This window comes from Chiloscyllium punctatum, chromosome 38 (assembly GCF_047496795.1).
Source record: "Chiloscyllium punctatum isolate Juve2018m chromosome 38, sChiPun1.3, whole genome shotgun sequence".
NCBI lineage: Eukaryota > Metazoa > Chordata > Chondrichthyes > Orectolobiformes > Hemiscylliidae > Chiloscyllium > Chiloscyllium punctatum.
Genome location: NC_092776.1, coordinates 46,916,961 through 46,989,049, shown reverse-complemented (window position 1 = coordinate 46,989,049; position 72,089 = coordinate 46,916,961). Strand labels below are relative to the sequence as shown.

Below are 72,089 nucleotides of genomic sequence, written 5' to 3'. Positions count from 1 at the left end.
GAACATTCATTCTGATCAGAACTATTTGACCCAAACAGGATATTGATAACACCCCCCCAACGCTGAAGGTCTTGTCTTATCTTCTCGAGTAATTGTGCGAAATTAGCTTTGTACAATTGGTGAAAGACAAGGGTAATGAAAACACCTAAATATAGGAAACCTCCCTGGGACCTATTGAGTTCCAGCTTCAAGGTCAGATACTCCCACGAGACCTCCCATGGGCATGGCCTCCAATTTTGTAAAATTAATTTTATACCCTGAGAAAGAGCCAAATAAATTAATATTTTGTATTAAACGGGGCACAGACTTTGTCAGATTAGCCAGAAAGAGGAGGACATCATCTGCGTAGAGAGTGCTTTCCTATTCCCACTTCCGGGGCCAGTATTTTGGGGTTCTTCCGAATAGTCTCCGCCAACGGTTCGATCACTAAAGTAAACAGCAGCAATGAAAGGGGGCACTCTTGTTGGCTACCTCTACCAATACGAAAATTGTGTGAATTTACACCATTTGTGAGAACTGTTGCCATGGGGTCGCTATACAATACTGCCACCCACCTGGCGAGGACCTCCCAAGACCAAACTATTCCAAGCCATTAAAAAAGTATGGCTACCCCCACCCGATCAAACACTTTTTCTGTATCTAAGGAGATTACCAAGCCCGGGATCGACCTTTGCTGGCACACTTGCACTATATTCAACACTCTACTGATGTTGTTAGAGGAGCTGCGACCCTTAATAAAACCTGTCTGCTCCTCCTTTACATTAGAGGGCAATACCTTCTCCAGCCTCAGCACTAACGTTTTAGGCAGACTTTTAAAATCCATATTTAGGAGTGAGATGGGTCTGTATGAGGCACATTCCTCAGGATCTTTCCCTCTCTTAAGAAGAAGGGAAATATTAGCTTCCCTGAGAGTGGGCAGGAGGCAGTCCTGACTGTACAAATGATTATACATGCCCAACATTGGCTCAACCAGCATGTTTATAATCTCCTTATAAAACTCGTTCAGGAATCCATCCAGGCCAGATGCTTTGCCACTTTGGAGCTGCCTTGCTGCCTGTTGTATCTCTTGTGTTGTCAGAGAGGCATTCAAAAGGGAGGCCTGCTCCAAAGTTACACCTGTAAGTTCTCAGAAAAGGGCTCCAACCTCACCAATCCATCTTCACAGCCCTCCAACTGTATAACTCTGCATAAACCTTCCTAAATGCTGCATTGATCTTTTTGGACATACGAGTGGGACCCTCTCTAATGGACATGATAGATTGAAAAGCACTCTTCTTCCTGGCCAGATATGCCAAGTATCTACCCGGCTTATCACCGTACTCAAATAGTCTTTGCTTTGTGAAGAAGGTCTCTCTCTTCGGTGCCTGGGTGAGCACGGAGTTCAGAGCAGCCGGGAGAGCTGTAATCCACTGTAACTTCATCACAGACGGTCTGTCAAAATATGCCGTCACGGCTGCCTTCAACCGGGCCTCAAGTATACCCTGTTGCTCTCCCCTCTGTCTGTTCTGGGTCGCTGAGTACGTGATAATTATAGCCCTTGAATAAGCCTCGGCAGACTCCCAGAACACCAATGGGTTACTGGCTGTACCCGAATTAATGTCCCAGAAAGTCTTAAACTCCCTTGTGAAATACTCAATAAACTTGCTGTCTCTCAAATGAAGAGAATCCATGCACCAATGCCGTGTATCTGTCCTGTTACCCCTGATCTTAACCTCCAAATATACTGCCACATGGTCCCAAATGGCTATATTCCCAATCTTACAGGCTAGTACCAAATCCAAACACATCAGCGGAGCAAAAGCCATATCAATCCTTGTGTGGCACTTGTGTGGGTTGGAGAAGAAAGTGAAATCCCTTCCCTTAGAGTGAAGACATCTCCACACATCCACCAATCCCAACTCCCTACGTAGGTCCACCAACCGTTTGGATTGCAGGGAGATGCCTGAGAAACCCCTTGGCATCCTATCCATAAGTCTCCCCCTATAATCATGTGGCACACTTCAAGGACCATTAGCCTGGAAAGTGCACCAGTTAAAAATTTGAGCGGGAGTGCTGGGGGGTGGTAGACATTCAAAATGCTGTACTCCTCCCCATGTATTAGGGCTTTGAGGATCACAAATCAACCATGCTTGTCCTTAATTTGGTCTATCAACTGGAATGGTAGATTCTTCTGTATTGGTATAGCCACTCCTCAGTTTTTGGAATTAAAAGATGAGAACAACATCTGGCTGAACCCTCCCGGCTGTAACATTCAATGCTCCTTACCATCTAAGTGAGTTTCTTGTAGCAGAGCTACATCAACCCTCACCTTTCTGAGACTCAAGAGCACTTTCTTTCTTTTAATCGATAAGTGACTCCCCTTTTTGTTCCAGGTGCACCATCTAAATGAACAGCTCACCATAACCATCTAAAGCAGTCCATGACTCCCCAAGAGGAAGAACCCTACTAATAATGCACTGAGTGGAGACAAAAGATTCATTAAATCTAAAAAATACAACTACAAACACTTCCAAAGCAAAACTTCTAATGACTACACCTAAAACAAACAAAAGACAAATAATTGGAGACTTTCCCCCTTGCCCACAGGGGGCACTCGCCCTATTCACTAACACCTCTGTGGCTGCCTCCGGCTGAAGCCATGCCCCAAACCCAGGCAAAACAGAAAACATGAAAACTTATGTCTTACACACATGAGAATTAAAAGTGGGCATCCAACCCATCCCAGCCATACATTGACCCTGCTTGTAGTCAACATAAAAAATGACCACCCCTAAACAAAAAAAAAGAATTAACAGGCACTAGCAAAAATAACAAGAAAACGAAAGAAGAAGCAACCCCACGTATTGCAGGAACAAAGCCAGGCACACAAAGTAAACAACAGAAAGAACAAAGGAAACACTATTGTCCATAGTATTTGACCCAACCAGTCTATTTTAGCTTATCTAGGAAATCCTTTGCCTTCTCTGCTGAATCAAAATTATGCACAGGCCCTCCATGGCTGAAGCACAACACTGCCGGGTACCTTATGGAATATTGAATGTTCAACTCTCTCAGCCTCTTCTTTACTTCATCATAAGATTTCCTCTTTCAGATCACAGCCCCAGAAAAGTCCTGAAAAAGCATGATTTTCGACCCCTTGGAGATCAGGGCATGTGGATCTTTCTCCAGCATTCTGGAAACTTCCATAACCATTTGTTTGTCACTGTAACATTGAAATCGAGCTAGGACTGGGTGGGGCACTGGTCCGATCAAGGCCCGTGCACCACGATCTGGTGAGCCCACTCCACTCGTACCAGGCCCAATTCGGCTCCCAGTCCCAGGAGCTGTGGGAGCCATTGCTCCAGGAAGCTGACCAACTGATCATCTTTTTCTCATTCTGGTAACCTGATAATGCAGATATTCTTTCTCCAACCAGCTCGACCAGCTGGTTGTCCACCAAGGATTCCGCCGTGGTCTCTGACACTGTGGCCCACTGCTCTACCTCCTCCATGCGCTGCCCGAGATGTTGGATCTCCTGCTCATGCTTTTGTAGCATGAATGTGATCAGTTCCAGTCTAGTCCAGGACTCCTCAAGTGCTGATTCAATCTTCCCTCAGAGTTTGACGAACTCCAAGACCAAACTGTGCTGCTCACATAAGTTCGAAGGCGTTTCCACAGGAGTTGGCGCTGAGGCCACAGGTGTGTCTGTTGTTGCAATCCACACATCCCCTTTCCTTTAGTCAACTTCCCTGAAAGTTAAAACTGATATTTATAAATTCTGGGGACTTTACACCGATGATTTTTATGAACATGAATAGAAAGGGGAGGGTGAAAACAACACTCTCCCTGGAATGTGGCGCAGAGCTCAGCAAGGCAGACCTGTTAGATTGCCACCATCTTGTATCCTCCCCATAATCGATTTTTAATTCAGTGCATAAATCAATTCACATTCATAGGATTCAAAGACTCTCTGGATATTTTTATGCACGTTTAATGCAAAAAAACATTTTGTAAGGAACTCAAAACTTTCTTTGAACTGAAATGTGGTCTTAACATGAGTTAATGACAGACATTTTTAAATCAATGTGTTTGGACGTATTGTAACACACATCCATGGCCATGAGAGATGAGGTGAAACTTGAACCTGGACCCTCTTCCCAGAGGTAGGGACACCTCGAAATTGCATGTGTAATACAAATTATGTATTTAAGAGAAATTTAAATCCACTGATGAGACAAAAATAATTAAATTGGTACTTTCATATAATGGTTAATGGTGGAATCCTATGAAGAATAGGGTTGTGTAGGACTCCTACTTCAGACCCATTAAAGAGATTAATTGACATTTAACCACAGAAAGGGCACACTTGAGCATATTAGACAAAGCAAAAAGATAAAGTAGAAAGCTTTCGGGGTAGTTGATGGTTGACTATATGTAAACAGTAGAATAGTCCTGATGAAGTACTTGTGCTTGAAATGTTGCCTCTCCTGCTTCTCAGATGCTGCCTGACCAGCTGTACTTTTCCAGCACATTTGACTCTGATCTCCAGCATCTGCACTCCTCATTTTCTCCTACGTGATTGTTCTGATGGATATCCAACATCAGCTTCATATACTGGGCATGAATTTGAATGCCAGACTTGTCTAACTGACCAGGAAATGACATCTTTGTAGCAGTGCCATCTCCTATATCCTCTACCAGGGAGAAGATTAAGATCAACAATGTTGTCAGAACACCATTGGCTTCAAATTTCATACCACCATTCTTTCATCAGTACAGTGACAGTTTTCTGGAATTCTGGGCTTGGCATGGTAGACATAGAGAGGTTGTTTCACCTTATGGGAGAATCTAGGTTTAGAGAGCATAATCTCAGATTATGGAATTGCTAATAAAGACAGAGATAAGGAGGGATTTCTCTTTCAGAGAGAGGTCAATCTGTGAAATTATTTAACATAGACAACTGTCAAAGTTGGATTGATAAATTTATTCAATGCTGAGAGAGACAGACTTTTAACCAAAGTAGAAACGAACATTCCCCCTTCCCCAACTGGGGACAATGACTCAGGAGGCATACAGGATTCAGACATGTGGTGTGACATTTATTGAAACAATAACAGGTTAATGCAGGGAGAGGGCCAAAAGATCTTCCCTGAATCTGGGTTCAATGTGAGAACCCAATCATTCCCCTAACCTACAATTCAGATCGGAAGAGTGATCAGTGACACACTCTGGTTCTTACAGTGAAAAACAGCAATTTTATACATTTTGGTATAATGATCACACACAAAGTGTTTACTGTACCCTCCCCCTTTCTCTATACAATCAACCCTGTGGCGCATGGTTGCGAGTGTGGAGTGGAGGATCTTGAAGGAGAACCATTGCTGGTGGTTTTGAATCTCTAGTCTGTACTGTTTGTCCTGTTCGGTTCCGAACTCTGCTGGTTTAAAGGTGGTTCGGAGTCCGTATGGGATGAGTTGGTTACGGAGGCAGGCACTGAGGAAGCAAATGTGGCTGTGGTAGCGAGTTTCAGGGCATGGTTGAAGAGCTTCAGGGCAGAGGAAATGACCTGGGAATTGCAGTGGGAGAGGGACTCCCTGAGATTCTTGTAGAGAGAGGAGGAAAACTTCTTCAAGGCAGGCATCGTTGCAAGAGGATTCGCAGTAGGGTTAAAATCAACGAGGTAAAAACAATGACTGCAGATGCTGGAAACCAGATTCTGGATTAGTGGTGCTGGAAGAGCACAGCAGTTCAGGCAGTATCCGAGGAGCAGTAAAATCGACATTTCGGGCAAAAGCCCTTCATCAGGAATGATGAAAGGCTTTTGCCCGAAATGTCGATTTTCCTGCTCCTCGGATACTGCCTGAACTGCTGTGTTTTTCCAGCACCACTCTAATCTAGAATCTGGTTTCCAGCATCTGCAGCCCTTGTTTTTACCTAATCAACCCTGTGAAACACCGGATCAAAATTGGACAATCCTATGGACAGCCCTAGGTTCTCTTGGTTTTCATGAAACCTAACAGTCATTGTAATCTCTGGCCTTGCAATCTTTCTATGTTGCATTCCAAAGTTACTGACTGTTACGCTTTGGTCTTGTCCCTGATTTGCCTATCTCTAAGGACTGCTTGAATTCTGTTGTTTATTGTATTCCACTTGCTGTCTTTATCAAATTCTATCACTCCTCATATAAAATGTTAGTTACACTATTGATTTTATTATAAGGCTTTATAATTATTTTTCTGTTAGCAGTCTTTGGCTAATGAGACAAGCTATGCCAGGTGTTGTGAAGTTGGGTTGAGTAATTGTAAAATGGGGAAAGCATTGCATGGTTCCTTTAAAAGATGGTGACTTTTTCAGTAATTAAAGATTTAAAATGTATGTCTGTGAGCAGCAGTTTAAGTTTGCCAGTACACAGAGAGCCCAAACTGGAACATTTGTACCAAAAGGCCTTACATTTAGCAGGCCAAGTAGCAGTTTTTTTTTAACCAAGCCAACAGGTTTTGAATTTAGCCAATCAATTTGAACCAGTTTAGATACCAAAAACCTATTAAATTTAAATCTGATTGGGATGGCAAGGTGGCTCAGTGGTTAGCACTGCTACCTTACAGCGCCAGGGACCTGGGTTCATTTGCAGCCTTGGGTGACTGTGTGGAGTTTGCACATTCTCCTCATGCTTATGTGGGTTTCCTCCAGTTACTCCAGTTTCCACCCACAATCCAATGATGTGCAGGTTAGGTGAGTTGACCATGTTAAATTGTCCACTGTGATCAGCACGGATATGAAGGTTGGGTGCATTAGTCAGGGGTTAAATGTAGGGGAATACGTCTGGTTGGGTAACTCTTCGGAGGGTCTGTGTGGACTTGCTGGGCTGAATGGCCTGTTTCCACACTGTAGGGATTCTATGATTAGATTAGATTCCCTACAGTGTGGATTCAGGCCCTTCGGCCCAACAAGTCCACACCGACCCTCCGAACAGCAACCCACTCAGACCCATTCCCCTACACTTACCCCTGACTAATGCACTGAATACTACGGGCAATTTAGCATGGCCAATTCATCTAACCTGCACATCTTTGGACTGTGGGAGGAAACTGGAGCACCCGGAGGAAACCCACGCAGACACGAGGAGAATGTGCAAACTCCACATAGACAGTTGCCCAAGGCTGGAATCGAACCTGGGTCCTTGGTGCTATGAGGCAGCAGTGCTAACCACTGAGCCACCGTACCACCATGATCCTCATTGATGATGGTTTTGACAATACAAAACCAATCCTATGTAACTAATATTGATATTTAATCAAGGTATAAAAGAAAAGGGCAGTTAGATAAAGACCCGAGAGCTAACTGCAAGTTGCCAGAGCTCACAAACCTCAAGAAAGAAATTAGCTCTCTCAGTCATCTATGTATTAGAGAGAGCACCATCCAAATAATAATAAAGGTACCAACAATAAAGAAATGACAGAGAAAGGCGTTCTTAAAAGAAGAATCAGAGGAGGCGTTCCTGACAGAAGAAGGATGGAAGAAGGCACAGAACATTCCAGAAGACAGGTAACCTGATTGTAATTTTGAGAGACTAGCTTCTATTATTTATAAATGAATCAGACCTTTATTATTGGAACAGCATACCATTAGAGCCTTGTTTTGTTTTCAGGAATAGTTAGTAGGTAGAAGGGACTTATTTGGTTTGTCAGTAGTTTAGTTAATTTGTGCATTATTGGAGTTAGATAAGCAAATTGTTACTTGTTGATTTTAAAGTATCAGGCACTTATTTTGCTTAACCAATAGAAGTTGCTGAAAAGCAGGCTACACCACTTTTCACACTCCTTTTATGGATTAAAGGGTGAGGTGCTCCTCTTTGTGTGTTTCAGTTTTCATCTGAGGGGAGGTCAAACTTTGTTTTATAACTCATGTATATCTTTAATGTTTTCCCTTAATGTTTTTATAATAAAGTTTTCTAATTACATTAATACCTACCTGTGGCATTATTTGAATATTCTTTAACTAGAACATATTTCTTAATATTGTAAATAATTTCAAGGAAACAGCTAATTTCTGCAAGATAACTTTAGCAGCTGTTTTTTATGGCTGAACCCATCCTTTCCTTAATGAGACTGGAATTAGTTACTTGTTGTAGTTTAGTGATCCTTCAAAGTTTTTTTACAAGTCACAACTCCGTCATTTCATCTGTGTTTGTTACAAACCTTCAAAGTATTCATCCTTGAATATTTCCTTCTAAAGGCTGTGTCATTCCTTGTAATCTTGCAGTTCAGATAATGCTCCCTTTGGCCTTGGAATAACCTCTTCTCAAAGGCACTATTATTTCACTTAAATGCTGCAATAGTCTTTTCAAATCAGTTGGTCAACCGTTTTGTGTCTCTTCAGAATAGGCAGCTCCAACAGTCAGTAAGGGAATCAAGGGGTAAGGGAAAAGGCAAGAAAGTGGAGTTGAGGATTAACAGATCAGCCATGATCTCTTTGGATGGCAGAGTGGACACGATGGGCTGAATGGCCTAATTCTGCTCCCATGTGTTATGGTCCCACGGTCTGATGGAATTCCTCATCTAGCACTTTTGTGGAAGCATCCACAACCCAAGGAGTGCAGGATTCATGGAGAAAGTCCAACATCTCAAGGTGACTAGGGATGGACAATAAATGTAGCCTTACCCGCATTGTTCAAGTCCAGAAACAAATTAAGGAGTGGATTCAAAGCATAAATTTTAAATTAGGTTTATTAAAAAGGAAAATTAAACAGATGAATGGCATCCAAACAGACTTCATTAATTTTCAGTAAAAGGTGCCTGATCCCTCTTTACTGCTTTGGACACAGTTATGAAATCATGAACAGTTTTCAACTTCAAAATTGGGTACTTAAGGAACATTATCTTTTCCAAGTTTGCTCAATTGACTGCTAAAATTGAAGAATTTTTAAAAATATAGCCCTAAATAATGCACTTTTTTGTTTCAAATTCTAAATTGGAGCAAACAAATAACAAAAAAAACGATCACAGTTATTCAGAAATGAATATTTGGGCTAGGAGTACAATGCAGCAAAATCACCTGTCTTGAACCATATTGACTATAGTTCAGTAGTAGCACACATATCTCGAAGACAGAAAGTTAGTGATTCAAGCCCAAGCCCAGAAACCTGAGTTCATAACTGAGACTAATCTACACTATCAGGAATGTTGATTTCTAACATGTGGCCCCACTATAAATGGCGTCAAAGAAGTCTTGAAGGTTTCCCTTTATTCCCTGATTAATATGCAATCCTCAACTAACCTCACTAAAGTAGAATGTGTGTTCAAGTATCTTAATGCTGCTTGTGGGACCCTGCTGCGCAGAAATTGGCTGCTGCATTTCCGACATGAGTAACCGTACTTCAAAAGTACTTCATTGACTGTAAAGTGTGGGACATCCTGCAGTCATGAAAGGTGCTGGCTAATTGCAAGTTCCTTTGAAGTGCCAGTCTGCAAACCAACCATATGGATTCCCCCCAACACAGAAAATTCAGATCAGCAGAAAATGTTTTTATGTAACAGTTGGAAAGTGGCCCAATGTTGCTGTTCAATGAATATTGAAGAGAACATGAACTATGAGAAATCAATTATTGATTAGTCAGCTTGAGAACAACCAACATATTTGACGCCACAATATGTAAGCTGCAAAGCGACTCTGTTTCAGAGCTTGTGTTACATGACATTTATGTGACTTGACATTTAAGTGGCAGGAATGCTATTGTCACTGTCCCCTGTGCAATGCAATGTACTGTAAGCAAAGCAGACTTGTGTAACCAAGCACACCTTGACACAAATCTCAACAAGGTTGGCCACAAAGGAACTTTGCCCATTTGTTTGATGTGTACAAAGCACTTCTGGCACAAGAAGCTAGTTTTAACATTGGTGAGGGAATTCAGAGATACATGCTCTCTTACCACCTTCTTAAACAGATTTGATGCAAAGTTTTTAAAAGATCCTAAGAAGACAACTGACTGAACGTGGTGATAACTGTTCATTTTTAATGCAGTTGGGAGTACATTGCTATTAATATCTCACTGCCATTTTCCGATTGATGCATAGTTAAGTTACTTCACAGCTACACAAAGGTTCAAGCACCCATGCTTAGCTGCCTCATGAACATACCTGTGCTTGGTGCATTTGTAATTGTTTCTCAAGCATTATATAGTAACTTGCATGTGTTTGCAGCAGTTATTAACTGATTTCTGAAGACAACTACATATTTATAAGCTGTTTACCTGAACGCAATATGTTCAATCAGAGAGATGCCAGAATCGAACAAGGAGAGTTGGTTGCTATGCAAACAGTTCTCATTACCTCTTCGTGTTATTTGATCTACTAGAAGATTGCTGGAGCAAGTTTCTGAGGCTTTGTTTGCAATAGTTAAACAACTTATTTCTGAAGAAAGCTGTATAATTACAAGCTGCTTACTTGAAAGCAATGTGTTAAATCACAAAGACATGCCAAAATTGAACAAGGTGAGCTGTTTTCTATGCAAGCAGTTCATTTTACCTTTTCCTGGTATTTACATTGCCAGAAGAGTGCTGGAGTGAGCTTCAGTGGGTTTTGTCTACTGTGTAGTGAGATGTTGTATAATAACTTGAACAATAATACTGTGTTCTGGGAATTACGGGTAATGGAACTCAAAGTATTGTGCATTTAGAATCATCTATTGTTGCACTGTCAATTCATGTACATTGTTTGCATGATAGCATTGTTGAGTCTAATATCTCCATCTTTTTTGAATTTTTGAGCCAAATCCAAATATTTTTGTCTCCAGAACAGTGACTTTTGTAACATCAAATCTGATGTGCAACATTTTGTCACGAATATTAAAGCGAATTCATGAAACTTATGAATTTTAATGTGATGCCATATTGCATCAGTTACCATTAGCATCATTTAACTATGGAATAATAATAGAAAAAATAGTTTTTAGCATTAATTTTGTTTCAGCTCTTTTATACCTTTATGCCAACTGGCTCTTGCTCCTATCTGGACAATGTTGAACACCATCTTGAGAATGGCATTAGGAGGAAACAATATTAAAAATCATCACTGATGCACCTCCAACAACCTCTGATTCATTTTTAATAATTTGACATTGAATTGTATTAAAAATTTAAATATTTGAAATATTGCAATATACTAATATAATTGGACATCCAAAGTTGTCAATGGATGAGTTTATATTAACAGGGCAAATGATTCCCAGAAATTAAAATTTGCAGTAGCCTCATGATGAATTACTGTTGTTGAAGACATTGAGTGAAAATTGTTCCAGACTACACACCCGAGTACAATACACAGATGAGAGACTGTTAAATATCACAACAACTACATTGAAATTGGTGCCGACTCTCCTAAGGATATTATAAAACATCAATTTCAATAACAGCTTAAAATAACATTATTTCAATATTCAAGACAACTCTCCTCAGAAGTATTCAATTTTTTTCACCTTTATTCATTCAAATGAGGGTGTTGCTGGCTTGGCAACATTTATTACACATCCCTAATTGCCCAGAGGGTAGTTTAGAGTCAACCACATGGCTGTGGGCCTGGAGTCACATGTAGGCCTGACCAGGTAAGGATAGCAATTTCCTTCCCTCAAGGACATTAATGAACCAGATGGGCTTTTCCCAACAATTGGCAATAGATTCACAGTAGTCATTAGTCTGTTAATTCCAGATATTTGTTGAATTCAAATTCCATCAGCCATGGTGGGAGTTGAAACTGAGTCCCCAAGTCATTATTTGGGTCTCTGGTTTAACTGTCCACAATAATACCACTGGGCCATCACCTCCAACCAATTCCTGCACTGAACTTCCTTTTATTAAGCTGCATCTGTACAGGGCAGATGTTCTCTCAGAAAACATTAGCAGATGACAGGAATTGAATGGAACTGCTTATAATTATTTGAACATTGTACTGCTTCCTTTAGCCTTAACTCCAAGCCATATCATTATAGTCATGTGCAACATTGACATTCTTCTCAACCTTCGTGCTTATTTTGCATTAGCTAAAGAAGTTAGTAGAGACAATAAGAACACTACTTATTGCAATTTTTATATTGTGTGAGATCACAATAATCCTTCAAATTTTATTGGAATAAAGTGAATTCCGCTAGCGTAGCTGGTGATATGAAGCTGTGAAAAGCAGACTAATTAAGATTACAGGAGCTTTTCATTGGTTTCTGCACAGATGAATCAAAATCATTTGCTTAAACAGACCATAAGAAACTTTAAATGAATTACTTTAAATACAATCTTCTTAATTCAGGCTATAGATATCAGTTAGACACAGAAATATTCTTTACAATATTACTATATTGTCAAACTTCACAACTCACTACTTTGAAGAAATTTTTAAATCAAAAACTGTGTTGGGTATCATGCATGTCTGAAATGGGCAAACTCTGATCAGCATACTCAAAAGTATTCCAAACTGAGGATTTCAATACGGACAGTTTCTATTTGTTTGACTTAGAGTGTGCTCTTCCTTCCTAAAAGGACTCAAGTCAAATATCTAAGTCTAGAGAACATACAGACAGGACAACAAGTGCCAAAGCTCACGGATTCCCAAGTAAAACCACTTTGCTTATCAATGTTCATAACTGCGAGAGAATCCTACAGCTTATCAGATTATGGGCACCCCTACCCATACAGACACCCACTTGAAAGGTATTTTGTATCTGAGAAACAAGAATTTCAGTCCCAAGTGTCCAATGTTCAAGTCCCATTCTTAAGCCCAGCTAAAAGTAAATGATGTCGGTATCCCTGTGTATAGTCCAACAGGTTTATTTGAAATCACATGCTTTCAGAGCATTGCTCCTTTGTCTGGTGAAAGAGCAGCACTTTGAAAGCTTGTGATTTCAAATAAAACTGTTGGACTATAACCTGGTGCTGTGTGGCTTCTGACATTGTCCACCCCACCCCAACACCAGCACCTTCACATCATTGGTATTGCTGGTTATTTGACTACCAAATCTACCATACATTATTGAACTAGTTCTGTAATCCCATTACTAACCAGCTTATTATCGTGGAGACATCTGACTCTAAGCCATGCAATCAATTTCATTGCCAAACAAAATGTCTCTAGTCATTTAAGAATGAAGTTTGAAATACCTAAAACTGAAAACCTTTGGTCCCATATGGGAGCCTATAACATATAAATTATTTAATGATGTTTCAGAGGAACATTATAAGACAAACATTGATGAGGACTCGTGTAACATGATAATATAGCAAATATTAAGATGTAGGGTAGCGATGATGTCATGGAGGGTTTTGAAAACAACAATGAGAATTTTAAAACTGATGCATTGTTTGACCAGAAGCCAAAGAAATTAAACATAAATTCCTGAATGTGAGCTTATACACCACCCAATTGGGAGTACAATTCAATGTATTAAATTGGGTACATCATGTTGGAAACTTAACAACCGGTATGAAGATCAATAATGTTGATACGCCAAGAAATAACAGTACCCCAGTGAATCATAACTCTCTTTGTAAAATTTTATGACTTGACATGGCATATGCGTAATGTAGAAAACAGCCGAGCGATGAAAATGGGCAATCCGAACAATCAGTTAAATGGTGTTGAAGGAGATGAAAAGGCACAAGACAGAAGAGTATTTGTCAGGATAATTCTCTACATTGCGACAAAACTATATTGGTGATGAAATGCTGCAAATTATTCTGCACATGCGAAGTGATCTATACTGATGAGGGAGTCTTTTTTGCTTTCCTAATGATAAGAAGGCTGATTGAAAGCAGCAGTAAATTGAAAACATCAGCGAAGAGTGAGACAACACTCAAAAGGATAAATACATTTTTAGTTTTCATTGCCAGACCATTAAAGGTTAAGCCGTAGGGCACACAGACAAGCTTATTGCAGTCCCTTTGGGATTGCTATGTACAATTCTGGACATTGCACTGGGTAAACCTGACGCCAGAGGCAATACAGAGAACGATGATGAAATTTATACGTGGGGTTATAGACTTGTGAATTATGAAGAGACACCAGAGAAGCTTAGAAATTCCTACTTTGCAAAAAAAAATGCACTTTGGGAAAACCGATTAGTGGATTTAATGTTCTAATTGGTAAACTAAACTCTAAGAAAAATGTTGACATAAGTGCAAATAAAGAGGTTTTATTTATTTATTATCGTTCATGTTCTCATGATGTACCAAAACATTTTACAGTCATTAATTATTTTTGAAGTGTTTTTGCATTGCTGAGTAAACTAAGGTCCTACAAGCAGTAATGACAGTCAGTTAATCTATGCTTGGGTGGTACTGTTGATGGATAAATGTTGGACATGACTTCAGCAGAATTCCCATCCTCTTTTTTTTCAGAAAATGTCATAGGATCGTCTACATCTGCCTGAATAGGCAGATGGCTTGAGATTAACATCTCATCCAAACATTGGCAACTTAAACAATGCAGCACAATGAAGTCAAGATGGTGCTCAAGTAGAATTTGAATTCATGACCAACACTTTCTGCAAACATGGTCCAAGTCTATAAAGGGGAACCTGGAAATGGATGACTTATTGTCTGGTTACCAGCCAGACATACTTTGTCATTGGAGTAGTCTGATTTTACCAATCCTCCTTCCTAGATATTTTCTAAGCAACCAGTTCAGCGAGAAATTATTACACACCTCTGGAGCAAGTGGGATTCAGGTCTCCTGGCTCAGAGATAGGGACATTATATTTCTATGTTGAGTCTAAGGGTCTGATTATCAATGGTAGAAGTTAGAGTACTAGAGTGTCTTAACAAAAGAGGTACCTACTTTATATAACAAAGTATATTTTATTGCATGATAGGAACAGATACAGTTAGCATTCATTAGTTAGACATCATTACAATGATCAAGAGCCAGGTAGGTCTCATCTGTCTCCATCTAGCTCTCATGCAAGACTGATTGTGGCTCCACCCAGAGACTGTGTGACACTCAAATTGAATGGAGTGTACTACAACACAACATTAACTCCTTCAGAAACAATATCTCATACACTACATTGGTGGACAATGGAGGCTGGTTTGAAAGGCAGCTGCCTCCTTTTGTGAACGTTGTTTTGCAGGGCACCATACAGTCATAGAGTCATAGAGATGTACAGCATGGAAACAGACCCTTCGGTCTTCGGTCCAACCCGTCCATGCCAACCAGATATCCCAACCCAATCTAGTCCCACCTGCCAGCACCCGGCCCATATCCCTCCAAACCCTTCCTATTCATATACCCATCCAAATACCTCTTAAACGTTGCAATTGTACCAGCCTCCACCACATCCTCTGGCAGCTCATTCCATACACGTACCATCCTCTGCATGAAAAAGTTGCCCCTTAGGTCTCTTTTATATCTTTCCCCTCTCACCCTAAACCTATGCCCTCTAGTTCTGGACTCCCCGAACTCAGGGAAAAGACTTTGCCTATTTATCCTATCCATGCCCTTCATAATTTTGTAAGCCTCTATAAGGTCACCCCTCAGCCTCTGATGCTCTGGGGAAAACAGCCCCAGCCTGTTCAGCCTCTCCCTGTAGCTCAAATCCTCCAAGTCTGGTAACATCCTTGTAAACCTTTTCTGAACCTTTTCAAGTTTCACAACATCTTTCCGATAGGAAGGAGATCAGAATTGCACGCAATATTCCAACAGTGGCCTAACCAATGTCCTGCACAGCCGCAACATGACCTCCCAACTCCTGTACTCAATACTCTGACCAATGAAGGAAAACATACCAAATGCCTTCTTCACTATCCTATCTACCTGTGACTCCACTTTCAAGGAGGTATGAACCTGCACTCTCAGGCCTCTTTGTTCAGAAACACTCCCTAGGACCTGACCATTTAGTGTATAAGTCCTGCTAGCAAACTCAGCCATGATTGAGGGATAATCCTCTTGTCTCAGAGTCAGTATTGACCAAGTCTGGGCTGACGCTCTGCTGCAGGACCGGAGTGCGGCACTATTGTAAGAAGCACCTTTTGGGTGAAAAGTGACAATGGCGCCGGAATTCTCTTCTGACGGGTTTAAGGTCGCTACAACAGACCAAATTGTGGGATCTTGCCGTGCTCAGATTGGTTGGTGTGCTTCCTCCAACACAACAATGACTTCAATGGCACACTGGGACCTCTCGAGGTCATGGAAGCCACTGAGGTTTCTTCCTCTACTTTCCACCCGACCGAGTGAGCATAAGGAAGTTTTCTGCTCTTCGGCAAAGAGATAAGGCAAACCCAGAATGAAATGGCTACATCGAATAAATCAACGCAAATGGAATTAACCTTCAAAAACGAGGCATTAAATAAGGCTGAAAATGTTCGGTCTGATCTGTGTGTTGCCAGTGTGTCTCTTGAGGACAGTCCTGAGTCCAAATATGGCAAGGGGCGGCAATGGGGGAACGCAGCCTGTGTCCCAGGAGCTAGCGGAATCAATCAGCTGCTGATTAACCTGCAGAGACACCACCGAATGACAGCTCGATCATTGCTCACCCCCTTGTTTCCTGCCACGTCAGGGCTGCTGCTACTGTATGTGTGTTCACACTCGCGTATAAAAAGCCCCTGAAAGTGTGAGAGCGAGCTGAGATCTCCAACTGGCTCCAGGCAAGGAAGAAAGTTCCGGGGGTGATTTCAGGACTGCCGGTGGGCTGGAGACAGAGACAGCAGGGCGGCTGGCAAGATGGGCTGTGTGTGTTTTGGATGGACTGGGAGCGGAGGCGATCCCCTGGTGACCTCACCCGGGGAGAGTTAAAGCGGCGAGTTTGGGATCTGACTGTGCTTGGCCCGTTGCTGTGTCTGTTGCTTCGCTCCGGGAGGAGAATATGTTGATGCATGTAGGAGTGTGCTGCCTAAGGTTGCAGCCTGGCTTCTTCGCTCAACGGCCCGCTAACCCTCTGCACCTTTGGAGAGAATTTGCAGCGACCCGGGCAGCTGGGAGGCTCGACCTCTTGGATAGCCCCAGCTAGAGGGGCCGAAAGCTCTCGGACGGCCGGCCGGGACCTCTCCAGCAGCGAGGGAAGGGAGAGGCGGAGAGGGACAGTGTTGGTTTCAGTCAGAGCTGGGAGAGCGCAGCCCCGATACTGTGGGTAATGATGGAGATGAACGACAGTGTGTTGAGTAATCTCCGGCGCCCAGGCACCCTCGCCAAGCCTATGATGAGAAGCAGCTCTCCGGACCCCCAGGTTAGCCCGTGTCCCAGCCCGGCTGCCCCCTCCAGCTCTCCCCAGGCTAACAGCACTACCGACTGCGGCCAGCAGATCCTGCAGCCGTACGGAGACACTGAGAAGGTGATCATTGGGGCCATTCTGTCCATCATCACCCTGCTGACCGTGTCCGGCAACTGCCTGGTCATGATCTCCGTCTGCTTCGTGAAGAAGCTCCGGCAGCCTTCCAACTACCTGATCGTCTCGCTGGCCCTGGCCGACCTCTCGGTGGCGGTGGCCGTGATGCCGTTTGTCATCGTCACCGATTTGATCGGCGGCCAGTGGATCTTCGGGCAGCTCTTCTGCAATGTCTTCATCGCCATGGACGTGATGTGCTGCACCGCTTCCATCATGACCCTGTGTGTGATCAGCATCGACAGGTGAGCTCACCCACAGGCCCGCACCTACCTGCCTCCCCCTCACTCCCTCACTCCCCTCACTACTCCCCTCACTCCCCTCACTACTCCCCTCACTACCCTCACTACTCCCCTCACTACCCTCATTACTCCCCTCACCACCCTCACTATTCCCCTCAATCCCCACATTCCCTCACTTATCCCCTCAACCCCCACACACCCTCATTACTCCCCTCAACCTCCTCACTCCCTCACCACCCCCACTACTCCCCTCAATCCCCTCACCACCCTCACTACTCCCCTCACCACCCTCATTACCCTCACTACTCCCCTCAACTCCCTCACTATTCCCCATCCCTCACTCCCCTCACCACCCTCATTACCCTCACTACTCCCCTCAACTCCCTCACTATTCCCCATCCCTCACTCCCTCACTCCCCTCACTACTCCCCTCAACTACCTCACTCCCCCACTACTCCCCTCAATCCCCTCACCACCCTCACTACTCCCTTCACCACCCTCACTACTCCCTTCACCACCCTCACTACCCTCACTACTCCCCTCAACCCCCACACTCCCTCACTTATCCCCTCAACCCTACACACCCTCATTACTCCCCTCAACCTCCTCACTCCCTCACCACTCTCACTACTCCCCTCAACCCCCATGCTCCCTTATTACTCCCCTCAACCTCCTCTCCCTCACCACCCTCACCAGTCCCCTCAACCCCACATTACCATCACTACCCTCACTCCTTCCCATCCCTCTCCTCCCTCACTTCCCGCCCTCACCTCCTGATTACCCTGACTCTTCCCCAATCCTTTCCCTTCCTCACTACTCTCCCTCACTACTCTCACTCCTCCCCAACCCTCCCCTGCCTCCACTACCGTCCCTTCTCCCTCCCCCTCCCTCACCTCCTTCACTGCCCTCCCTCATCTGTCCCATCCTCACTGCTGTCCCTCACTCATTACCCTCCACACCTCCCCATCTCTCTCCTCTCTCACTAGCCTGTCTCCCTCCTCCTCTCCCTATCCCTGTCCTCCCTGTAATGAGGACGCCTTCATGGGCATGAAGGAGAGGCAATAACTGGAGGAGTTGTCTAGTACCAGACAGAACCCTGTCCGCTCGATAACCGAATGGGTTCAATGATCAAGAACTGGTTGAAATATCAATATCAGAGAGAGAGAGAGATGTACGCTGTGCCCAATTATCTTTGCCTCAGCTCCTCTGAGCTGTAGTGTTGTACTCAGGTAATTTGAGGTGAGTCTGATGTAAAACTCACTGCTGGTCTCAGTGCGCTCGCTCCCTCCCGCTGGGGGTGGGGGATAAGAGAAATAACTGGATTCTGTTAATATTCTGCTCAGCTAAACGTTTCGCTTCAAGTTCTCACGTAAGTGTCTGGGGACGATACAGCTATGTGAAGGTATCCTTTTGGGTTGGTCTATGGGAACTGGCAGCCCTGCTGTGAATTTTCCTCAGCGCCAGAGCGACCACACACTGTCGCTGGGTTTGCCTGTTGGTAATAATACAGGACTAGCTTTCTATCGAGCAGCCAGCATCTTCGCCTGTGAGTGAATGAGTCAGGGGCGCGTACTGTTTTGTTTTAATTTGGAGGTATGCGGACCGGCTGCAGAGGAAGCGGTCAGGTTTTGTTTTTCCCTCAGCTTCACACTTGTGCACAGCTCACTGAGAACCTGGTTACAAACTCTGGATTCGCAACAGGTCAGACAGAAACAGCTAACTTTTCAGGTCGGCGGCCACTTGAACATTTCTGTCGCAATGTGAACATCGGGCTGAATTCTTAATGGAGCAAGTCAATCTGAAGAAATGAAACCCTTAAATAAAGAGTAAGAGCAGTCTTTTCCAGCCCCCTCCGGCCATTATACTGATGGTTATACCTGGTCCTTTCAACTAATGGTGCGTGTGAATTCAGATAAAGGCTCTTAATTGAAAAAAAAATCTTATTGCAAAGTTTCTTTTTTAATGCTTCTGAAAGGCCGAGCAACAAAAATATCAGTTTTGGATCCGACATCATTGGCATTCTATGTATCTTAATGCAGTGCAGGAAATCTTCCTGTAAGGAAAGGATACTGATGACAGCTCCTTCAAGGCAAAACAAGTCTGATTGTGCAGTATTACATGGGCAGCTTTGTACTTTTTCTCCTTTGCAATCTACAAAGGCAAAGATGGGCAATTTTAATTAATAGCCATCTATCTATGGTTTTGCTGTAATTTGTATCCGTGTCCTTGTCATATACTCCACAGTTCCTTACATTCCAGGGTCAATGTATAGAAAAATCATTCTTTGTCCCCTGGGTAAAAACAATGACTGCAGATGCTGGAAACCAGATTCTGGATTAGTGGTGCTGGAAGAGCACAGCAGTTCAGGCAGCATCCAAAGAGCAGCGAAATCGACGTTTCGGGCAAAAGCGCTTCATCAGGAATAAAGGCAGTAAGCCTGAAGCGTGGAGAGATAAGCTAGAGGAGCTCCTCTAGCTTATCTCTCCACGCTTCAGGCTCACTGCCTTTATTCCTGATGAAGGGCTTTTGCCCGAAACGTCGATTTCGAAGCTACTTGGATGCTGCCTGAACTGCTGTGCTCTTCCAGCACCACTAATCCAGATTGTTTATCCCCTGCCAAGCAGGAACAGAGAATATGCCACTTTAAAGGTCATTCTGCATCGCTTGAGACTGTTATCTCCTCTTCAGAGTTTATACTTTCTAACTAGTCATGGGATGTTGGCATCACTGATCAGACCAGCATTTATTGTCCATCTCCAATTAGCCTAGAAAAAGTCAAATTGAGCTGTATTCTTAAACTGGTACAATCCTTGAGGTGTAGGATAGAAGGGAATTCTAAGATCTTGACCAAGTGACAGCAAAGGAACAGTGATATGTTTCCAAGTTAGGATGGTGTCTGGCTTGAAGGGGAAGCTGCTGGTGGTGGTGTTCCCATGTATCTTCTGCCCTTGTCCTTTGAGATGGTAAAGGTTAGGCATTTGGAAGGTAAAATTGATAGACCTGGGTGGGTTCCTCCAGTGCATCTTACAGATGGTACCCATTGCTGTCACTGTGTGTCAACTGAAGTCGGGGTGAATATTTAGCATGTTGGATGAGCTGCTAATCAAGTGGGCTGTTAAGTGGTCTTGGATGCTGTTAAGCTTATTGAGTGTTGTTGGAGCTGCACTCATCTAAGCAACTGGAGGGTATGCCATCACACTCCTGACTTGTGCATTGTAGATGGTGGACAGATACTGGGGAGTTAGAAGGTCAGTTACTCACCACAAAATTCATAGCTTTCATAGCAACAGTGTTTAGATGGCTAGTCCAATTTTTACTTCTGGTCAGTTATGCCCTAAGATATTGTTGGTGGGGGGATTCAGCAATTAGCTTGACATTTAATATCAATGATGATTAGCTTCTCTCTTCTTGAAGATGGTCATTAGTTGACACTTACACGGCATGTATACTGCTTGCCACTTACCAGTCCTTGCCTGCTATCTGTCCTCTGTTTACCTCTACACTACATTATACTATCTTCACTGTGTGGCAGGCTGTTTAGCTGCAGTTTACATAATAATACTCAGCTACTGAGCACAAGGGCCAAATGTCATGAATTTGAAACAGTGTTTGAAGAGAATGATTCAAGAAAACGACTGCAGAGATTCAAGAAGAACCTATAATTGGATGAATGAAACGCTGAAGAATCTATTTAATAATAATGGTGCCTACAAATATAGCACACATGTATAAATGAAAAAAAACCACCTTACATGTTAATATACTCAGTGGCAATATAGTTCTGATTCAGGATAAGGTGTGGTTTTGAGGAGAACCTACAGTGGTGGTTTCCCTATGCATCTGCTGTCTTTGTCCTTTTTGGTGAAAGAGGGAATTCAGAAAGTGCTGTTGAAGGGAGGTTGATAAGCTGCTGCAGTGCATCTTGTAGATGGTACAAGTTGTGCCACTGTGCACTGGTGGTGGAAGGAGTGACTGTTTAAGGTGGTAGATGATGTGCCAATCAAGCAAACTGCTTTGTCCTGGATGGCATCAGGCTTGTTGAGAAGTTTTGGATCTGCACTCATTCAGGCAAGTGTGAAGTATTCCTTCACACTCCTGACTTGTCCCTTATAGGTTTCTGCCTTTGTAGTCCATCCTTTGGTTTATTTTTCTGTGTTTAAAGATGGCGCCGGAACTATAAAACACTTTTCACTGTGTTTTGTAACAAGATACACGAGACAATAAACAAATCAAATCAAGTTATAGATAGGCACAGGGGAGACAAGTGGAAAGTTACTTTTTGCAGAATTCCTAGCATCTAACTTATCTTGAATCTACAGTATTTTTATGGCTCTTCCATTCAAGTTTCTAGTTAATGGTAACTCCAAGGGTGTTGATACTGGGAATTCTACAAAGATCATGAGTTTGAACACTGTACCAACAAATGTCAAAGGGAGATGATTAGAATCTCTCATATTGGAGATATCCATCACTTTTGTGAATATTCCTTCCCATTTATCAGCCTAAGCCTGGATTTTGTCCCAATCTTGCTGCATCTAGACATGTATTGCTCCAATATCTGAGAAGTCATGAATAGCATTGAACACTAGACAATCATCAATGAAAATTGCAAGTTGCTTAAGCTGTTTGGCACGCAAGCATTTCTCAGCCTATTCAGTATTCCAGGCATTGTGTAATGGAGACCTCAACTGGGGTTTTGCTGATATGAAACTCCTTTCAAGATAAAAAGCAAACCACCCCTATTAAATAGAAGCAATAAGACAAATATACACTAAAACAATATTAAATAGCAATATCTATTTAAATAGGACGGTTAAACCTTTACTCTTTAACACCTGTGTAAGGATCTAAAAAGTCTGTCTATAGTGTATTTGAATCATTCTTATGACTTACACATAATAGGCATTTAGTAAGTAATCAGACGACCTTACAAACACATACTAGCAAGGTATTTGCGAAGAATTAGAGGATCATCAGCATCCTTGAGACTACAATCTAGGAAGGTACAAAGTGAGATTTTGGAACTGGTTTGGAATGATGTTCCAGCATTGTAGAAGCTAAGGTATCAGAGACTTTCCTACATTCTTATAATATTGGGTGGTGTTTCAGAGAATGAGCATCATCTTTGTTATAATATTAAAACAAGGTGCCGTGTACCTCCAGATAGACTTGGAACCATTGAAAGCTATTAATACGTTGAGGGAATTGTTGTAGGGTAGGAGAAAATGTGGATAGAAACTTTATTTTTAAAGGCAATGATAATAGTCTTCAAAAAGTGTGATGTGCTCCTTAGGATTTGAGGGAGTGACATTAGTTTCTCTGGAATTATTTAGGACTTCCAAAAATCTTGGGGAATTGGGGTGGGTCTGTAATGGACTAGTCTTGGAGACATGTGGTTGAATCCCAGTTTGAAATGGTGAAATATGAATTTAATAAGTATTTAGAATTATAAGTTAGTCCAATAAAAACTGTACATAAACCCCTATCTGGTTCACTAATTCCTTTCGTGAAGAAAATATGCCATCCTTACCTGATCTGGCCTACATGTGACTCCAGATGCGCAGCAATGTGATTCACTGTTAACTACCCTTTGAAATGGCCAAATAGCCAATCTATTCGGGGGAACTAGAGATGAGTAGCAACAAAAAGAATCCTTTCTTGTCAGCACATTAATTATTGGAGCATATACATTCTCAAATGTAAGCATTTAATGCAGTTAGGTATCCTTATAAATCTGTGCACAATCTTCTGCAGAATAAATTAGCAAATTTGAGAATCATTTATAATCTTATTTTATGACAACAATGCATGAATTCAGTACTTCAACAACATAATAATAAAATTAACAAATTAAACCTTTAAATTTTGAGCAGCATTTTTAAATTAATCCATATTTTTGAAAGTTGTCATAAGTCAGAGGAAGTCAAGTAAGTTATAGAATAACAATGAAGATCCCATATTGTATATTTAAGAATCTATGAACATAATTTCTGGAATGACTATGCTATAATGTCTAATAAACATCTCCACAATGAATATAGAAATGATCATTGCCAACTCACATCACTTGTTTGCTTACATTTAATTTCCTTGTTTTTCTTGACTGTATTTATATTCAGCAGTACAGTCTGGTGTGTCAACAGAAGGTCAATGTAAAATTTCTATTTCTTAACAGCCAGTAACCAGACTTAAGTTAATACTAGAGATTTATATCAGTTTGTTTATTTTTTCGATGATGTTGACTTGAATTAATTTGTCATCATGAATTATTATGCATGCTCCATAAAACATAGCAAACTGTCTCAATTGCAATTAATAACCTCATGCCCCAGCATATCACTCACTCTATCACGCCCAAGCTAAGGGATCAATTCCAGTTTTAATGAACAGTGCTGGAGGGCATGCTAGGAGCCACACCAAGCATATCTGAAAATGTAGTCCAGCCTAATGAATCTTCAACACAGGACTACTTGTGTGCCAAACAGCTGAAACAACTTGCAATATTCATTGATGATTGTCTAGTGTTCAATGCTATTCACAACTTCTCAGATATTTGAGCAATATGTGTCCAAATGCAGCAAGACAAAATCTAGTCTGAGGCTGATAAATGGGAAGGAATATTGCCCAAGTGTCAGGTGATGGACATCTCCTACATGAAAGATTCTAATCATCTCCCTTTGACATACAATGATATTCAACCTCATTATTTTCGCAGAGTTCCCAGTTTCAACACCCTGAGAGTACCAGCAACTAGAAACTTGACTGAATGAGTCAAAAGTAGGTTGAATGTTAGGAATTCTGCAACAAATAACTCTCCTCCTGTTTCTGTCGTGCCTGTCTATTAGGTATAGGTCAGAAGTGAGAAGGAATACCTCACACTTGCCTGACTGAATGTAGATCTAAAAATGGTCAAGAAACCTGATACCCTCCAGGACAAAGCAGTTTGCTTGATTGGCACATCATCTACCACCTTAAATATTCACCCCTTCAACCACCAATGCACAATGGCACAGTTTGTACCATCTACAAGATATGCTGCAACAACTTATCAACCTTGCTTCAACAGCATTTTCTAAACTCACATTCTCGATCACCAAAAAGGACAAAGGCAGCAGATACATAGGGAAACCACCACCTGTAAATTCTCCTCAAAGCCACACACCATCCTGAATTGGAACTATATTGCCATTCCTTCACTGTCACTGATTCAAGAGCTTCCAACTCCTTAACAGCACCATGAGTGCACTTACACCACATGGACTGCAGGGGTTCAAGAAGCTCAGTGAGGAATGGGCAAGAAATGCTGATTTAGCCAGTGATAGCTGTGAAAGAGTAAAGAAAAAGTTCCCTAAAGAGTAAAACAGAAGTTACTTAATGAATAATATTAAGTTATAAAGCTCCAGAGTAATGGATTTTTCGTGAATGTTTACTTCATTTCTGTGACATTTTCTGTTTGATTTATTGTGATTCTTTTTCAATGTAACACTCAGACAAACATTATTCTCCTATTTAGTAATGATAGAGAAAAGTGATAAGTTCAGATTGAAAAACATTTCTCTAGGAATGATGCAAACTTCAATTAATTTGAAAAATACATTACTGGTAGCTGAAAACCTGGCATCCATGAGTTGCTATGGGCCATCAGCAGCAGCAGGATCATATTCAAGTCCCTCTTCAAACCAACCACCATCCTGACTTGGAATTCTAAAACTGTTCCTTCATTATCACTGGATCAAAGTTCAGGAACTCCCATCTAGATGACATTGTGCATCTAACTGCACCAAACAAACTGCAGCAGTTCAGAAAAACATCTCACCAACATCTTCTCAAGGGCAGCTAGGGATGGGCAATAAATTTTCCCCAAGCCAGCAATGCCCACTTCTTATAAATGAATAAAAAAAAAACTTACAACCTGTAACCTTGACATCCAGCATATTCAGCACTCTTCCAGCATTGTTAAACTGGGGTACCAACCCTGGTTCAGTGAGAAGTGTAAGGCAGCCATGCCAATAGTAGCATCAAGCACACCAAAAATGAGGTACCCACCTGCTGGAGCTACAAAATAGAACGACTTGCATGTTGAACATCAGAAGCTGATGGGCAGTGGTTCACACTGCTACCTCACAGCGCCAGGGTGCTGAGTTCGCTTCCACCCTCAGGCGACTGTATATGTGTAGAGTTTGCAGGTTCTCCCTGGGTGATCTGGTTACCTCCCACAATCCAAAAATGTGCAGGTTAGATTGATTGACGATGTTAAATTGTCCATAGTGTCAAGGTTCGTGCAGGCTAGGTGGGTTAGCCATGGGAAATATGGGGTCACAGGGATAAAGTAGTGGGGTGGGCCTGGACGGCATACTCTTCAGAGGGTTGGTATGGGCTTGATGGGCAAAATGGCCTGCTTCCACACTGTAGGGATTCTATGAGATTATAGATAAAGCTAAGCCACTCCACAAACAATGGGCCAGATCAAAGCTCTGCAGTCCTTCCATCTCCATGTGTGAATGATGGTGGGTAATTCAACAACTGCCTGGAAGCCACAGGTAACTTCGTCTTTGGGGAACTAGCACATTCAGTGCAAAAGTCAAGGCCAGAAGTACTGAATGAAAGTCCTCCTGAAGTCCAAACAAGGAAAAATTCCAATCTTCAGCTAATTCAAATTACTCTGCATGATATCAGGAAATGCCTGCAGGCAGGAGTACTGTATAGCCTATGGCTGCTGACAACATCACAGCTATAGCATTCATGACTTGTGCTCCAGAAGCAGCACCCATGTAGCCAAGCTGTTCCAGTATAGCTACAAGACATGGATTATTGGACTCTGCCATGTGTGTTCTGTCCACAAAAGAAATGGCAAAAAAAATCAGTGTAATACTAAGCTTTATCTTGTGCTGAAACCAAAACTGCACTTTCACATTGTGATATTGAACTGGTGTATCTTGAGCTGTGGGTCCTTGCACATGTATTTTCTGAGGTTGTTTGCTCCTTATTGTTAAGTAAGGTTCTTTAACTCCTTATATACTGAAACTCTCCTTTATTTACATCTGCAAACGGTAGTTTGTAAAATACAGTTCTCTTGTATATTGAAAGACCTGTCTCTAAGTAAGGCTATTTAACTCCTTATGTACTGAAACACTCACATTTCATTTGCAAGTGGAGGTTGTAAAACACAATTCTCTCGTGTAGTGTCAAAGACCAGACTCCTCATGTGTTCATTCCTGACTGGTGCCTTCTCTCCTACTAATGTTGGAGTCGTGTCAATAATTACATCATAATGATTTATATGAATCTCATTATAACACATACTGCCCCATGAGTCACTCTCAATCAGAAATAATCAAAGGTGTCACCAGGCATATTGTACTCAACAAGAACCTGTTCACTGATACTCAGTTTGGGTTCAGCCAAGGCCACACAACACCAAAACTCTTCCCAGCCTTGGTCAAATCACAAATTATGTTTGATTATGCCTCCTAACTCATTGACTTAGAATCATTCTGAACCTAACTAAAGATTCAAACAGAGATATATCCACAAATATTCTTAAATAAATGTAGTTCTCACTGCTAACCTTTGACATTCTAAATAATCTCAGTGCTGTTACACAATGTGTGTGTGTATGAAAAACAGGCTAATGAACAACAGCCGAAGCAGATGTTGGCTTACTTTGTTTGGTTGATTGACATTTGAGCCTTTATGAGATCTAAGGATTTTGTAGAGTTGACTTCCCTTTCAAGAATCCAACAACAATTCCTGTGAGCAAAGCTTGCTGATACAAACCAGAAACAGCAGTGTTTCTTCATTTTAAGAATTGACAATCACAGCATAAATAGCAATTGATTTTGGTGATTTGCAATGTCTCGTGCTAGCCTGCACTGCCAAACACTATACTTAGTGATGAATAATTGCAACAATATTATGGACTAAAAGACCAGGCATTTATAGATTAAATTTATTTGCAATTAAATAGTAATATGAAGCACAAGAATGAGCAAATATATGTAATAAACTTCCTGAAAGCATTTATAATGCATCAACTACCTTTAGTAAATATGATTCATACAATTGATAAGAGTCTCTGTAGATTTGATAAAATTCCACTGCCTGGCACAGTCAATTCAATTTGCTTAGTTTCCTAATGGAGCCTTTTGCATTGGAATATTGTGGTTTGTTCAGGGAAGTCAAAATAAGATCAAAATATTATGGATCATGGATATCTGAAATAAAAACAAGAAATGCTGGAAATATTCAGAAGCTTTGGCAACATCTGTGGCGAGAAAAGCAAAGTTCAGTTCAAGGACCTTTCACCGTAACTGGAAAAATATAGAGATGGTATAGTTGAAAGCAAGTATAGATGCAGGGAAAGGGGGGAAGGGAAGGGGGAAAGAGTTAAGATCAAAACTGATAAACTGGAGAACAAAATAGATGAATGACAAAAGAGTTGATAAGTAACAAAGAGGTTCTGGGACAAGTAAGGAAACAAAGGGTGGGTCCAGAAGCGTTCTAAGAATCATTCCCAACAGCTGCCAGCCAAAAAACCAAAAAAAAATACGAAAAACAGAAAAGGTGAAAATCTGAAATTGTTGACCTCAATGTATGTTGAAGACTGTAAATGCTTAGTCAAAAGATGGGGTTCTGTTTCTCAAGTATATATTGAGCTTCATTGGAATGATATAAGATGTCAAAGATAGAAAGGTTCAGTCCAAAGATGTGCACGTTAGATGGATTGGCCATGCTAAATTGCCCATAGTATCCATTGATGTGTAGGATAGGTGAGCTATCCATGGGCAATACAGGGTTACAGGGATAGAGTAGGAGGATGGGTTTGGCTGGGATGGTCTTCGAAAGGTCAGTGTGGGCTCAATGGTCCAAATGGTCTGCTTCCACACTGCAGGGATTCTATGATTCGATGATTCAGGTCAGAGTGGGTGTGGAGAATTAAAATGACGGGAAATAAGCCTCTCAGTAAATGAGATGACAGAAGTACATTTGGCCTGTTTTAAACTCTAGCCTTTATCCAGCAAAGCACAGGAAGGAAATAACTACTTTAATCTTTTAAGTAAACAGCTCTAGTAATTTAAACTTCATTACACTCGTAAAACAGTCTATGGGTTACAAATCCAAACTACACAAAATCAGCAACTGCACAAAGGATCACGCTGTAATTACAGAAAGAATAATTATCAGTCAAGAATAAAATACTCCAGATGTTGTAAGTCTACGGTAAGAAGACAAAATGATGTAGAGTCTCCAGGTCAGTCAGCATCTGTTGAATGTAATCAAGTTAACATTTTAGGTTGATGACCTTTTGTGAGAATGGGAATATGTTAGAGATGAACAGTTTTTGAGCAATTACAGAGCCAGACTGGAGGACACAGGGAAAAAAAACACAGCAGAAAAATAAAGGAGAAAGGATGTATGTAGATTCAGACAAAGCAAAGAAGGTTTCTAAATCTCAGCAAAGTGAAGGAAGAAGAAGAAGCAGAGCATCTGCCAGAATGTACAGATAAGGGTTTACTAACTCATTCACCACTGGATTAGTGGTGCTGGAAGAGCACAGCAGTTCAGGCAGCATCCAACGAGCAGCGAAATCAACGTTTCGGGCAAAAGCCCTTCATCAGGAATAAAGGCAGTGAGCCTGTAGCGTGGAGAGATAAGCTAGAGGAGGGTGGGGGTGGGGAGAGAGTAGCATAGAGTACAATGGGTGAGTGGGGGAGGGGATGAAGGTGATAGGTCAAGGAGGAGAGGGTGGAGTGGATAGGTGGAAAAGAAGATAGGCAGGTCGGACAAGTCAAGGACATTCACCAGCCCACACTTCCCCCACTCACAGTGATCCTGCGGCTTCCATTCACCATCACTTGGTGTCTGACAGAAAATGGAAGTGGTGGTTAAAATCAAAAGCTGTTGATCTCAGTATGAAGAACAGAAGGCTGTGTTTTGTTTTAATGCAAAAATATTTACATGTTCCACATTTTTAAAAGTAACACAGAATGCATGGATAGCTGATCAATGTCCAGCATTCACACTATACTAATTGATAAGTACTTGCCCATAAAATAATTGAATCCTTTACATGGTAATGAGGAGCAATTTACCTTTGGTGTTGGTGGCTAAAAGTTGATGGGCCCGATCTATTGAGCATGGGAGTTGAGATTCACAATGTGGGCAATAAGCAAACATTTTGGAGCTGAATGATTGTAGGTTTGATCTCTGCATCTCTCACCTTGCTGTTCATGCCCAGGATTGCTGATGGTCCCTGGTCTTAACAAGGTGGCCTGACAGCATTGTTTATGGACCATATGGCACAGTCAGGTCACTGTTCCTAAGGCTTGCTATGTGTGGAAAGGGAAGCTGCACAGAAAGTTTTTTGCAATGAAAATTATTGCCAAGTGAATACCAAGCTAGTGAGGGAGAAGGATCCATAGTCCATAGGGATGGAGGACAGGGGAAGGGATGCCATGGATCCATATTGGGGTTTGATTTGAGGAAGGGAGAATGTGAAGAGATGCTCAAGACCACCCTTAGGAGAGACTGGAAATAGGTAGCAAGGAACGTCAACTCACAGAGCCTGGATTTGAGGACCTGGCTGCAGGACAACAGGAAGTGTGATCAACTCATGCAAGTAGTCAACTTCAGTGGACACATGTAGATACGCATGACATTTATCTGCTGGAACACCAGTCTGTCATAGTGCTTAGTGCATCACACCCTCAACTCTCAGTCAGCAGCACGTCATGGCACTCATTATTCATGCTTTACATCCACATATCACAGCCCATCCTTTCACAGCAAACCATCTTGCCAGCCTCCTAGCCAACTCTCCTTGTCTCCAGGTACCTCCAACTATCAGCTATGGCATGCACATCACCCAAACACAACCATTGACTTTCTGCCCTGTCGATTGCAGGGGAAGATGGCACACAATAGAAAGGACCAGAGCAGAACCAATGAGAAACAAGAAAAATTATATCTCCTGGGTCCTACAGAGGAGATGTTTCTCTACATCTTGGGCCAGCAGTGAGAGAACAGTGGAGAACATTGAGGATAACAATTTATTACTGCCTTATATCTCTTCTCATCACTACATCATCTACATCCTGCTGGTGATAATAATAGAATCCTTACAGTGTGGAAGCAGGCCATTCAGCCCATCAAGTCCGCACTGACCCTCTGAAGAGCATTCCGCCCTGACCCACCCTATTCCTGTGCTTCACAAGGCTAATCCACCCAACCTGCACATCCCTGGGCACAATGGACAATTTAGCATAGTCAATTTGGTGAGCAAGCTGCTGACAGTATGATTATTGATCGCTTGTTCTCTATCCATGTCCTGCACACCAGACTTCTCCAGCTGAGTTCCTGCTTTTGGATACCAAAGAACCATTATGTGTCCAGTGATAAGAAGCCTAGGAGGAGGAAATAGGGTAGCAGTATGAAACTGATAAACAGGCCGCATCTCTTGAACTGCCATTCACAGCCACCAGCTCAGATATTGGCGCTATATATGCCTTGGAGGCTGGTATAAAATTGGCATCAACATACGATGAAATGTCTAGGACATTGCATGTCCCAGGTCAGGGCCAAGGAATGGTTCATTTGCCAGTTCGCTCAAGGGCAAGGTGGGAGATGGGCACTGGTGCAGAGGCTACATAGGAAATGCTGATGAGGATAGAAGCCAAGGGGCTGGCTGCACTGAGAGCCAAGGAGTGTGGAAGAATTCTGCTCCCACTTGGTCAGGATTCACACAGACCTTGTCTTTTTCACAGACTCCAGTCAGAGGCTCTGAGAGGCTTTGAGAACTGTAGTAGCCTTTGTAGAAACAATACTTTCTGGTAGCTGTTCCCACCCACCACTTTCAAACTCAAGAAGCCTGTGGCAAATTCGGGAACTCTTCAAAAATACTGCAGAATATTTGAAAAATTGAACTTCCCTCCAATCAAGACAGCTGGCTCTTTAAATAAAGATGCTGCTGCATCCAGGATACAGCTTGGGCTTGTTTTATCTTGAGTATCTAACACAGACACTACCTGGTACTTGTCGCAGGTAAGGTTTACTCCCTCAAAGGAGCAAGTTCAGACAACAAATCACAGCCTCTGGAAGACAAAGAAGAAAGAACTTAAGTTGACAAAGAAAAAGTGTGCTTATGTTAAGTAAATATACTTAAGAACTAAGCTGAAGACTGAGTGTCAGAAGAGAGGTGAAAAAACAAATATGAAAAGCAAAGAGAGATTTTGAGAAAAGACTGACAGCTAAGAAAAAAGGAAATCAAAAAGCCTTTGATAAATAGTAAAAGGTGGTAAAAGGAGGCACCAAAAGGGGGATTAAGGTCAAAAGGGGAATTTGCATTTAAAGGGAAGAGGCATAGCTGAGGTTCTTAAATAAATATTTTGCATCTGCCTTTACTTAATGAGGCAGTTACCTCCCAGGCTACAGTGACAAAGTAGGAAACTCAATCACTAGAAAGTTTTGAAATTGATACGGAGGAAGTATTGGGAAAGCTGTCATTACTTCAAGTAGATAAGGCACTGAGAGCAGATGAGATGTTCTGATGATATTGCAGGAAGCCAGAGTGGAAATTGCCTTGTAACTGGAAATTTCAAACCTCCTGGATTTGGCAGTGCTGCCGGAGGATTGCAAACATTGTGCAGTTGTTTACAAACCATCGTAAAGGCCAGGTCACTAATTACAGATCAGTCAGTTTACCTCAGTGGCGGAGAATAGTCTGGAAATAATTATACAGGATAGTTGCATGGAAAAGTATGGATTCATTCAGAAGAATCAGGATGTATTTGTTAAGGGAAAATGATGTCCAACTAACTTGCTGAAATGTTTTTGAAGAGGTATCATTTTCCAACAGATACAGGTCTTACTCCCAGTGTGGACAAGGACACAGACAGAGGGAGGATGAATGAACCATGGTACAGTACATCTTTAAAGAAGAGAGAGAAATGAGAAATGTAGTGGTCTTAGGGAATAACATTGTTAAGGGAATAGATACTTTTCTCTGCATCAAAGACAGAGAATCCTGAAGGTTATGTTGCCTACCAGGTGCCAAGGTTAAGAACATCTCATCTGAGCTGGAGAGGAATATGGATTGGGAGGGGAAGCATCAGTTGTTGTAGGACCTAGGTAGGACAAGGAAAGAGGTTCACCTGAGGGATTACAAACAGCTCAGGGCTAAATTAAAAAGCAGAAGCACAAAGGCAGTGATCTCAGGATTACTATCTGAGCCACATGCAAATTCATGTACAGTGAATACAATTAGAGATATATATGCAAAGGTTGGTGTAGGAGAAATGGACTCTGATTCAAGGGGCACTGATACGACCAGTACTGGGGAAAGAGTGAGCTATCCCATTGGGATGGGGTTAATTTGAACCAAGCTGTCCCATCGATTAGCAAAGGGAATGTCTAATCAGAGGAGAGTTAACAAAGGAGAATATCTAATCAAAAACTAAGGCATATAAAGCAGCAAAAATTAATGGTTGGCCAGAGGATTATGACTTTTTTAACAATCTGATGACCAAAACATTAACAAAGAGGGATAAAATTGATTACAAATGTAAATTGGTAAGAAATATAAAAACAAGCAGGAAGAGCTTCAATGAGTAGATAAATGAAATAAGGTCGTTAGAGTGGGTGTGGAACCCTCGGAGTATGTGACTAGGGAATGATAATGGGAAGAGATGGCAGAAATTAAATCAAAATTTTTCTCCCCATATTGGGGACATTACAACATTGTACTGATAGCTAACAGACAAGCTCATGGAAGGAAAAGTCTTGTAATAGTCTCTGTCACAAGAGGCAAAATATTTGTCAAACAAACATGACTGAAGGCAAACAAGTTGCGGGTCCTGATGATCTACATCTAAGGGTTTTAAAGGAAGTGTTTGCAGAGATAGTGGAGGCAGTGGTTAAATAATTTCAGAACTTTTTAGATTCCAGGAGGCTCCAACAAATTAGTAAACTGTTAATGTGATGCCCTGATCGAGAAGGGATGGAGATCTAAGATCTATCATTGGGAAAATGTTAGAATCCATTATTAAGGAAGAAATAATGGGGCATTTAGAAAAATGTACCAGAATCCAACAGAGTTAACATGGTATTGTAAAGGGAAAATCATATTTGACTAATTTGCTAGAGTTCCATGAAGATATAGCAAACAGATAAAGAGGAACTGGTTGATGATGTTTATTTGGATTTCTAGAATGTATTCAATAGGTGCCACCTAAAAGGTTATTGAGAAAGATTAGAGCTCACGGCATTCTGGATAATATATTAGATTGGATTGATGATTGGTAAATAAATAGGAGACAAAGCGTCAGAATTAATGGGTCATTTTCAAGTTGGAAAGACACAACTAGTGGAGTGCCTCAATTATTTCAATTAGACCTCAATTATTTACAATCTACATGAACTACTTGGAATAGTGGAAGAATATAATGTATCCAAATTTCCTGCCAATACAAAAATATGTGGGAGGGCATGTTGTGTTGGGGGCATAAGGAATCTGCATAGATAGGTTGAGTGAGTGAACAAAATCTTGGCAGATGAAGTTTAATATAGTAAAGTCATGCATTTTGGCAGGGAAGATTAAAAAGCTGATTATTTTTTAAATAGAAAGAGACTCCAAGTCATGCAGTACAGAGGGATGTGGGTGTTCTTGTGCATGAAACACAATACATTAGCATGCAGTTTCAGCAAGTAATTATGAAGTCATGGAATTTTGGCAGTTGGAGTTTAAAAACAGAGAAGTTTTATGGCGACTGTATGGAGTATTGGTGAGACTACAGCTGGTATTGTGAACAGTTTTGGTCTTCGTATTTAAGAAAGCATTGGAGGCAGTTCCAAAGGGATTCGCTAGACTGATTCCAAGGATGCAGGGGTTGACTTATCAAAAATGATTAAGTAGGTTGGATCTTTATTCATTAGAGTTTAGAAAAATGAGGGGTGCCTTTATTGAAATAATCAAGATTTTGAGGGGGCTTGACAAAGGAAGATGTTAAGATGTTTCCACTTAAGGAGGGTTTCGAACTAGGTGATGTAGTTACAGAATAAGGGAACACTCATTTGAAACTGAGGTGCAAAGGAATTTCTTTTCTTGGAGCATAATGAATGCCTGGGATTCTGTACCCGAGAGAGATGTGGAGTCGTGTATGTAACGAGAAGATTGAAATAGGAGGAGTCAACATGAAAGAGGAATTGAGGTCTGAGGCAGATCTGCTTTGATTTTCTAAGCTTGAGGTGTTGAAAAGCCTTCTCCTGCTCCTGGTTCTCATGCCGTCATTGTCTAGGTAATGAGAGGGTTGTGAGAGTTCTGCAACTGATGTAGTGATAAGAAGCAGAGAATAATTGTTACTAGGTATTTTTCAGGCTGCAAATGGAGTTCCCCAGGAGTCAGTCTCGGGATCCTTGATTTTCCTAACATATATAAATGACTTTTGTGTGGAGAACGCATTTCAAAGTTTATAGATGATGGAAAACTTGGTACAATTATAAAGTTTGAGGAGGACAGTGTGGAATTCCAAAAGACTGTTGTGACATTGGTGACATGTGTGGATAGCAGCAGATGAAGTTCAGTGTGGCGGAGTGTGGGCTGATGCACTTTGGCGCAAAGAACACAGAGAGTCAATATAAAGTAAAGGGTATTGATCTAAAGGGTGTGTTGGGGCAGGGAGACCTGGATGTGAGTGGTCATGTATCATTAAAGATGGAAGGATAGGTAAAGAAAATCTTTAATATGGCTTACAGCCTTCTAGCCTTCATAAGTAGACACACAGAGTAGTAGAGCAGGGAGGTTATATTGAAGTTATATAAGACATTAGTTAGAGTATTATGTACAGTTTGAGGCACCGCATTATAGGAAGGATGTGAATGCATTACAGACAGTGCAGAAGTGGTTTACAAGAATGGTTCCTGAGATGGGACATTTTAATTCAGAGGAAAGATAGGAGAATTTTGAACTGTTTTTCTTATATAGATGAAGGCTATGAGGAGATTTGATAGAAGTTTTCAAAACCATGAAGAGTCCAGACACAGTGAATAGGGAGAAACTGTCCCCACTTCTAAACAGATCATGAAGCAGAGGGCACAGTTGTTTAAAAGAATCAAATGCAAGGTGAGAAACATCTTTTCACATAGTGAGTAGTCAGGGTATAAAATACCCTTCCTTGAAATGTAGTGGAGGCAGGTTCAATTGAGGCATTCAAGAAGAAGCATCAGATGGTTACTTAAATAGAAACAATGTGCAGGGTTACAGGGGAAAGGCAAGAGATTGGGCACTAAGTTAAAATGCTCAAAGGGCTGGAGCAGTCATGATAGGCTGAATGGTCTCTGCAGCATAACAGTTCTCTGGTTTGGGATCATGGTATCACATTTGCATTGTTCAGTGTGACATCTGGATAACACCAAATTAGAACACGTTTGGAAGAGAACAGCCACATGGGGGACACTAATAGGGTGACACAAGATACAGCACTAGACAAAGTGATTTCATCCCCATGTCAGACAATTGAGCTGAAAGCCTGGAGCATGTGCTGAGTGGCTATGAATGAATTTGCTATCGGGAGATGATTCAGTTAAAGTGTTTGGATCTATTAAGGTTGGATTTTGAATAGGTTGTATATCATCAAATAGTACTAAAGAAAACTATTATTATCAAAAGCAATTCCTTTTTTTCTTTCATGACTTGGAGCACTTGACTACAGTAATGTTACCTATTTACAGTAGATTAAGAATATGTTACTACAATGTAAAAGAACAGAAACTTCTTTTCAAGAGCCCGTGATAAAAGCTTTACTGAGCTGAGTTAGTGCATGCCGTTATCTGTTTCAGTTGTGTAAAGACTACTTCCACCAAGTGCTCATTTTAGGCAGAAAGTAGGTTGTTATAGAGTGGTTCATGTTCAGCTGGAACTGTCATTATTTGGAGGCTCATGACCAGCTTTTGCAAATGTCCCAAGTACAACGGTGATGGATTCGTGAAGAGAAGGAAAATATCCATTTGCATTTTGCATTCAGATGCTCGCTAACTGTCACGTAGGGTTTTTATCCCTATTATTTCCTTATATTTAAAAAATGCTCCTTTCATCCCTATTTCTTGAAAGATTTATTACCTCTTTCATATTCTTTCCTCTTTCAAAATGCTATTCGTTTGATTAGACTATTCCTTTCAGAGTTTCCTGGTACTTCCCTTTTCATGGTAATTCAGAGTAATATGTAACGATACTCTTGTGGTGTGGGTGCAGAGTCCCTACAGGAGATCTGTGTTCAGGTTTCATCTGCTCCAGACATTTGTCATAACACAGCTGATTAAAGTATCTGTAATTATGCTCTTGGGTGCAGTGTTCCTGGGAGGTCTGGGTTTAAGACTCTCCTGTCCTGGATGTATGTCATAACTGGCATTCCTTCTAATTTTCTTGCTGGCTATGTGGGTCTCCGAGGCCTAAATGGGGAATGATGCCCGGAACCAGGAATCAATGCATGCCGTTGATCATAACATGACTGAACAGACTGATTAAAATAACAATCATTACAATGTGCATTTTGCTTGCCCTACAAAGGGCTTAAATGGCTTGGATCATCCGTTTGAAGGTTATTTGGCTGGAATTTCCTTCACACCTGTCCTTCCTCCTCCAACCTCTTCTCCCTGCCACCATCCCTTCACCACCAAGATTTCTATACATCTCCCATTCTGGCCTCTTGCGGACCCTGATCGTTTTTAATTCACTATTGCCAGGCACACCTTCAACTGCCAAAGGCCTCATCTCTAAAATTTTCTCAATAAATGTTTTAATCTCTCTGATCTTCTCACCTGCTTTAAACCACTCTTTAAAATCTCCTTCAACAATGTCTCAAGTAATCTATCTCCTGATGAGGCTCAATGTCCAGTTCAGTTTTGATAAGTCTCCTGGAAAGCACCATGGAGCATTTTACCATGTTAAAGGTGCTACATAAATACAAGTTGTTGCTGTTATTAAGTCTTTTGACAGCTACAGGGAGAGGCTGAACAGGCTGGGACTGTTTTCCCTGGAGCGTCAGAGGCTGAGGGGTGACCTTAGAGAGGTTTACAAAATTATAAGGGGCATGGATAGGATAAATAGGCAAAGTCTTTTCCCTGGGGTTGGGGAGTCCAGAACTAGAGGGCAAAGGATAGGGTGAGACGGGAAAGATATAAAAGAGACCTAAGGGGCAACTTTTTCACGCAGAGGGTGGTACGTGTATGGAATGAGCTGCCAGAGGATGTGGTGGAGGCTGGTACAATTGCAATAATTAAGAGGCATTTGGATGGGTATATGAATAGGAAGGGTTTGGAGGGAAATGGGCCGGGTACTGGCAGGTGGGACTAGATTAGGTTGGGATCTCTGGTCGGCATGGACGGGTTGCACCGAAGGGTCTGTTTCCATGCTGTACATCTCTCTGACTCGATGTAAGGCTAACCATTTCAAGATGTTGCATCTGTTCTTACAAATTAATTCTTTTGTGGAGGTGCTTTAGTTCTTGTGGATTTTTGTTCGACATGTTTGTGAAATGTGAATGTCACTGGCTGGGCCGACATTTATCACCCTTGAGGAAGATGATGGTGATCTGCCTTCTTGAATTTTGCAGTCCAAATGCTATAGGCCCATTCAGATTTATAGGGAGTTGTGGGGTTTTGACACAGTTTTATTGAAAACAAGACCACATATTTCCTTGTGAGGGAGGTAGGCAATGTGAAGGTGGTACTCTTCACATTCACCTTCTGTTGTTGTTTTTTAGGTAGTATAAGTCATGGGTGTGGAGTTACTACCAAGTAGTCCTAGCAGGTTGATGCAATACATCTTGTACAGTGGACGGCGCATAATCCTGCTACAATGACCAAATGCTGGGGGCAGTGAATGTTTGAGATGGAGTGTCAATCAAGTTATTCCACAGCTTGGTCCTGGGTGGTATTGTCTCTTTAGAGTGTGATCCATTTAAGCAAACGGAGAGTATACCATTACACTCCTGACTTTTCTTCTTTGTGATAGTTAACATAACAGGATTGCAGAACAGGCATTTCCTTGCTACTAAAGCTCCTAAAAGAGCACAGCTACTCATATGAGTAACATTATTAAGTCTCAGATGATGCAATTATTGTAAATTGTATCTGTGATAAATCTTGGTCATGTGACTGTGGAAAGGGCATATTAAATAATAAACCTTTAAAAAAGGAAGACAGATTTAATATTTCTGAAATGGCAACTATTCAGATAGAATTAAATTGATAAAGCTCTTTAAAAAAAAAGGATTTGGGCTCCTGCATTATTATAGTGCAGAAAAGCAAGCAGGTAATAATGAACTCCCACACATCATTAGCTTGACTGCAGTTAGAATCTTCTGCCAGATTATGCAAGCCTTACTTTCGAAAAGGTATCAAGGCCATGAAAGATGGGAGTTTGCCTTCAGCAAGATGTTTTATCTGATGCGGCAATGCTTATGGTATCTCCTGCAACAAAAGAAATGGAATGTGGACATCATGGTATTGAAGAAAGTAACAGGCATTTTTTACAATTAACCAATGTGTACAAACATTACATACCTCAGGCACATAAGTGCCTGGGCTAATGTTAAGCTATTATCTTATAATAGAGCAGCATAAATCCAGTAGAGTGTCATGCTTCAAGTGTTCCAAGGTTAGATGAAGTGTGTGGTACTTATACCCTTAGCTCACATGCTTGATTCAATGATGATACAATGAGCATGGGCAGTGTCTTATAAGCAGCCTGAATGATATAGGCTACGATGACAAGTGCGCAAGAAGTCTAGCCAGGTCTACCTTTATGTTGGGAGCAACTTGTTGCATATTTTAACTAAGTTCTGAGTGTCACGGCAAGATCTTCATGTCGCAGCAGTGTATTGCTATTTGGAGGTATAATTGCATGTTAATGACACTATTATGTGCACATCTAACCTCACTAATATGCAGTTTCTCGTCCTGTCATCTGCCCCGACCAAATTAAATACAAAGGGTTCCTGATTTACGAACATGTGACTTCCCAACCCTAGTCCTTATGAACATGTTCCAAAGCAGGCGTGTAATTTTAAAGATCTGACAAACGAACATATCCTGTACTTACAAACAGCTGCTTCATATTGTCCTTCAACTTGTGTACAAATCAGCTTGAGAACGGAACTCCTTTATAAGCCAGATCTGCCTGTAGAGAGGATTCTCGCCATGGAAGTCCCAGTGGGTACCTGGTAACTTCAGATCATCACTGACTCCACACTGCTCGTCATGTGACAGCATCTCAGGACATGATTACTGGGTACCAGTCACGCACACCCTTCATCAAAGACATTTACATGTTACAATTACCAACCCCTCAGGATCCACATGGCATCTCTCTGATCCACTTGCATGATGCTTAGGAAGTTGAGTCCTGTGTTTCAGGGCACAATGAGAAACAATTCTTTGGTGTAGGGACAAGCATCCAGCTCTCAGACTGGACCAGGCTCCACCTCCACAGTATTCACTTGCTGTCTTAGCATTCGCTCACTTAGCACATACTTACAGGATCTATGCCTTGCCTTGCCGAGTCATGTCATGTTCGTTAGCACATTGGCACTTCAGCCAGAGTTCAAAGGCTCTCAGTATTGCTGTACTGACCTGTCCTTTTGCTTAGACAGACAGGCTGCTTGTCATTAGGAATCTGTCTGGTGAATACATCTTGCTGGATGGCATACTGAGACACCTCTTGCATGTGCCATCCTTATGCACAGCAAGCACACTGCAATGAAAGGTCACTGTCAGTCAAGAAGTCCTGGAACTTCTGGTCAGGGGCCCAGCCTACACATAGTTCAGGGGTTTGAACATCATCAGTCATCCATTCAGACTGGATATGGCTAGGGATCAGTCTGTCCAGGGAGTAGGCAGCAGTCAGTTCTGTGGAGCCAGCACCAGCAGTCAGGGCAATAGCTGTTGATCAGTCAGGGAGTTGCAAATGCAGCACTTAGGGGTTTGGGCAGTCATGTCTAGGGGCTGCTCATTGAAAGGTGAGGAAGGTGCAAAGGGAGGTTCAATGCTAAAAAGGGAGTGGGGCAGTTGTATGGGAAGCTGAGGTATATGCTGAGATGGGGACAAGGATAGCAATAGGGGAAGCACCAAGTATAAGGCTGGCATGGTGGATAGCATCATGGAGCACAGTAGGCTGGAGAGGGTGGTTATTGGCAATGACCACCGCAGAGGACATCAGTAAGGTGGAATGTCAGAGCTGAGGAGACAAAGAGGAGAATTGGAGACAGATCTGAGTGGACATGTAAGGGAGGAAATGGGCTGTTAGGATAGTGCTAGCTAAATGGGTGATGGGGAGGACTTAGTGACCATGTAGAGTACGGTGCTGATGGTATTGACCATGAGCTGTGTTCTACCATTGTTTGCTGTTCAATAGATGTTAACTCCAGCTGGGAAACATCTGTAACAGGCTGATGGAGTCACCGTCAGTTTGATGGGCAGAAGTGCAGGATCCACAACCACTGGATACTAGGAAAATGAAGGGGCAAATGTAAGGAAAGTGCATTGGCAAATGGCAGCTACATTTACTGTGCAATCACTTCATCATCCCCATTTGTGATGCTTGCAGAATAAGTGAGCTTAGGGTTTAAATGCTGGTCAAAGGTAATTTGTACCATGTCGCAGGTCCTTGCATATTGAACATTGGCATCTCAATGAAGCAGATGTTAGCAGCAATGACTTAAGAAAAAGTGAATGCAGCCAAAAATCACCCTCTAACTTGTGAAACATGCAAGGAGGTGGAGATAATCACTTCACCATTTCTCATGTAAGTTTACCCATGCCCTGTACTAAAGGTAGGGAGAGGTTTCAGAGTTGTGTGGGTCTGGGATGGGATGTTGGGGATGGAGGAGAACACTAGCCAGACTCGCTTTGGTTTTGGTCACTCAACTGGTGTGGCCCCTTCTCCAAGTTGGTGTAATACTGATGATTGTATTATAGGGTCATATTGCTGTACTGACCTGCCCTTTTGCTCGTGTGCAGTGCTTTACACAATTGGAGCGGGTAACATGGCAGAGTGCTGGATGCTGGGAAACCAGGGGTGGGGGGGGGGGGGAGAGCGGAGGAGGAGTTGGGTGGTGGGGAGGATGGAGAGAACAGGACGAGTCTCCTGAGGATGAAGACTTTCTGCAAGAGGAGACTCTTCTTTTGATTGACAGAGTTCAGGTATTCCAAGCCAGACAGGACCTGATTGACCTGATTCCTGTAGTGGGGGAACTGAGTGTAGCAGAATATGGTGGATTGTAAAATTGTCATTGAGCATTTACCAGCATTTGGTTTGTGTTGTTTTGGTGAACTTCTGCCTCTAATAGTTTTGACTGTGTTCACTTTTGGTTGCTGTAAATAAATACTGATCTTTGGCTGGAGTTGACCAATTGCTTGCCAGTATGTCAAGTATGCCAGTATCATCAAACAACTTAGCAGCACATATGGCGTGTACTATTAAACCAATGGTCACCAAGTGTTAAGCAACAAAGCAAGATTATCCCATTGTATTTCTGCTTTTTCAAGCAACATCAGTGTAAACAAATTATCACCCCCAACACAACTTAAGCTTGGAAAGCAAGTTTGGATGACCTTTCTCAGCAACCAATTATCAAACTGTTCCGAGGTCAAAGACAGAGAAGAATGAAAAAGATACACAATGAGCAAGCAAATAGTGAACTACCAAAACTGTGTACAGGGCGGCGATTGGGAGTTGGAAATACAAATGTAAATATTTGGATACCAGCAAAGGTTTCAAAATTTGCAAATAGCCCAGATCATACAATGCAATTGCTAATCACAGCTCTACATTGCAAAGGAACAACAGCCAGTTCAAGCCAGTATACAGTGTGTTAATCAGGCACAAAAAATATGAGGGAGAGCACTTTGATAATGATGATTGTGTTATAGGGTCATAGAGATGTATGGCATGGAAACAGACCCTTCAGTCCAACCCGTCCATGCCGGCCAGATATCCTGACCCAATCTAGTCCCACCTGCCAAGACCTGGCCTATATCCCTCCAAACCCTTCCTATTCAAACACCCATCCAAATGCCTTTTAAATGTTGCAATTGTACCAGCCACCACCACTTCCTCTGGCAGCTCATTCCATACACGTACCACCCTCTGTGTGAAAAAGTTGCCCCTTAGGTCTTTTTTAAATCCTTCCCATCTCACCCTATCCTATGCGCTCTAGTTCTGGACTCCCCAACCCCAGGGAAAAGACATTGTCTATTTATCCTATCCATGCCCCCCATACCTTTATAAACCTCTTTAAGGTCACCCCTCAGCCTCCAACGCTCCAGGGAAAACAGCCCCAGCCTGTTCAGCCTCTCCCTATAGCTCAAATCCTCCAACCCTGGCAACATCCTTGTAAATCTTTTCTGAACCCTTTCAAGTTTCACAACATCTTTCTGATAGGAAGGAGACCAGAACTGCATGCAATATTCCAACAGTGGCCTAACCAATGTCCTGTATAGCTGCAACATGACCTCCCAACTCCTGTACTCTGAGTCACAGAAAACAGAATTTTGCTCATGTACTACCCACCTATTGCCAAATTTGCTCATATATTACCTACCTCAACCCTAATGTGCCCTTTGCATGCGATTCTAGGCCCATGTTACCACCCACCATTCCTGGAAGAACCTATCATTCATCTTCATCTGCGCCATCTTTGAAAGGTCATGGTGCACCTGAACAAGTGTTGACAATCTGGCATAGCCCTCACTGGCAATGTCATGGCACAGCAACCACAAAGCAATGGTGCTCCAAGCACACAGTTAGCATTGCTGACACCTATACCCACATTAAGTCACCTTAGTCATTACTTAACCATTGAGCCACACACTTTACCAGCCCTTAACTATATCCCATCTAACCACCCTCTCTAAGTCATGGCTACCGTGTCCCCAATGCCCACTGTAGACTTACATCCTGTACCTTGCAGGATAGGTACACATTCCTCCCTGTTGCACTTGTTTGACAATTATGTTATCTTGCTGCTGTTTCTGTGACTCAACACAATCATCATTATTAAATGCTCTTCCTCATTTTTTTTGTGCCTGATTGACACACTGTATACTGGCCTGTGCTGGCTGTTGTTCCTTTGCAATGTAGAGCTGTGATTAGCAATTGCATTGTATGATCTGGGCTATTTGCAAATTTAGAAACCTTTGCTGGTATCCAAATATTTGCATTTGTATTTCCAACTCCCAATCTCCGCCCTGTACACAGTTTTGGTAGTTCACTATTTGCTTGCTCATTGTGTATCTTTTTCATTCTTCTCTGTCTTTGACCTCGGAACAGTTTGATAATTGGTTGCTGAGAAAGGTCATCCATACTTGCTTTCCAAGCTTAAGTTGTGTTGGGGGTGATAATTTGTTTACACTGATGTTGCTTCAAAAAGCAGAAATGCAATGGTATAATCTTGCTTTGTTGCTCAACATTTGATGATCATTGATTTGATACCATATGTCCTGCTAAGTTGTTTGACTATGGATAGTGGAGTGAGCATGTGATGTGGGCCATTTGTGACTAAGTACACAGAAGGTGGTACGTGTATGGAGTGAGCTGCCAGAGGAAGTGGTGGAGGCTGGTACAATTGCAATATTTAAGAGGCATTTTGATGGGTATATGAATAGGAAGGGTTTGGAGGGATATGGGCCGGGTGCTGGCAGGTGGGACTAGATTGGGTTGGGATATCTGGTCGGCATGGACAGGTTGGACTGAAGGGTCTGTTTCCATGCTGTACATCTCTATGATTCTATGATTCTATGTCTTTAAGTGATTTTCCAATGTACTGCTGTCCATATCTAATCCAGTATACCAGATAAACTGAAACTAGTGCAGAGCCTGTCAGCAGCTGTCATGTTCTTGTCTTCTTAAGTTATTAACAATGAGAAATTCTGAGAAGTAATCCGTCACAAGAATGTGATCTTCCCAGTTCATAGTGAATAGATCTGCTGCCAATTCCACCCAAGGAATGAATGGAATATCATTACTGGGCTTGATATGTTTGACATGTCTCACATGTGTTCACAAGTTGTTGAATATCCTGATCCATCTCTGGCCAGTACTCAGATTCACATGTTAACCATCTTATGCAATCAATGCTCATGTTTCCTCCATGTAACATAGACATGATATCTTGATTTAGTACATTTGGCATTAGGACTTGTTTGCTCTTAAAAATAACATGTCATAATATACCAAGTTAACTTCTACATGGACAGAATGAACTAATCTTCTCAGTTTGAATCTAAATTTGCTCATCTCCAGCAGCCACCAATTGCAACTATTCACACTGGTTCAGGCAAAGTGTAACAGATCAAACTTTGTGAGATTAAACTTTGTGAAATCAAACTTGAAATCCAAGAGTATCAACATCTAGATCAAGAGGAGAAACTTGGGCTTTGTGTGTTGGATAATCTGCTCAGTGGATGAGACAAAATCATTCTGTTGTTTGACTTCTTTCTCACTTCATAGCCTGTTTAGGTATGTCTTTATGCGCTGGAGTATATAGGACATGAACCCACGTCCCCTGGCTCAAAGGTAGGAGCAATGCCATTGCACCACAGGAGTCCTTCTCTCTTTATAGTCACATCCTTGATGATTATTGACTGTGTTGATTGTGTTATGCATGGTTTGCACCGTTGCAGTGAACATGGTTCGAATTTCCTAAATCGTGATTATACCCAGATCATTAGCCAAGATTGATATATACTAGTAGTTCTTGCACTGCTGCACTGTTGGTATCTACTAGGTAAATAATTTTGTAAGATTTGTGTGCTTGGCATTACAGAGTGATTCTACCAATGCATGGGATTGGTAATCCATTATAAGGAGTTTTAGTCAACTTGTTCAGTCATGATAAACACACCTCTGACCTTCTGACCAAGAGGCATGAAACTACCACTGCGCTGTAAGAGTCCTTGGTGATCCATCATACAGAGTGAGACAGTCTCTCTAAGCTGTGCCATGGAAACCTATTTGCCAGGATGTATGTCTATCAAGGAGTGGTATTAAGTTGGCACTAATTCTCAGGTTGATTTTCACTTTTAGTGGGTGTGCTGAGCAGCCTTTACAGGACAAATAATTGTAAAAGCTTCTGACCATCTTATTATCATTAACATGACGTGAACAATATGGAACACTTGGTCATCTTCTGAAATTTGTCTTCCATCACCTGGTTGAAGTTGAACTTCACTGATATACTTGTCCTTGTGCACCATCTTAATACTTGATGCCAGTATTATGGCCTTGTAATGTCTTGTTGGTCATCTGTATTTTGTTCTGGGATCTGGCTTGATTTTTGGAATCAGATATCATGTACTTGTATACTTAATGTTATTTGGTGCCACATAGTTTACAGATATCAACAAACCACATCTGTTACAGATTTTGTGGATTTGGTGTGCTTTGCTAACTGTAACAATAGTGTTGGCTGCACCGAAAGCATGTCATTGTTGTTGGTCTGCCAATATGGCTTCATACTTGCATCCAACCTCAAGTAATGTGTGAATAGTATGGCCTCCTCTTGTTGCTCAAAAATCCTCCCTAAAGGCTTGAATTAGCATAAGGTGGACTAACTCAATGAGTCTCTGTGATAGTTGATCTATGATAAAGTTATGCTCACTCTTCCAAAAAAAAACAATCAATAGAAACATGGAAAATGGAAGCATGAGTGGACCATTCAGCCCTTCAAGCCTGCTTTGCCATTCAATATGATCCAACTCAATGTCTTGTTCCCACTTTCTTGCCATACCCTTTGATCCCTTTAGCCTTAAAAAACTATATTTTGACTCCTTCTTGAAAACGTTCAATGTTTTGACCTCAACCGCTCTCTGTGGCAGAGAATTCCACAGATTCACCACTGTCTGGGTGAGGAATGTTCCTCTTGATCTCAGTCTGAAATGGCTGTATAAACTCCCTGGTCACTGGGAACATCTTTCCTGTGTTTATCCTATCTACTACTTTTAGAATTTTGTAGATTTCCATGAAATCCCCCCTCATTCTTCTAAACTCCGGAGAATCCAGTCCTAATTGATCCAAACTCTTTTCATATGTCAGTCCTACCAGCCCAAGAATCTTTAAGTTAATCCTGAAGTTAATCCTTTGTCTGAGCAAATCTTTGAGAACCTTTTAGATCTTTTCTAGATCTTTCTGGTGATCCATGGAAATATCTGATATATTAATTCTTTGAACCCCTCATTTGCAGTGGCAAGCAAGATTTTTAGAGCTGGTTTCTTGAATCATCTATTGCTTGATATGTAAAATAAAACTGCATAGGGTATTTGAACAATTGTAATTCAGGAAGGGTGCCACTGGATAGACAATCCATAATGAGGTTTTTGCTAGCTGTGGTATATATATTGCTCTGATTCAATAGGCCAAGTCACGTGACCTTGACTTTGTGCGAGTTTAAGTTAAACTTGCTGTTTCTTTAACAGCGAAGAATTTCCAGCTGTTGAAATAAGACATTGTTACTTGTGTACCATCTTTCAGGAATACAAGGGTCCTAGATTTATGAATGTTTGTACTTACAAACAAGATCCCATCTTACTATTAATTTTAATATGACATCTAAATGTTCACTTACATCTATGAGTGATATTTTATACTGTACCACTTTGTATTTCAACTTGTGTACAAATCAACTCAGGAAACCATTCGTAATCTAGGGACCTCCTAGAGTGTTCTAGCCTTCCAACTTTCTATTTCCAATGCACTGGCCTTGTAGCCCAGCTCAAACAAGTATTCAAGTCATTTTTTGTTTTAAATAATACAATCTTATTAATTTATTTCATCCTGAAAGAAAGTACATTCTACTCAAAAGTAACTGCTTTTTTTGATGTCCAGTGCTGTATTTACAGATTTGTATGACTGTCTGTACCTATGGAAACTAATGCTGCTTAAGGCTATGGACATTTCCCTTGTCTGACTTTGTTGCTGTCCATTAGTCTTTGATTAGTTTTACAAGTATCTACCTCCAAGATCTTGGATTTTTTTTATAAATGGCCATCACACTGCTATAATAAGGCAAGGTCGCCTTCAAAAAGTGGTTTTACCAGATGCAGCAATGCTTACGTTATCTCCCATAATAAAATAAATCATTTATGGATATTTTGGCATTGAAAAATACAACAGACACTATTATGTTTCAAATATTACATTGCTCAGAGACATAAGTCTGGGTTAACATTAAGGAGGTATTTTACAACAGAGGAGCATGCTTCCCATAGGGTTCATGCTTCTAATGATCCAAGATAAGATGGAAATTTGAGAGGCTTATACCATTAGGAGGCATGCCATGACTCAGCAATAGTACCATGAGCATTTCTCTGACAGGTACTCTGACATACTGACAGTGAGATACAACACAGCATGAAGGTGGATGGCCTTTACTGGTCACAGAACCATCAAGAATCTACTTTTCTTTCCCATGGAATGGATAGTTCTGTAAGTGGCAAGGAATACAAATGATAAAGATAAAAATTACCCTCACAGTGAATGGTAGCGGCATCCAGAATAGACTTTGAATGGTAAGTGGATAAATATTTGAAAAATAATGTTTTTATAGGGTTCGTGGAAAGGTCAGGTGATGAATAGTTCTCAGGGGAAAATTCTGTCAGAGAGCCAGCTCAGATGTATGAGGATAAATGACTCCTAAAGTGCTGTAAAATCCTATCAAAGCAAACTGCACTGAATTGTTCCCATACTACCATCTTCTTAGTAGTAATGATAGTATTTTGAACAGAGTTCCTTAGGCAGTATTGGCTATTGCAGGACCTTATGGTGCAAAACTGATGCAGCACAAATATATACTAACAACCAAAATGCTTGATTACAGATTGAAGATTAGAATATTTAGAATACAGGTATGTCTCCAAGTGACAGAATTAAGGTAGATGCAATTAAATGGATTACATTCAGATAGGAAAATGCAGGACAAAGAGAAATTTGCTATTGTCCTACTGGACCATAGGGCTGCTCTCTCATTGGCACAGAGGGTAAGAGAGAGAGAGAGAGAGAGAGACGTCTGGTGGTGGTTTAACCTGAGGATCACCATGCTTCAGGCAATGAATGAGGTTGAGAAATGATAACCTCATCCAGGGGTGGGTGGGGGTGGTAAGAATTGAACCTATCATGTTAACATCACTCACCAGCCATCCAAGCTAACTGATACCCCACCCTAAGAGGATATGAGGGGTAGAAATTGATGAAACAGGGTGGGAGGAAGACCATGTAGAATCATACCATTGGCAGAGACCACGTAGGCCTGAGGGCCTGTTATGGTGCTCTATATTCCAGATAATTGCTAGGTGTTAAGGTTATGTTTCGTTTGGCTAAGTCTGAGTTGCACTGAGTTCTGGAGGTTTCTTGCCTCAAGATCTTACAAGTTTTCACACGTTATCTTTCCAAACTCACCTCATTAATAACCTGTCTCTCCTATCCAATCTCAGTCCTATCTTAGCAGGCAGCTTTCCAAAACATCACCACTCAGTGGATATCCACCAAGATAAGAACATTCCTTGCTCCAGTGTCATCTTTAAAAGATTTCAGGGGCAGTCTAGTGGAGCCTGGTAGACAAAAGAGAGAGAGGTGTCATGCCTAGTGGGTTGGAAATGATGTACTAATGAATGAGAGTGACTGTGGGATTATTGCAGGAGTTGCAATGGAATGAATGGAATGGAATTACTCGTTTAGCATCCCTGCAGGACAGTCCCTCTCTTTGCGAGGGCCAGGAATCTCCCCTTGTAGGGGGTGGGAACATGGATGATGGTCCCTCCCTCACCCATACAGGCTCTCTCTGCCCTGTTATGTACTGTCTTCTCATGGAATGGGGAAAAGGGGCAAAGAGTGAGGTAACAGTAGGTGGAGTGGTTGTTACTCTTAGTGCATGTGGGGGAAAGGCAAGGTGAGGTGTTGAGAGGGAGTAAGTAGGAAGTGTAGATGGCATATCAGGGGTAATAGTGTGGGAGGTTGTGGGGAGGCATCTACATGGAACAAGGGGGAGCGCTGAGATGTAGCGGGAGAGAGAGAAGAAAATGTAATGGGGGGAACATTGTTGGTATGGTTGAAAAACACTTATGCATCACTCTCAGTTTACTCATAATGATCCTGATGTTAACTTGCATGTGGTAATAAGTGTCTCTGTGGAGGTGTTAAACATATTTTGACACCATCTGATAGCCCTTCATGATCATGTGTTGTGACCATTATGCGTCAGTTGGGAGCAGGGGGGAATAATCCATACACATGGGCTTTGGGTCATTTGTTCCTCTTTGGTCAATATCCTTCATGTTTGGCTCCCTCTGTATGCAAAGAGTTATCCAGCCATGACTGTGTCAGTGAGGTACAACATACAGACAGGGTCAATGCTATAGGATGGCCAGGGGCCTGAGGCCAATGATCCTTCCCTTTTAAAGCTCAATAATCATTGGTGGACGCAGCCCTGTCCCTCACAGCTCGAGTCATTTACCCAACACATACTGAGTGAGCTTGCAGCCATCTTCTTCCCCATTGCACACTTTTCAGTCCCAGTCCAGCACGATAAAAGGTGACAGTGTGTGCCCCTCGGACAGTGGCTTCCAGCCTCAGCCTGAATGTGCCAAAGTGGCCCCAAACATCTACATCCCAAAAGCTTCACACTGGCCTCAAGTTCCCACTCAACCTGTTGACCTGCCCCTCCACCAACCCCTGGAATACAAGGTGACCACGCCAGGTTTGGTCATTCATTGCCCCCTCTTGAGGCCAGGGTATTCCTCACTGTAAATGACTCTCTTTTCCATTGTACCCTGCCCAGCCTCACTTTACTGTATCTCCCAACTTGTCAATCCAGCTGCCTTCCCCCTTCACAATGGTATTTTGCCCTTGCCCAGAGTCTGCAGCCCCCAGTCCTGAAGACTTACCTGATGAGGCTCAGTCCTACAGCAACAGCAGTACATGTCCCCCACAAACATCCCACCTAGCCACTTCCCCTCTCTCCCAAACCATCCCCTCATTTTTGGTGGACGGATGTGATGGACCAACTATTGTCCTTGCACTCAATATACAAGACTGGACAGGAGGATCTGTCCATACCCCCCTAACCATGACCTACAGTGTGTTAGCCCTCTCTCCTGGGCTGACTATAGTGAGCCAATGAACTGACTGCAGAAGTATAGACTCCCTGATTGAAACCCTTAATTTGATGCTAAGGCCATGTAGTACACAATATAGTGTGGTGGTGGGAAGACATCAGGATCTTGACTTGGCACCTCCACCTGGTATTTTCCCCTCCAAAAGTCCCCAGCCCATCACCACTCAGCTTGGAAATCACAGCCCAGTGCTGTAGGTGCCAATATACTGCAGTTGGATACTTCAAAAACCTGCCCTGTAACTTTGAACAAGGTTTTTGTAAGAGCTGTTACTTATTCTCTAGCTTCATGTCAATCTGGTTCAAACTTGTATTCAGTCCTTACTCACCTATTGCACGTAGAAAGGTTCTTCAGGTAGTTTCAAAGGTGGGTTTGCATAACATCCTCTTCAATATATATGAGCAATATACATAATCTTATTTACTGCTCAGATAATACACATGACTATTACAATGAAGGAAGTGTTGTTATGCATGCATTTTCCTTCTGAAAACACAATTCTATCCAGCAGTGCAGATTTCCAGTTGGAAGAGTTGCCAATTGGAATCTGAAACTGTCCATTGTTACATTTTACAAATAGGGTAATGAAGCAATTATAATGACTTTTGTAATCTTGAAAGCAATATGCAACTTGATTTTCAAACAATTGTTTATCATGGAGTATTTTCTGGCTCTAAACTTATTCAGTCACTGGCAACAACCTAGATTTCTCAGAGACCAAGTAAAAATGGAAAAGAAAAAGTCTTAATTCAGATCAATTTTTAACTGAGAAGAATGTTCAATTGAAATGACGAGCTGTTGGATAGATTTACTAACCTGCTTTACTTGAAGTTTCATGTCTAAAAAAGGAATAAGATTTCTAGAAATGCATTATTTGTTTAAAAGCCAATTAGAAAAATGTGGCATTAGTTCCTGATAAATTCCATTTAATATGTTCCATTTAATCTATTAGGTGGCCTTGGTGTTGAATCACAGTCATTCCTTCTTCATGAAATCAGCATTGTAAAAGTCACTTGATAGTCACAATCATCATAATTATATCTCTATTTGACAAACTGGTTGCTTTTGAACCCATCTGATTACATTCATTCATCCATTACCTTTCTATTATGCTTTAAACTGGTTCATGATTCAATGTTTAACCTTCACTGCAATTTTAAATTTTGCTTTCAAAGACAATCTACCTGTATTCACTGTCTAAGTTTGGTTCATTTGAGGTATTATTATTATTATTGGAAATGTAGACTGGCTCTTGATTTCACTGCTCCTTGGATGCTGCCTGAACTGCTGTGCTCTTCCAGCACCACTAATCCAGAATCTTGCTCTCTATCTCAATTCAGTAAAGACTATTTCCTATGAGTTAACTGTTTTCCTATCCTCTATCTTTCTCTTTATATAGGTTTCCTTACACATATTCACATTCAACCCCTGTGCCGGACCATGTCTTGTGCGACTCCCTCATATCAATCACATGTGAGTGCATCTCTGACCACTTGCTTATACCCCTCTACCCGCACATCCCCTTCCCCCCCAGATAAAACATACTCCAGGCTGTCTAGCTTTTGACTTTTCATTTGTTATGACATTTCTGTAACTTCAGACCTGCTCAATTATACCCGCAGGTTATTTTTAATGCTGCTGTCCCTATCAAATCATTTCTATCTCTCTCTTGCACCCAAGCTGACCTCATGGTACAGCCACTGACCCGGATTCCTTAAGGTGAAGAGACACCGACTTGGTGGACACAATGGACAATTATTTCAGTTAGTCATTGTCAGATCTGGCTGGATCACAGAAACCATGCTTAGCTCTGCCAAAACTGCTCACCATTTCAGGATTCTCTTTAAATTCAACATATAGCCCACTAGGAGTAGTCTTGTTAAGCCTCCCCCAACCACCCTGTCTCTTCCATCCTCACCTCCAACAAAAAGCTATTTGTTTGAAGGAGCAGCACTCGGAAAGCTTGTACTTCTAAATAAATCTGTTGGACTATAACCTAGTGTTGTATGATTTTTAACTTTGTCCACCTCAGTCCATCACCAGCAGTTCCCCTTCATTAATTAACACCAAGTTACTCAACACCCTTTACGATTCTCAGAATTCGCCCTCACCCACTGAACACACCAGTCCCCCACTGACGCCAACCCATCCCTCTGAACCTGCCTCTTCACTCTCTCCAGACTCTTGATGATTTTTATAACTTCAATCAAATCTCCCCTGAGCCTTCTTCTCTTCAAAGAATGCAATTCTGGCTTCTGCTGGTTTTGTTTTATGGACTGTCTCATTCCTGGAACCATTCCTATAAATTTCCAATGCACTCTTGTCACTGTGTTCCCACTCTGGCCACTATGGAGCTCTGACTGAGTTATAACAGTTGGCCTCTTGCTCTGACAGATCACAGCTCTCACAGCCCCTCTCCTCCATCCAAACAGTCCCTCTGCTCCCACTGACACAGCCCCTCTCCTCCCACACTCAGCCCCTCTCCCATTCTCACAGCCCCAACCCTCCCACTCACACAGCCCCTCTCCTCCCACCTCCCACTCTCTCAGCCCCCCCTCCCACTCACACAGCCCCCCCCACTCACACAGCCCCCACCCACAGCCCCCCAACTCACAAAGCCCCCCTCCCACTCACACAGCCCCCCCACTCTCACAGCCCCCCCCCACATAGCCCCCCCACTCACACATCCTCCCCACTCACACAGCCCCCCCCACTCACACTCACATAGCCCCCTCCCACTCACACAGCCCCCCTCCCACTCACACAGCCCCCCCACTCACACAACTCCCCCTCCACTCACACAGCCCCCCCCCCCACTCACACAGCCCCCTCCCCCACTCACACAGCCCCCCCCCACTCTCGCAGCTCCTCCCCCCCCCCCACTCTCGCAGCCACTCTCCTCCAATCTCACAATTCCCACTGAGGGATCACAACAATCTTGAACTCTCGATGTGGGGTACAAGTTGGGTAATCCAAGATGGAGGACGTGAAAAATTTCTGGCTGTAAGAGCTGCTCCTTTTTTTTAAGGTATTTTATGTGTTGGAAGTGATTTCCTTAAATTCCAGGAGCAGCAATAACTGTTTTATATGCTGTTGCATTGTTTTGGAACTTTGGAAAAAAAAGTCAAAACAATAGCAGTTTAAAAGGGAGAAGAGCAGAACAAAGGAAGCATATAGTGAGGACAGAGAGAGAGAGAGAGAGAGAGAACCTGCACAGTTACCGCCTTTGCTGTTTGAATTTGTGTATCGCTGGACATCGGAGTGCATCTGGGAAAATTAACAAACAGTGAAATTCACAACTAATCTTGGAGAAACTGTTGGACAAAGTTCACAACACAGAATCAGATAAGTTAATTGTTGTTTTAAGTCTGTCCAAGAGAAAGGCTGCAGTAGTGGGTACAATGGAATCTTTCTTGATTATATGTTTTTGGAGATAAGTCTCTTGATTAAGCTTAAAATATAAGCCATGATTTGGAGATGCCGGTGTTGGACTGGGGTGTACAAAGTTAAAAATCACACAACTCTAGATTATAGTCCAACAGGTTTAATTGGAAACACACTATCTTTCAGAGCGAAGCTCCTTCACGTGTTATGACCGAGCCCTCCACAATCACTTGATGAAGGAGCGTCGCTCCGAAAGCTAGTGTGCTTCCAATTAAACCTGTTGGACTATAACCTGGTGTTGTGTGATTTTTAACTAAAATATAAGCCATAGCTATTAATTTAACCTGGGGCAGTGTTTGTAGAGGAATAAGACGGTGTTATTTTCTGGGTCTGTAGATTGTGAAGGAGCAAAAATGGCCTTTGCAGTGATATGTACCTCTTGTCAGATGTGGGAGTTTAAAGAGAGTTTAAGGGTTAATGCGGATTATATCTGCCATAACTGCTGTTGGATGCAAATCTTATCAGATCGAGTGGATCGGTTGGAGAGACAAATAGAAGCGATGAGGAATTTGCAACAGCTACAGTATGTGATGGCAGTTATAGAAAGGGGGGAATGTCTCAGATACAGTCACATAGATGGGTTAACACCAGGAAGGGTGAGAGAAGTAGACAGCTAGAGCAGGAGTATTTTGTGGATATACCCATTTCAAACAGGTGTGCTGTTTTGGAAAATGTAGGGGGTGATGGATTCTCAGGGGAACGTAGCACAAACAGCCAAGTTTCTGGTGTTGAGATTGGCTCTAATGCAACGGGGGGTACATCGGCTTCCAAGAGATCAATTGTGTTAGGGGATTCTGTAGTCCGAGGTACAGACAGACGTTTCTGTGGCCAGAGAAAAAGCAGAATGGTGTGTTGTTTCCTTGGTGCCAGGATCAAGGATGTCTCAGAGAGAGTGCAGAATGTTCTCACGGGGGAGAGGGGCCAGCAGGAGGTTATTGTCCATATTGGAACCAATGACATTGGAAGGGAAAAGTTTGAGACTCTGAAGGGAGATTACAGAGAGTTAGGTAGAATTTTAAAAAGGAGGTCTTCAAGGATAGTAATACCTGGATTACTCCGGGTGCTATGAGCTAGTGAGGGCAGGAATAGGAGGATAGAGCAGATGAATGCATGGCTGAGGAGCTGGTGTAAGGGAGAAGGATTCATGTTTTTGGATCATTGGAATCTCTTTTGGGGTAGATGTGACCTGTACAACAAAGATGGATTGCACCTAAATTGGAAGGGGACTAATATACTGGCAGGGACATTTGCAAGAACTGCTTGGGAGGATTTAAACTAGTAAGGTGGGGGGATGGGACCCAGGGAGACGGTGAGGAAAGTGATCAATTTGAGACGGGCACAGCTGAGAACAGAAGTGAGCCAAACAGTCAGCACAGGCAGGGACAAGGTAGGACTAATAAATTAAACTGCATTTATTTCAATCCAAGGGGCCTAACAGGGAAGGCAGATGAACTCAGGGCATGGTTAGGAACATGTGTCTGAGATATCATAGCAATTACAGAAACATGGCTCAAGGATGGTCAGGACTGGAAGCTTAATGTTCCAGGATACAAATGCTACAGGAAGGATAGAAAGGGAGACAAGAGAGGAGGGGGAATAGCGTTTTTGATATGGGATAGCATTACAGTTGTGCTTAGGGAAGGTATTCCTGGAAATGCATCCTGGGAAGTTATTTGGGTGGAACTGAGAAATAAAAAGAGGATGATCACCTAATTGGGGTATACAAAGTTAAAAATCACACCTAATTGGGATTGTGTTATAGACCCCCCAATAGTCAGAGGGAAATTGAGAAACAAACTTGTAAGGAGATCTCAGCTATCTGTAAGAATAATAGGATGATTATGGTAGGGGATTTTAACTTTCCAAACATCAACTGGAACTGCCATAGTGTTAAAGGTTTAGACAGAGAGGAATTTCTTAAGTGTGTACAAGACAATTTTCTGATTCAGTATGTGGATGTACCTACTAGAGAAGGTGCAAAGCTTGACCTACTCTTGGGAAATAAGGCAGGGCAGGTGACTGAGGTGTCAGTGGGGGAGCACTGTGGGGCCAGTGACCATAATTCTATTCGTTTTAAAATAGTGATGGAAAAGGATAGACCAGATCTAAAAGTTGAAGTTCTAAACTGGAGAAAGGCCAATTTTGACGGTATTAGGCAAGAACTTTCAAAAGGTGATTGGAGGCAGATGTTCACAGGTAAAGAGACGGCTGGAAAATGGGAAGCCTTCAGAAATGAGATAACAAGAAGCCAGAGAAAGTATATTCCTGTCAGGGTGAAAGGGAAAGCTGGTAACTATAGGGAATGCTGGATGACTAAAGAAATTGAGGGTTTGGTTAAGAAAAAGAAGGAAGCATATGTCAGGTACAGACAGGATAGATCGAGTGAATCCTTAGAAGAGTTTAAAGAAAGTAGGAGTATACTTAAGAGGGAAATCAGGAGGGCAAAAACGGGGATATGAGATAGCTTTGGCAAACAGAATTAAGGAGAATCCAAAGGGGTTTTACAAATATATTAGGGACAAAAGGATAACTAGGGAGAGAATAGGGCCCCTCAAAGATCAGCAAGGCGGCCTTTGTGTGGAGCCACAGAAAATGGGGGAGATACTAAATGAATATTTTGCATCAGTATTTACTGTGGAAAAGGATATGGAAGATATAGACTGTAGGGAAATAGATGATGACGTCTTGCAAAATGTCCATATTACAGAAGAGGAAGTGCTGGGTGTCTTGAAATGGTTAAAGGTGGATAAATCCCCAGGACCTGATCAGGTGTACCCGAGAACTCTGTGGGAAACTAGAGAAGTGATTGCTGGGCCTCTTGCTGAGATATTTGTATCATCAATAGTCACAGGTGAGGTGCCGGAAGACTGGAGGTTGGCAAACGTGGTGTCACTGTTTAAGAAAGGTGGTAAGGACAAGCCAGGGAACTATAGACCGGTGAGCCTGACCTCGGTGGTGGGCAAGTTGTTGGAAGGAATCCTGAGGGACAGGATATATATGTATTTAGAAAGGCAAGGACTGATTCGGGATAGTCAACATGGCTTTGTGCATGGGAAATCATGTCTCACAAACTTGATTGAGTTTTTTGATGAAGTAACAAAGAAGATTGATGAGGGCACAGCAGTAGATGTGATCTATATGGACTTCAGTAAGGCGTTCGACAAGGTTCCCCATGAGAGACTGATTAGCAAGGTTAGATCTCATGGAATACAGGGAGAACTAGCCATTTGGATACAGAACTGGCTCAAAGGTAGAAGACAGAGGGTGGTGGTAGAAGGTCGTTTTTTAGACTGAAGGCCTGTGACCAGTGGAGTGCCACAAGGATCGGTGCTGGGCCCTCTACGTTTTGTCATTTATATAAATGATTTGGATACGAGCATAAGAGGAACAGCTAGTAAGTGTGCAGATGACACCAAAATTGGAGGTGTAGTGGATGGCAAAGAGAGTTACCTCAGATTACAACAGGAATCTGGACCAGATGGGCTGGGGCTGTTTTCCCTGGAGCGTCGGAGGCTGAGGGGTGACTTTATAGAGGTTTACAAAATTATGAGGGATCTGGACCAGATGGGCCAATGGGCTGAGAAGTGGCAGATGGAGTTTAATTCAGATAAATGCGAGGTGCTGCATTTTGGGAAAGCAAATCTTAGCAGGACGTATACACTTAATGGTAAGGTCCTAGGGAATGTTACTGAACAAAGAGACCTTGGAGTGCAGGTTCATAGCTCCTTGAAAGTGGAGTTGCAGGTAGATAGGATAGTGAAGAAGGCGTTTGGTATGCTTTCCTTTATTGGTCAGAGTATTGAGTACAGGAGTTGGGAGGTCACATTGTGGCTGTACAGGACATTGGTTAGGCCACTGTTGGAATATTGCGTGCAATTCTGGTTTCCTTCCTATCGGAAAGATGTTGTGAAACTTGAAAGGGTTCAGAAAAGATTTACAAGGATGTTGCCAGGGTTGGAGGATTTGAGCTATAGGGAGAGGCTGAACAGACTGGGGCTGTTTTCCCTGGAGCGTCAGATGCTGAGGGGTGACCTTATAGAGGTTTACAAAATTATGAGGGGCATGGATAGGATAAATAGGCAAAGTCTTTTCCCAGGGGTTTGGGAGTCCAGAACTAGAGGGCATAGGTTTAGGGTGAGAGGGGAAAGATATAAAAGAGACCTAAGGGGCAACTTTTTCACGCAGAGGATGGTAAGTGTATGGAATGAGCTGCCAGAGGATGTGGTGGAGGCTGGTACAATTGCAACATTTAAGACGCATTTGGATGGGTATATAAATAGGAAGGGTTTGGAGGGATATGGGCCAAGTGCTGGCAGGTGGGACTAGATTGGGTTGGGATATCTGGTTGCCGTGGAAGGGTCTGTTTCCATGCTGTCCATCTCTATGACTCTAAGTGGATAATGGTTTGGGAAGCACTGCAATAAACCACTGTACACTCACCCTCTCTTTCCAGTTCCCACATTCACTCATCTTGTTCATGGTCACAAAAAGAGCAGATGCTAGAAGAACTCAGCAGGTCTGATAGCAGCTGTCGAGTTAGTGTTTCTGTTCATTGATCTTTTATCAGAATAGTTAATGGCTTTATCCTCAGGTCCTGCCTCTTTGAATCTGCTTTCCTCTACATTGCATGCTTGATCCCCTTGTCCTTGCAAGTTGCCATCCAAGGTCCTTGAGTGTGCTATCACCTCTCACTTTGAGGCATAAATTCTCTGCAATTCCTTATCTGAATGCCTCCAGTCAGGTTTTAGCCTCTATTACAATACCAACTGCTTAATGTTGCAAAAGACATCCTATGTGACTGGGGCAGTAGTAAACTATTCCTTTTCTTCCTTCTCAACCTATATGCCTTCCATGACCATGCCATCCTTCCCAATTGCCCAGGTCTATATCAATATCTAGACCTATACCTTTCCAGTCTTTACCAGAAGAGCTCCTGCAATTGTTTCACTCCCACAACATTAACTCTGGGGTCCATCCCTGGCTTCCTCCTCTTTCTCATCTACCAACAACCTCATAGCAGCATCACCTGAAAACCCTACACTTTTTTAGCTCATGTACTCAATTGTACATTGCCACCACCTCCTCCAGGCCCCTATATATCGGAGCTACCATCTCCACCAAAAGCTCTCTTCTCTAAGTATCGAATCTATCCCTCGCACTGACAGCTCTCTGAGGTCAAAGCAAACAATTCACAATCTCAGGGTGATATTTGACTATAAGGTGAGCTCCCATACACACACTCATCTTACACTTTCATATAATTGCTCAACACCACTCTTTCCTTGTCTCATCTGCTGCTGAATAACTTTGTTAACTTAAGACTGGACAATTCTAATCTCTCCGGGTTGACCTCCCATTTCCTGCCTGATATAGGTTTGTGCTGATCCATTAGTCCGTTGCCCATGTCTGACTTGAACCAAGGATTGTTCATTGCCCCCAGACTGGCTTTGCTGCAGCGCCAGAGAAGTTTTCATTTTATATATATTGCAGTAATATCCCTAGACTAGAATTGTGAATCTCAGGTGAATGTTTTAGGAGCCTCTCTTGTGTCACAGTGGTCGTGTTCCTACCCCTGGACCAAGAGGCCTGGATTCAAGTCCCACCTGCTCCAGAGGTATGTAATAACATCTTTGAACAGGTTGATTAGAAAAAAAATAGGTTAAATAATCATAGAATCCCTGCAGTTTGGAAGCAGGCCATTCAGATCACTGACTGCACACCTACCCTCCGAAGACCATCTTACCCAGACCCACCCCGCTACCCCATCCTCCTAACCCTGCAGTTCCCATCGCTAATCCACCAAACCTCACATCCCTGGACACTATGGGCAATTGGGCAATTGGGCAATTTGGCATGACCAATCCACCTAACCTGCACATCTTTGGACTGTGGGAGGAAACTGGAACACCTGGAGGAAACCCACGCTGATACATGGAGAATGTGCAAACTTCACATAGACAGATGCCCAACATTGGAATCAAACCTGGGTCAGCACTGCCAACCTCTGAGCCACCATGTCACCCCCAAATCCCCCCAAAAATTCACATCCTTACTTTGATATCACTGCATGGTTTCACCCATTCCCTTTCTCTGTAATCTCCTCCAATCCCACAACCCTCTGAATTTTCAGCTCTTAACCAGTTTGTCACTGCCCTTAACTGTGATAGGGTTAGGGTTAATGCTGGGCTGAAGCTCCGCAACGTCCTCCTTAAAGGTCTCACCAAGTCAAGTCTCTCTTCTTCCTTTAAGAGATTCTTTCAACCCTACTTCTTTACCCTTTTGTGGCTCAGTGGCAGAGTTTTCTCTCTATTTTCTAATCAGCCAGTTCAGAGATGTTATTCCACACATCTGGAGCAGGTAGAACTCGAATGCTGGTCTCATGGCTCCGAGCTAGGGACACTATAACTGTGATAGTTTCTAACTGATCTGTTCACCAATGTTAATACACATCTCTTGAGCAGGTGAGGCTTGAACCTGGATCTCCTGGCTTAGAGGCAAGGGCACTCCCACAGTACCACAAGAGCCCTCAGTGGCAGGTTTTATTTATTTTTCTTTCATGAAATGATAATTTTACATTTAATTTTAATCCTGTCTGCACCAAATGGAATTTATGCCAGTGAGTGTTGGTCATCCAGCCTGTTGGCATTCACATGAAGCTGGTATTTCTTTGCGGTTGGCAGAAGCATCAAGAGAGTTACCAATTGTATAATAAATGGTAAACAATGCCTATACGTATCTATACGTAGGAAATGGTCTGATCCTTATCAGCTCTTTTCTCATCAACCTGTTTAGAGATGTTATTACACACCATTGGAGTGGATGGGACTGAACCCAGGCCTCCTGACCTCAAGGTACAGACACTACAACTGTGCCACAAGGGTGCCCACAGTTAATGTGAACATCTTGGAGCCTTTTACAATACTAAAGTCACCATGTCAATGCAAGTTGTTGTAGACTCAGTTGTGGACATGGAATTAAGTGTAGCCGGCAAAGATCCTTTCTGTTATGGTGGCAGTCCTACACGTAGACATTTTTCTTAACTTTCAAAGGAATAGAAAGTGATTGTGTTGAACAATCGCCAATGACCATTTCTTTTCTGTTGCAGGTATTTGGGAATAACCAGACCATTGACGTATCCGGTCAGACAGAATGGGAAAGGCATGGCTAAAATGATCCTTTGTGTGTGGCTGCTGGCTGCATCCATCACACTGCCACCTCTGTTTGGCTGGGCCAAGAACATCAATGACGGCAAGGTCTGCCTGATCAGCCAAGACTTTGGTTACACCATTTACTCTACAGCAGTAGCATTCTATATCCCAATGTCAGTCATGCTGCTTATGTACCATCAGATTTTCAAGACTGCGAAGAGGAGCGCTGCTAAACATACATTTGCGGGCTTCCCTCGGCCAGGTGACAAACGCATGAGTGAGGCCGCAAAAATAGGAGTGAAGCCGCGCAAGGAATCAGAAGAATGCACCCACTTTGCCCGACTTCTGAAAAATGACAGGAAGAATATGTCAATTTTCAAAAGGGAGCAGAAAGCTGCGACGACCCTAGGCATTGTGGTCGGGGCATTCACTGTGTGCTGGCTGCCGTTTTTCATACTATCTACTGCAAGACCTTTCATCTGTGGCACTGAGTGCAGCTGCATACCCCTTTGGTTGGAGAGAACGATCATGTGGTTTGGCTACACAAATTCTCTGCTGAACCCATTCATTTATGCACTATTCAACAGAGACCTGCGGACAACCTATCACAATCTGTTGAGGTGCAGGTACAGGAATATTAATCGTAAACTTTCTGCTGCAGGCATGCACGAAGCTCTAAAGCTGGCAGAGAGGCCAGAACTGGTACTGTAAGAGAGACAATGTTCTTTGAAATGGAAATACCTCAGGGAGAGAAGAATTCTCTTTAAGTCTGTGAACTGTTGTTGCTGGGTCTTGGGCTTTTTAAGAAACAGCTTCATTCATCAGGTACCTTTCATGCAGCAGAGTGACTCCCTGAGATGGGCTGGTTCTCTAGATAACATCAGGTGGGAGTATGATAGTGGTTCAGCCTTTTTAGTGGGCACCATGTAATGAAGTACTCAGGTTCCCACTGGACTCTTCATTTGCCCAATCAACCTGGGATCTTAGGAGATCATTGGGCCCAAGATGCAATGTTGAAGTATCACTGGATGGGGCCAGTTCTGCTACTACTGAACATAGAATGGCCTAACCAGTGCTGTACTGCATAATGCTCTCCCTGACAGCATGCACCCACTTCTCCCTGATGAGTCAGCACTCCTCCCTTCTGTTTGTCACCTCCCCGGCTCAACTATCCCTTTTAGCTGATTGCAACCAGGTATGGTCTGCAGACCAGTTGTCATGCTTTATTTTCTTCTCAATCAGCAAGCCTCTCAAAACACCAAAACAAAATGGTTTTTGACTCTGATCTTTCCCATTACTCCCCCAGCCTGTCCCTTCAAAATCAATGTCATCATGAGACAAGTAAACCATCAAAACTTGCCCCACCTTTTTCAGACTGTCATCTTGTGCCACTGATCCCTCAATTCCTCCCCCCTCAAAAGTTTGGAGAATTGCCTGTGTCGAGCATTGCAACTACCCAACTTCTGGAACCATTCTTAACAACTTTGATTGTATATTAGAAGGGGTAATGATTAAAGGAAGAACCAGCATTTATGTAGTGCCTGTCATAACCTCAGGACTTCCCAATGTGCTTTATAGCAAATTAAGTACTGTTTAAAAATGTATCTGTTGTTAAATTGATGAAATTGCAGCAGTTAATTTATACACAGCAAATTCCAATCATTATAATGACTAGGGCATGTGTTTTAAGTGCTGGTTGAGGGATAAATATTGAACAAGAGAGAAATCAACTGAGCTTCTTCACAATAGTGATATGGAAAGACAGATGGGCCACTAGTTTTGCATTTCATCTGAATTCACCAACAGCAGAGCACACCCTCAATAAAACCATGAGATTATTATAACAGGAGTATGAGTAGGCCAATTCGTCCATCTAGCCTGCTCCCTCATTCAATACAATATGGCAAATTGTAGGTAACATTACTTTCCTGCCTGTACCTCCACCCCATAATCCTTGGTTCTCTTACTGGATCAGAAACCGTCCCCCTCCCCCAAGATCTTAAATGTTTCAACTGAATCTCCCCTCATTATTCTAAACTTCAAAATATGTGAGCTCAACCTTTCCTTGTAAGACAATATCTTTGACCCAGGAATCTTGTTAGTCAACCTTCTCTGAACTACTTCCAATGGAAATATAAACTATATTTAAGCTTCTGCACTTGAGTCTCTAGAATACAACTTGAACACATGACTCGGCAAGTGCTATCACTGAGCTATAGTTGACAAGATTAGATTAGATTATTTACAGTGTGGAAACAGCCCCTTTGGCCCAACAAGTCCACACCGACCCACCGAAGTGCAACCCACCCATACCCCTTTTTACCTAACACTACAGGTAATTTAGCATGGCCAATTCACCTAACCTGCACATCTTTGGACTGTGGGAGGAAACCGGAGCACCCGGAGGAAACCCACGCAGACACAGGGAGAATGTGCAAACTCCACACAGACAGTCGCCTGAGGCGGGAATTGAACCCGGGTCTCTGGCGCTGTGAGGCAGCAGTGCTAACCACTGTGCCACCACGCCGCCCACTCGAAGTATGACACTCATTCCCTTTTATCTGTTTCAAACATTTTCATTCGGTTCTTTTTTCAGTCTCTGGAGGCTTGAATGGAAACTCTGGAGAAAACATGGACCAGTGTTAACTTGGAAGTATTCTCCAGCACTGAGTCCAACTTATGAAAAAAATGGGGAGAAGCCAATGAAACATCTAGCCATTAGATTAGATTACTTAGTGTGGAAACAGGACCTTCGGCCCAACAAGTCCACACCGACCCGCTAAAGCGCAACCCACCCAGACCCATTCCCCTACATTTACCTAACACTATGGGCAATTTAGCATGGCCAATTCACCTAACCTGCACATTTTTGGACTGTGGGAGGAAACCGGAGCACCCGGAGGAAACCCACGCAGACACGGGGAGAATGTGCAAACTCCACACAGTCAGTCGCCTGAGGCGGGAATTGAACCCGGGTCTCTGGCGCTGTGAGGCAGCAGTGCTAACCAGATTGAGCAATGGTGGCATAGTGGTATTGTTACTAGTTTAATAATCCAGAGAGTCTGGTAATGCATAATAGGATCTTGTGGTGCGTTGGTAATGTCCCCAATTCTGGACCAGAAGGCCTGGGTTCACAACCCAACTGCCCCAAAGTTATGTGAAGATATGCCGGAACAGGTTAGTTGATGTAGTGCTTCAGAAGGGGCTCTAGTGACACAGTGGTATTGTCACTACCTTTGGGTTAGAAGGCTTAAGTCTGAGACATGTTGTAACATCTCTTTAGTAATTGGAACCAGGTGGATCTTGTAGATGTGAGATCGTTGATTGGGGTCATTAACCTGGGCCAATCAGGAAGCTCTGGCTGACCAAAATAAACAGGGGATTTTTAAAATTGTTTTTTGCTGTGTTTGTTTAAGAGAAGAAAGGGAAAAAAAGGGCTAGATTGGAAAATGGGGCCGGATGGTAACATAGAGTTGGACTGGATTACAGAGGAGAGTGGGATACTAGAGTCAGATTAGATAATAGGGCCACATGGGATAATAGCATCAGACTGGATAAGAGAGCAGAATGGGATATTAAAAAATATATATAGTAAAACAGGGGATTTAGAATCTCCTCAGTCCTGTGGACTAACTCTGAGCTGGGTGGTCACAGCTGGAAAACTGTGCACAAGCAAATAAAGGGTGACTTGGTGACAGGATACCGGTCTCTGTGCAGTTATTTCAATCTCTGAACAGGTTGATTAAAAAACACATAGCCATTCTCTGATTGCAGTGGCAATGGTGGGGAGAAAGAGCAAGCAAATTGAAACATTAGTCACAGCAAGCAGGTGGTAGGGTATCAGGATTAGGTGGGAATATGGAGTTGAGATCGGCCGTGATCTTATTAAATGGTGCAGCAGAATCAAGAGGCAAAAAGACTGCTCCTGCTCCTGACATGTACGTTCATCTGGCAGTCCAGGTCACCAGAGGTTAGTACTGGGTGAAAGTTGTAACCAGAACTTTAGGAATAATTTTTGTTTGTCATTTTTCCATACCAGTGTTTACAATTGAGTTCTTCATTACACGGACCCTAGAATAATTTCAGCTAAGTTGGCATTTATTATTTTCATTTTATCATATGACCTTGGAAAATTTGATAGACTCTTGGGGGAAATTGTAAATCGTATACACTTTCTTTGTAGGCAAAGGACAATACAGAGACATAGGGATGAGGTGCATAAATTTCTTCTAACTGTGAGGGTAGATAAGTTCAAGAAAAGACCCAAATTTACCTTCTTTTTCGTTCCTGGTCCCCCAAAATCTCAGTTCTTACAGTTTGGAATTTGCCTTTAATTCTAACCTTGGTGTCACTCTCAGGGATTTCTGATTATGTCTCCACAGAGAGAACTTTGTATAATTTATACTCAGCAATTCCATTGAATTAAACAGAACTTCAACTCTTGAGAAATGGAAAAAAAATTGAACAACCAAGAATAGGGAGATGTGAATTAAGCTAATTGCACAGTGGTGCTTCACACAACCACTTCAGATAAAGTGGATGGAAACCGTTTAAACCTTTCTGTGTAATATCTAGCCTAATTTTGGAAACTGTCTATTAATTTTAGAATTGCAGGTGGTATTTTGAGAAACAATAACAGAAAGGATAGTACTTGGTTTGACAGGTATTGGATATTCCACTGACATGGAGAGTTGGCATTTAGTTGGAAGATGAGTTTCAATCTTCCTTTCCAACTTAATGACTAGAAGTGAAAAATATACTGGGGTAGAAATTGTTTTTTTTTCAGTTGGTTACTGAGTAGAAGATTGCTCAGATTCTTGGATCATTGGGATCTCTTTTGGGGTAGAAAAGAACAGTTCAAAAGTGACAAGTTTCACCTGAACTGGAAAGGGACCAATATCCTGGTGGAAAGATTTGCAAGTTCTAATTCGGGAGCCTTTAAATTATTGGCGAGGGGGTTTCGGGATTCCTAAGTAGCAGTGAAAATAGAAAGACAGATTAGGATGATTCCGAATCAGAAAAGAGCAAGTTAGTTAGAAAAGACAGATGAGCAAGTCAGAGAATGGGGTAACTCTGAAGAATTAAACTGCTTTTATTTTAATGCAAGTGGTCTTACAATAAGGATGATGAACTCACGGCATGTGCGAAACATGGGATTGGTTTGTCATAGCTATTACACAAACTTAGCTGAGGGAAGGACAGGACAGGAAGCTCAATGTTCTGGGTTTCAGATGCTATAGGAAGGATAGAAAGGGAGGCAAGAGCGGAGAGGGAGTGATGTTTTTGATTAAGGAAAACATTTCTACTGCAATTAGAAAGGAAATTTCTGAAGTATTGTCCAGTGAAAATATATGGGTTGAAATTAGAAATAAAAAAGGAACGATCACCTTGATAGGATCGTATTATAGGCCCCACCCGAACAGTCAGAGGGAAATTGAGGAGCAAATATGTAGAGCAATCTCAGATATACATAAGAATAATAGGGTTATAATAGTAGGGGATTTTAATCTTCCAAACACTGACTGGGACTGCCATAGTGTTAAAGGTTTGGATAGTGAGGAATTTGTTAAATGTGTTCAAGAAAAGTTTAGTTAACAACATGTAAATGTTTCCACTAGAGAAGGAGCAAACCTTGACCATCTCTTGGGATTTAAGGCAGGGCAAGTGACTGAAGTGACGGTAGGGTAACATTTTGAGACTAATGATCATAATTCTATTAGTTTTAAAATAGTGATGGAAAAGGGTAAGCCTTCCACAAGAGTTAAAGTTCTTCATTGGAGTAAGGCAACTTTTAATGGAATGAGCCAAGAACTTTCAAAGTTAGATTAGAGTAGAATATTCACAAGTAAAGGAATGACTGACAAGTTGGAGGCTTTCAAAAATGTGATAAAGACAGTTCAGAGCATTATGTTCCTGTTAGTGTGAAGAGTAAGGCTGGTAAGATTACAGAACAATGAATGAATAAAAATATTGAGGTTCTCGTCAAGAATAAAGATGAATCGTATATTAGATTATAGACCAATTGGGATCAAATGAATCTCTTAAAGTGTATAAACAGTGCAGGAGCATTCTTAAGAGGGAAATCAGGAAGGTAAAGAAGGAATAAGAGAGAGTCTTGCCAGATAAGGTTAAGGATAATCCAAAGAGGTTCTATAAATACATTAAGGCAACTAGGGAGAGAATCAGGCCCCTTAAAGATCAACAAGGTCAACCTCAGAAGATGAATGATGATAAATGAATATTTCATGTCAGTTTATTTTTTTTCCATGGAGAAAGAAATAGGGGCTAGAGAACTCCGGGCAATAAGTATTGATAATCTGAAAACAGTTCACATTACAGAAGAAGAGGTACTGGAGATCTTAGAAAATGTAAAGTTGGATAAATCTCAGGGCATTATCAAATGTGGGAAGTGGTGGAGACTGGGGCAATTACAACATTTAAAAAGGCATCTGGATGGGTATATGAATAGGAAGAGTTTAGAGGGATATGGGTCGGGTGCTGACAAATGGGACTAGATTAATTTAGGGCATCTGGTCAGCATAGATGAGTTGGACTGAAGGGTCTGTTTCCATGCTATAATCTCTATGACTTTAAATGTGTCCAAAGACATTTTGGGAAGTTAATGAGGGAATTGGAGGGCCCCTAACAAAAATATTTGCATTATCTATAGCCACGGGTGAGATACTGGCAGACTGGAGGGTGGCTCATGTTGTACCTTTATTTAAGAAAGATTCTAAGGGAAATATAGACCTGTGAGTCTGACATCAGTGATGGGTAAGTTGTTGGAGCTGATAGCATTGACATGCATTTGGAGAGGGAAGGAATGATTAGAGATAGTCAGCATAGCTTTGTGCGTGGGAAATCATGACTCACAAACTTAATTGATTTTCTTGGGGAAGTAACCAAAAAGATTGATGAAGGCAGAGCAATAGACGTTGTTTACCTCCGCTTTAGTAAAGCCTTTGTTCAGGTTCCACATTGTAGACGAATTAATAAAGTTCGATCACATGGGATTCTGGGTGAGCTTGCTAATTGGATACAAGATTGGCTCTATGGTAGGAGATAGAGAGCAGTGGTAGTGGTGGGTTATTTTTTAGACTGGAACCCCATGACCTTCAGGCTTCCACAGGGATTGGTACAGGGTCCACTTTTGATTTCAATTTATATAATTGTTTTGGCTGAGAATACAGGAAGCATAGTTAGGATGTTTGCAGATGACACCAAAATTGGTTCTATAACGAAGGAGGTTATCTAAGATTACAAAGAGATCTTGATCAATTGGATCAATGCGCTGAGGGGTGGCAGATGGAGTTTAATTTGGATAAGTGTGAGAGATTGCATTTTGGTAAAACAAACAAGTGCAGGACTTATACAATTAATCGTAGGGCCTTGGGTAGAGTTGTAGAACAGAACGATCTTGGGGTTCAGGTGGATAATTCTTTGAATTTGCGACACAGGCGGACGGGTGGTTAAGAAGGTGCTTAGCACACTTGTCTTCATTGCTCAGACCTTTGGGTATAGGAGTTGGGATGTCATGCTGAAGTTGGACAGGATGTTGGTGAGGCCTGTTCTCACGTACTGTGTGCAGTTCTGGTAAATCTGTTGTAGGAAGGATATTATTAAACTGAAGAGCGTTCAGAAAAGATTTACCAGGATGTTGCCAAGAATGGAAGGTTCAAGTTATAAAAAATAGGCTGGATAGATTGGGACTTTTTCACTGGAGTTTGGGACGTTGAGGGGTGACCTTATAGAGATTTATAAAATCATGAGTGACATAGATAAGATGAATACCAAAGGTCTTTTCCCTCAGGTGGAGGAGTTCAAAACTAGGGGACATATTTTTAAGGTGAGGTGGGAAAGATTTAAAAAAGACATAAGGGGCAATGTTTTTACACAGAGTGGATGGTGTGTGGAATGAACTGCTAGAGGAAGTGGTGGATGCAGATACAGTTACAACATTTAACCAACGTTTGGGTAAGTTCATGAATAGGAAAGGTTTGGAGGCCGAACTCTCAGGTTGGCATGAATTAGTTGGACTGATGGATCTGTTTCCATGCTGTATGACTCTATGAAAATGGCTCTATTATTTTCCAATTTCAATTAAGTCATAAGAATTGTTCTTCATCATTTCAATATTATGGAGATGTCTTGATGTGCAGATGCTAACAAATCTTTTTGACTTGAATGTCTGAACCTTCAGGGAACATAAAATAGACTTTCCGTTAGAATGAATGAGCTGTAAAGATTTTGATAGGTTCGTTGGACAGTGAGCGGTTGGCGTTGCATGTAATTCATTCAATGCTGCCATCTATCTGAGAAAGAACCCAAGAGTCCAAGTAAAAACCATTCATTCCATCCATTTTACTGTCTATTCTTAGACATGACTTCATTAGGATACAATTGATAAGCTGGTCCATAGAGTACTGTTCATGCACATGTCAAACACCACTGTTACCTTGGTAATGCACAGATGATGGTATTGGTAAATTGGATTGACGATATGTTTGAATTTGACCTCCCCATTCCCTGCCACTATTTAGGCCCCTTTGCTGTGTCATGGATTCTGGAATGAAAATAGAGCATGCTGCTTGCAGGATCTATTTCATTCAACAACTGACAGCCATTCTTCAAAAACTATGATCATACCACCTCCAATACCTGTATTGCATTGGTTAGGATTATTATTGTCAGTGCATTTTAATTTTATGCCAAAACAAACTGGTGCTATTGTGCTGTTGCTTGGACTTTACACCTACAGGGAGAAATAAATCCCATGATCATGTGATCCCATGGCATTGTGACAGGATGTTTTACAGGCTTTCTCAAGTATCCACAGAATTCTTCAGAAACAATCACTGTTTTATAAGCTACTGCATTATACGCTGGATACCTATCGTTTAAAGAATGGAAACCCTTCAAGATAGCTGATCTCAGCAAAATAGAAGATTATTCCATACATTTCCATGAGTTAAGTTGTTTTGTATCTGGCTTTGTGCTCCCCTTCTTGTGATGTAAGTTGTATGAAATGTGAATATCAAAATGTGAATTGCAGAATATATGTTCATGTTGGATTTTGTCTTTGCTGATCATGTTTAATATATATCACATACTGCAATGCAATTTACAGATGGACAAATTCAATGTTCAAGATTATATAGCCACCAACAACAAATTATATTTGAGGTGGAACTGAATGCTCCCACAAGAAAAAAAAACATTCCTTATTTTTTGGATATGGTTTATGAAGGTATTAGGCAGGCACATAAAAGGTATGACTCCATGCTCGCACTCCCTCCAAGCTGCTCAAGTGCATGACTGTGGTACAATCATGGCAACAGGCTGCTCACAAGCTGGCCCCCTTAAGGTACTGAGTGTGCAGCTGCACAACAAATACAAAGCTACACTGAAATAACCAGGCTGTGCATAACAAGGAAACTTTAGGGGGGCTATTGCCGATCATTGATCACTGTCATACGACAGCAGATCATGAAGAGAAACATGTTTTCCATACTTTTTGACAGTTTCTTCTAATTAGGCTTTGTTACAGCAACCCTGTTGTTCATGACTGTATTTGCTATTCATTGTATTTACACAGGATAATTGTTGCTTGAAATTGCAGTTTATGTGAAGTATTTTTCCCAAGAATAATCCATTAAACCAACTATTGCAAGCATAGTTTCTTCTCATTAAACTGCCAATGATCAATTCAGATACCATTCTGCACTGAGGCTTAGCTAATTGTTTGCCTTCAGAACATCTTGAGATATTCAGGAGATTGAACATGATGCCCAGGTCTGAATCGTAACAAAATCACTGTTATACCAACCTTGTGATATTTATCTTTTGTAAATATATGGAATACTTTAAAATCCTGGATTTAAAAGAGATTAGAAAACAAAATGCCTGATTTAACCCAAATGACACATGGTTTTGTGATATTGATTGTAGTCAAAAGACGTACTCCATTAAGAGTCTGTAAGCATTAGGAATGCAACTGAAACATTAAAAATGATGTCCACAAGTTTTGTGTTTTGACTTACATGGCTTACCTTGTTTTAATTGCTCCTGTTGGGATGGACATTAAATCAAAGATGGGAGGGATGACTGGTACTAGTTCAAGGGCAGAAACTGCAGAACAACAAGGGTCCCAAATGGTCTGCTGAAGTTAGAAATACTTTTTGTCATTGTTTCCTGGGTGTGACCAGCCAGATTGAGATGTGTCAAGAGGATACAGTTTATACTGCCAGGTACAGCCTTTTGAGTGAAGACAAGGAAGGATGAGATCTGTGATGCCAGGTGGTTGGGGTTCCAGGGAAGATCATGGTCCAGCTTTGTGTAAAATTAAGAGCTGGCAATGATCAGGGTACACAGCTAGGCAGCACTGGGGAGACAGGGATTGGAATGGACATACTGGTAGCCAGGGGAAGATCAGGAGAAATTGGCAAAGGAACAAGGTGATTGGAAACCATATGGAGAGGTTTGTAAAAACTGAGATGGGAGATCATAATGCTCAGGAAGGTGAATCAGGATCAGTGGCCATCTAGAGCAGGTTGGTAAGGTAGCTACAGGGCCTTGGTGAAATTGATGTATCAGCAGGTATGTGGTATGGCACTGATCTCCTGGATCCAGGAACTGTCTGTTCCTTTCGCCTGTATTCTGTCGAAGAAACACCACTGATTTGAGTTACAGTTAAAATAATTGCACATACTCACATTATGCATATTACAAATGCACCAGCAGGTTCAGGAACAGCTTCTTCCCTGCCATT

General features: G+C 42.0%; 1 protein-coding gene across 1 annotated transcript; it reads left to right on the top strand.

The window, feature by feature from the left end:
• Positions 1 to 16,497: 16,497 nt before the first annotated feature.
• Positions 16,498 to 71,331, top strand: LOC140463593 (5-hydroxytryptamine receptor 7). The gene is made up of 2 exons (XM_072557796.1): positions 16,498 to 17,579; positions 61,279 to 71,331. Exons 1-2 carry the CDS (start codon positions 17,086 to 17,088, stop codon positions 62,030 to 62,032), a joined length of 1,248 nt encoding a protein of 415 aa, XP_072413897.1. The 5' UTR covers positions 16,498 to 17,085; the 3' UTR covers positions 62,033 to 71,331.
• Positions 71,332 to 72,089: the final 758 nt, after the last annotated feature.

Bases quoted from the DNA above. Each gene is read 5' to 3' on its own strand.
- LOC140463593 (XM_072557796.1), top strand. From the start codon at position 17,086: ATGATGGAGATGAACGACAGTGTGTTGAGTAATCTCCGGCGCCCAGGC. The intron at 17,580-61,278 runs GTGAGCTCACCC...TTTCTGTTGCAG, and splicing joins TGTGTGATCAGCATCGACAG to GTATTTGGGAATAACCAGAC.